We start from the raw sequence: 72089 nt of genomic DNA, 5'->3' as shown, positions 1-72089 counted from the left end.
CAGATTCTCTGAATCTTTTGATGATATTATGCACTGTAGATGATGATATGTTCAAACTCTTTGCAATTTTACACTGTCAAACTCCTTTCTGATATTGCTCCACTATTTGTCGGTGCAGAATTAGGGGGATTGGTGATCCTCTTCCCATATTTACTTCTGAGAGCCGCTGCCACTCCAAGATGCTCTTTTTATAACCAGTCATGTTAATGACCTATTGCCAATTGACCTAATGAGTTGCAATTTGGTCCTCCAGCTGTTCCTTTTTTGTACCTTTAACTTTTCCAGCCTCTTATTGCCCCTGTCCCAACTTTTTTGAGATGTGTTGCTGTCATGAAATTTCAAATGAGCCAATATTTGGCATGAAATTTCAAAATGTCTCACTTTTGACATTTGATATGTTGTCTATGTTCTATTGTGAATACAATATCAGTTTTTGAGATTTGTAAATTATTGCATTCCGTTTTTATTTACAATTTGTACTTTGTCCCAACTTTTTTTGGAATCGGGGTTGTAATGCAGGAAATATGGCAACCTGAACCCACCCATTTCCCCTGGTTTATGTAAATGAGCTTTTGAAATTCTGTGAGCTTTAAAGCCCCAAATAAAAGGTAGAACTATCGAATCCAGAGATTTGACAAAAGATCATGCCAAAAAAATAGGTAAATTTTGAAAGAGATACAGTGGTGCTTGAAAGTTTGTGAACCCATTAGAATTTCCTATATTTCTGCATAAATATGACCTAAAACATCATCAGATTTTCACACAAGTCCTAAAAGTAGATAAAGAGAACCAAGTTAAACAAACGAGACAAAACTATTATATTTGGTCATTTATTTATTGAGGAAAATGATCCAATATTACATATCTGTGAGTAGCAAAAGTATGTGAACCTCTAGGATTAGCAGTTAATTTGAAGGTGAAATTAGAGTCAGGTGTTTTCAATCAATGGGATGACAATCAGGTGTGAGTGGGCACCCTGTTTTATTTAAAGAACAGGGATCTAGCAAAGTTTGATCTTCATAACACGTTTGTGGAAGTGTATCATGGGACAAACAAAGAAGATTTCTGAGGACCTCAGAAAAAGCGTTGTTGATGCTCATCAGGCTGGAAAAGGTTACAAAACCATCTCTAAAGAGTTTGGACTCCACCAATCCACAGTCAGACAGATTGTGTACAAATGGAGGAAATTCAAGACCATTGTTACCCTCCCCAGGAGTGGTCGACCAACAAAGATCACTCCAAGAGCAAGGCGTGTAATAGTCAGCGATGTCACAAAGGACCCCAGAGTAACTTCTAAGCAACTGAAGGCCTCTCTCACATTGGCTAATGTTAATGTTCATGAGTCCACCATCAGGAGAACACTGAACAACAATGGTGTGCATGGCAGGGTTGCAAGGAGAAAGCCACTGCTCTCCAAAAAGAACATTGCTGCTCATCTATAGTTTGCTAAAGATCATGTGGACAAGCCAGAAGGCTATTGGAAAAATGTTCTGTGGACAGATGAGACCAAAATACAACTTTTTGGTTTAAATGAGAAGCGTTATGTTTGGAGAAAGGAAAACACTGCATTCCAGCATAAGAACCTTATCCCATCTGTGAAACATGGTGGTGGTAGTATCATGGTTTGGGCCTGTTTTGCTGCATCTGGGCCAGGACGGCTTGCCATCATTGATGGAACAATGAATTCTGAATTATACCAGTGAATTCTAAAGGAAAATGTCAGGACATCTGTCCATGAACTGAATCTCAAGAGAAGGTGGGTCATGCAGCAAGACAACAACCCTAAGCACACAAGTTGTTCTACCAAAGAATGGTTAAAGAAGAATAAATTGAATGTTTTGGAACGGCCAAGTCAAAGTCCTGACCTTAATCCAATCGAAATGTTGCGGAAGGACCTGAAGCGAGCAGCTCATGTGAAGAAACCCACCAACATCCCAGAGTTGAAGCTGTTCTGTACAGAAGAATGGGCTAAAATTCCTCCAAGCCGGTGTGCAGGACTGATCAACAGTTACCGCAAACGTTTAGTTGCAGTTATTGCTGCACAAGGGGGTCACACCAGATACTGAAAACAAAGGTTCACATACTTTTGCCACTCACAGATATGTAATATTGGATAATTTTCCTCAATAAATAAACAACCAAGTATAATATTTTTGTCTCATTTGTTAAACTGGGTTCTCTTTATCTACTTTTAGGACTTGTGTAAAAATCTGATGATGTTTTAGGTCATATTTATGCAGAAATATAGAAAATTCTAAAGGGTTCACAAACTTTCAAGCACCACTGTACAAGAACCTCGGCAGGGAAACCATCTTGATGGCGTTTATTCGACCCACCATAGAGAGAGGAAGATTCCTCCATTTTTCAATGTCCCTCCTCAGTTTCTCAACTTTCTCAAGAAAGTTCAGCTTAAAAATTAGTTTAGGGTCTTTTGACAAAACTACACCAAGATACTTCAGCCTGTTGGTAATTTTGAATGGGAGAGTATGCAGAAATTCAGTGTTGAGATCTGCACCTAATGACATGAATTCACTCTTCTGCCAGTTAATTGTGTAACCCGAAACTTCACCAAATGTTCTGATTAGATCCAGCAAAACAGGAACTGATTTCTCTGGTTGTGATATGAAAAGAACAACATCGTCCGCATATAGGGAAATATGGTGATCCACTTTACCCAGCCGGATGGGTTCAATAGAAGGGTGATTCCTGATACTAATGGCAAGAGGCTCAATAGCAATGGCAAAGAGCAATGGGCTGAGAGGGCAGCCCTGGTGTGTCCCGCGGTGTAATCGGAATGGCACTGATCTTTCTTGATTTGTGAGAATGGAGGAAGATGGATGAGCATATAGCATTGTAATCCACGATACAAATTGACTACCAAATCCAAACTCTTCCAAGGCCTTTACCATGCCCATTCCACTTGGTCAAATGCCTTTTCCGCATCTAGGCAGAGGGCAGCCACCCTCAAGCCCTTACTGTACCTATGATACATTATATTCATCAATCTTCTGACATTAAAAAAGGAAAATCTATTAGGGACAAAGCCAGTTTGATCAGCGTGAATGATGGATGATATGTATTTATTTATCCGATTTGCTAGTAACTTGGTAAAAATTTTCATGTCTGAATTCAACAGTGCTATAGGTTGAAAAGATGAAGGCTCAGTTTCATCCCTACCTTCTTTTAATAATAATGAAATATTGGCTTCATATAATGTGGGCGGAAATTCCTGGGTTCCAAATGAATGATTGAACATCCTTTCAACCTTTCAACATTGTTTCAACCAACAGACTGAACTGTGTTCACCCAGGACTTTCAGCTGGCTACCAATCTTTTTCACCATCTAAAAAATACATGACATCTCCAATCCTTCCCCCTCCCAAACTCATGGAACATACAGAGAGTCTTGTATGATGTGCTGTGGGTCCCTGCATTGGGTGTAGTTTTGAAAACAAGCTGGGACCCAGTATGCCTATGCCATTCTCTATTCCTGTGTTGATAAGAAATAGAAAACATAGAGCATATTTAACCCAGGGGGTAAACCAGTCTAGTCTCCTTCCTGTTTCAAAACAACATCAGAGTGCCCAAGCGGATATTACTTCTAGACTTTCTGTAAAGCTAGCTCTTCTGAACGTTAGATCACTTTCAAACAAGTCATTTTTTAATTAAAAAGAATAATCTGGATGCTTCAGTATTAAACAACTACAGGCCAATATCAAATCTACCATTCATCGGGAAAATCCTTGAAAAAATTGTCTTCAATCAATTAACTCAAATCAAATCAAGTTTATTTGTATAGCGCTTTTAACAATAAACATTGTCGCAAAGCAGCTTTACAGAATTTGAACGACTTAAAACATGAGCTAATTTTATCCCTAATCTATCCCCAATGAGCAAGCCTGTGGCGACGGTGGCAAGGAAAAACTCCCTCAGACGACATGAGGAAGAAACCTCGAGAGGAACCAGACTCAAAAGGGAACCCATCCTCATTTGGGCAACAACAGACAGCCTGACTATAATATTAACAGTTTTAACAGGTATAACCCTCAACTGTCCTCATGGGGCTGTCCTTCACAGGAGCGGTGCGATAAAAACTCCGACCAGACACAGGGCACCAGGATGGATCAAGCAGGTCCGAGGGGCAGAAAAGGCCAGCATCTCAATCCCAGGATCAACATGTAACTCAGAGGGACAGATGGGGGGGGGGAGAGAGAGAGAAAGAAAACACAGGTTGTTAGGTATGCCCTAAAAATGACAAGTATTAAATCTGTGTGGTAGGCTCGCAGAGACGAGAGTCTTTACATCAGGCATAACACACAACAATGGCATGTTAATATGGTAAAAAATATCATGACCTGCCCTGGCTGGATGCTTGATTGGGTGATGAGAGCACACTCCTCAGCAATGATGAGATGCAGATGGGACCCTTAGGGCTGGCCAAGACAATTCAGTTACATTTCACTGGGTCTGGGACATGCGACAGAATGTCTGACGGCTGATTCCCTGCAGGCTACGATAGCCAGTCGAGGTCTCCACCCTCTCCACCAAAAGATTTCCTGTTGACTCCATGTAACTCAGAGGGACAGATTTGGGGTGGGGGGGAGGGAAAGAAAACACAGGTGGTTAGGTATGCCCAATGTCACCTGAATAAGTAGGAGCAGTATACATATTGCACTGAGTACAAGCAGGGACTCCGGCAACTAACTATGACAGCATAACTAAAAGGAGAGAGCCAGAAGGTAACACAGGCATGAGGGAGCCCCGGGACATAAAGCAGCCAGCCACTACACCGTCAACAAACTCGAGTGAGCAAGCAAGTGGGGACTGACAGCATCCATACATCCCAGTTTACCAAAACACTCTATGTCTGAGGACCCTCCAGATCTACTCCTTTACCTCATAAACACCATTAACAAAAGGCTTGACTAAACAGATATGTTTTCAGCCTAGACTTAAATGCTGAGACTGTGTCTGATTCCCGAACATTACTTGGAAGCCTGTTCCATAACTGTGGGGCTTTGTAAGAAAAGGCTCTGCCCCCTGATGTAGCCTTCACTATACGAGGTACCAGCAGATAGCCTGCACCTTTTGATCTAAGTAGGCGTGGCGGGTCATAGAGGAGCAGAAGTTCACTCAGGTACTGTGGTGCGAGACCATTTAGTGCTTTAAAGGTCAATAGTAGTATTTTATAATCAATACGAAATTTGATTGGGAGCCAATGCAGTGTGGATAAGACAGGCGTGATGTGGTCATATTTTCTAGTTCTAGTAAGGACTCTTGCTGCTGCATTTTGAACTAACTGGAGCTTGTTTATGCACTTATTGGAACATCCAGACAGTAAGGCATTACAATAATCCAACCTGGAGGTAACAAAAGCATGGACTAGTTTTTCTGCATCATGCAATGACATTAAATTTCTTATCTTTGCAATATTTCTGAGATGAAAGAAAGCTATCCGGGTGATGTTATCAATGTGAGTTTCGAATGAAAGACTGGGGTCAATAATCACTCCGAGGTCTTTTACTGCTGCACGTGAAGAAACAGAAAGGCCATCCAGAGTCACTGTGTAATCAGAAAACTTACTTCTAGCTGTATGTGGTCCTAGCACAAGTACTTCAGTCTTGTCAGAGTTAAGCAGAAGGAAATTAATAAGCATCCAGTGTCTAATGTCCTTAACACATTCCTCACTTCTATTAAGCTGGTGTCTCTCATCAGGTTTTGCAGAGACATACAACTGTGTGTCATCAGCATAACAGTGGAAACTAATACAATGTTTACGAATAATATCGCCCAGAGGTAACATATATCGAGAAAAAAGCAGTGGACCCAAGACAGAACCTTGTGGAACACCAAACTTTACCTCGGTACGTCTAGAAATATCACCATTTATATCAACATACTGATAACGATCAGTTAGATAAGACCTGAGCCAGGAGAGGGCCATTCCCTTAACTCCCACAACATTTTCTAGTCTATCCAGAAGAATGGAATGATCAATGGTATCAAATGCTGCACTAAGGTCAAGCAACACAAGCAGCGAGACACAGCCCTGATCAGACGCCAACAGTAGGTCGTTTATTACTTTAACCAGTGCTGTCTCTGTGCTATGATGAGGTCTAAATCCTGACTGATACATTTCATGGATGTTATTCCTATGTAAATATGAGCATAACTGCTGTGCCACAGCTTTTTCAAGGATCTTGGAGATAAAGGGGAGGTTTGATATTGGCCGATAATTGGACAGCTGACAGGGATCAAGGTCAGGTTTTTTAATCAGGGGTTTGATAACTGCTAGTTTAAAGGATTTGGGTACATAGCCAATCATAAGAGAAGAATTTATTATTTTTAGAAGCGGTTCAATTACTCCAGGCATTATCTGTTTGAATAGATGTGTCGGTAAGGGATCTAGTACGCAAGTTGAGGCTTTTGATGTAGAGATTAATGAAAGTAATTCAGTTTCTTTTAGGGGAGTAAAACATTCTAACTGATGATCTGATACAGTTATATTGTTAACTACAAGGTCACTTTCATTGTCTCATCTCATCTCATTATCTCTAGCCGCTTTATCCTTCTACAGGGTCGCAGGCAAGCTGGAGCCTATCCCAGCTGACTACGGGCGAAAGGCGGGGTACACCCTGGACAAGTCGCCAGGTCATCACAGGGCTGACACATAGACACAGACAACCATTCACACTCACATTCACACCTACGGTCAATTTAGAATCACCAGTTAACCTAACCTGCATGTCTTTGGACTGTGGGGGAAACCGGAGCACCCGGAGGAAACCCACGCGGACACGGGGAGAACATGCAAACTCCACACAGGAAGGCCCTCGCCGGCCCCGGGGCTCGAACCCAGGACCTTCTTGCTGTGAGGCGACAGCGCTAACCACTACACCACCGTGCCGCCCCACTTTCATTGTCTGACCTTAAATTAGTAGTTTGAATTTTTTGTCGGATATTCTCAATTTTGTCATTAAAAAAATTCATGAAGTCGTTGCTACTACATACTGCAGGTGTGCATGTGTTGATAGTGGACTTATTCCTGGTTAATTTTGCTACAGTATTAAATAGGAATCGAGGATTATTAACTGCCTTCTTGATATCAAACAGCTGTTTTGATAACTTTCAGTCAGGATTTCGTGCCAATCATAGCACTGAAACAGCACTAATTAAAGTTATAAATGACATACGTCTTAATACTGATGCAGGCAAAACATCGGTCCTGGTGTTACTGGACCTCAGTGCAGCTTTTGATACTGTTGATCACAACATACTGCTATATCGACTTGAACACTGGGTTGGGTTGACTGGTAAAGTTATCAATTGGTTAAAATCATACTTAAAAGATAGAAGCTTCTTTGTTACCATGGGAAATTGTACCTCAACATCAATGTCCTTGACCTGTGGTGTCCCCCAGGGGTCAATTCTTGGACCATTACTATTCAACCTTTATATGCTCCCACTTGGACAAATTATCAAGAACAACTCAATTTTGTATCACTGCTATGCAGATGACACCTAAATTTATTTTGCTCTATCACCTAATGATTATGCCCCCCTTGAATGTCTCTACCAGTGTATCGACCAAATCAGCAACTGGATATCACAAAATTTTCTTCAGCTGAGCACAGATAAAACAGAAGTAATTCTATTTGGGGAAAAAGATGAAAGACTCAGGATTACCACTATTCTTGACACAAAGGGGATTAAGACAAAAGATATGGTTAAAAATCTTGGTGTTTTCATTGACAGTGAGCTAAACTTTGACAGTCACATGAAAGCAATCACTAAAATGGCATTTTATCACCTAAAAAACATTTCCAAACTAAGAGGACTTATGTCAAAAAATGATCTGGAAAAACTTATACATGCCTTCATCTCTAGTAGGGTTGATTACTGCAATGGCCTTTTCACAGGCCTGCCAAAAAAGACCATCAAACGACTTCAGCTGGTTCAAAATGCAGCAGTGAGGGTTCTCACACGAACAAAAAGAACAGAGCACATTACTCCCATTCTAAGGTCCCTTCACTGGCTTCCAGTAAGCTACAGAATTGACTTTAAAGCATTGCTGCTGGTGTACAAATCTCTAAATGGTACAGGGCCCAATTACCTCTCTGATATGTTGCAGCAGCCTAACCCAATCAGAACTACCAGATCGCAGCAGCAAAATTTACTGGTAAAACCTGTTGTTAAAACAAAGTGTGGTGAAGCAGCTTTTAGCTACTATGCAGTACAGCTATGGAACCAACTCCCAGAGGACATCAAAAATGCTCCTGCTGTTGGCAGCTTCAAATCTAGACTAAAGACCAAGCTGTTCTCAGATGCTTTCTGCTAACTGATTAATATTGTCATCTTTACATGTTTTAAACTTGCTTAACTTTTATTCTATTTTATTCTGCTGGGTTTTTTTACTGAACTTTTACTTCATTTTATTATTTTATTTCTACTATTGTTTAATTCTTATTATTTTTCTTCCCCATTTATTTTATGTAATTTTATTTTCTATTGTTTACTGTTTTGCTTTTACTTCTGTAAAGCACATTGAACTGCCACTGTGTATGAAATGTGCTATATAAATATACTTGCCTTGCCTTGCCATCCTCAAAAGGAGGGGAGCAATCTTCAGAGAATTTTTTTATACAGTTCGATTCCGAAACCATTTAGGCCAGCGGCTTTGCCATTGGGAAATGATTTTATAGCATCCAGAATCTCTTGCGTGGTGATGTCAGAATTCAAAGCTTCATGGGCAGCCTCACTTAATTTAGGAAGTTTTAGATGCCCCAACCAATCAGAAACATTCCCTTTTCCATTTGACATGTATAACTCTGCATAATATTCCCTAAAGCGATTGTTTATACTTTTAGGATCAGTAATTAGTTCTCCAGTCTTTGATTTAATCTTGTGTATGGCTCTACTAGCTTGCAAGCCTCTTAAATGTTGGGCCAGTAATTTATGGGGCTTATCCCCCAACTTGAAGTGTTTCTGCCTGATCACAACTGATCGCATACCTGACTGGATAGGATAGTGTTATATTCATATTTTAGTTTAAGAATATTTTGTAAGGTGGAAGGGTTGGAGGAACTCCTGTAGGCAAGTTCCAACTGCGATAGTTCAGTTTCAATTTCTGACAGTCGCCACCGCCTTTCCTTTTTCAGAGAATATTCAAAAGAGATTATGTGACCGGGCGGCATGGTGGTGTAGTGGTTAGCACTGTCGCCTCACAGCAAGAAGGTCCGGGTTCAAGCCCCGTGGCCGGCGAGGGCCTTTCTGTGTGGAGTTTGCATGTTCTCCCCGTGTCTGTGTGGGTTTCCTCCGGGTGCTCCGGTTTCCCCCACAGTCCAAAGACATGCAGGTTAGGTTAACTGGTGACTCTAAATTGAGCGTAGGTGTGAATGTGAGTGTGAATGGTTGTCTGTGTCTATGTGTCAGCCCTGTGATGACCTGGCGACTTGTCCAGGGTGTACGCCGCCTTTCACCCGTAGTCAGCTGGGATAGGCTCCAGCTTGCCTGCGACCCTGTAGAACAGGATAAAGCGGCTACAGATAATGAGATGAGATGAGATGAGATGAGATTATGTGACCCCGAATCACGACTTTAAAAGTTTCCCATAAAGTGGAGTCTGTGACTTCCAAATTGTCATTGCTCTCCAGGAATTCTGAGATCTTAGTGGATATATATTGACAGAATGATGCATCGAAAAACAGTGATGGGTGGAGACACCAGTTAAACTGCTGTTTTTTGTGATTAAGATCTAGGACCAGTGAAATTGGAGAGTGGTCAGAAATTAAAATATTATGATATTTTGAGGCAATCACATTTGATATCAGTTTAGAGTCAATTAAAAAATAATCTATTCTTGAAAAGGACTTGTGCATTTGTGAAAAAAAAGAATAATCTCTATCTGTAGGATGTCCAAGCCTCCAAATATCAACTAGATTCATGGAAGACATTAAGTTATTTAAAACCGTGGAGGAGGTAGATGACTGATTTGGCTGGACTGACCTATCCAAACGGCTATCAAGCACACAGTTGAAGTCACCACCTACAATTAAATGTGTATCTGAGAGATCAGGCAGTGAGTTAAATATCTTACAGAAAAAAACTGGGTCATCAAAATTTGGACCATATACATTAAGGAGCGTAACATGAAATGAGTGAATGTAGCCAGTTACCAAAATAAACCGGCCATTTGGATCACTCACAGTAGAAACATGCCTAAAAGGCACAGTCTTACGGATCAAAATTGCCACTCCTCTGGCTTTACTGGAAAACATGGACTGAAAAATCTGATTGGCCCAGCTACATCTCAGTAACTTTTCCTTTGTGGGTCTGATATACGTTTCTTGCAAATACACTATATCAGCAGACAGAGATTTTAAGTGAGCTTGCTTGCACTTTAGCTTGCTTGAGCACATGACCCAGCCCACACACATTCCAACTAGTAAAAGTGATGCCACCACCTGGCGAAGGTATACTAGGATGCATATGGATTTTGCATAGTAGCAGCATACAAACATAATGCCCTAATAAAATAATGATAAAGACCAGAGGAACACATGAAAACGAACAAGAACATCACCCTCCTCCCCCCTCCCACTTTCCCAAACAAAGTGAGATTGTAAACCCTACATACTCTCTTAGGGGCTGCCGGACCATACAGGAACAACTAACCGGCCACTAAGTTAACCCAGGGACCCCGCGCCCTCTCCACTAATGAAGACAAGTGCTTGTGAAAATCAACAGCGCTAAATATATTTGTTAACATACAACGCACATACTTTACAAACTGTCATATAAATGTCCCAGTAGGTGTACAAACAACTTAAGAATCGCATACCGAAATACGCCATGTCGGCGGATAGTATTCAAGACAGTGTCTCTGCAAACACCTCGGCATCCTGCGGGGACGAAAAAACTCTGTCCATGGTGCCACTGGAGACCCACAGCCGTGCTGGGTAGACGAAACCGCACCTCACACCTGCATCTCGGAGTCGCTTACGGACGGGATCAAATGCCTGCCGTTGCTTCATCGCCTCCGCTGGGTAATCAGGAAAGAAGTGAACCACTTTACCATTGTAGCACAGAGGAGACTGCTGGCGGACCAGCTGTAATATTTTCTCCTTCAGTTGGAAGTGATGAATCCATGCTATCATTACGCGCGGACGCGCATCGTCCTCGGAGAGCCATCTTCCCAGCCGATGAGCCCAGTCCACATCCAGCGGTCTGGGAAAGTTATCAGCGCCCAGCAGCTCAGGGATGAACTTTGCCAAAAACTCTGTTGGGTGTCCGTTCTCGATTTTCTCAGGCAAGCCAATGATTTTAATATTCTGCCGCCGGGAGCGAGCCTCCAGGTCCGTTACTTTCAGACGAAGTGCTTCATTTTCTGACTGCATTTTCGTACATTTCTGCTCAACAAGCGAGAGACGGCAGTCACACCCCGAGCTAGCATTTTCCACCTCCTGTATTTGGTTATCGAGACTCACCAGCGTTGCCTGGGTGGATGCCAAAGATGCCTCCAAGCCATTAAAACGATCATTCATCGTCCTGCTCATACATCGTATAGCTGCGAGGATGCTCGATTCAGACTCCAGATCAGACTCGTTGGCTAACTCTGGGGCTGCAGCAGCTAGCTCCGCTAGCTCTGCACATGGCTGGCCATCGGCCTCATTAGAGGCTTTCTCTTGCCACTTCCCTCTTTCAGATTTCGGTTTTGTCATCTTGAGGCGCTTAGTCCAAAGTATTTATAAGGCGAAACCGGGAAATTAGGTGAAATATTAAGTAAATGACCGAACTATTTCGAATGTGGAGAGGAGCTCTGAGAAATACAACTACTCCATACGGTGCTCACTAGCGCCCTACCATCAGTGAATCTTCTGCTGTGTAATTTTTTTTTTGAATAAGTTTGCCTTTGTCCTTTCTGAACAATATCGATGTTCTGCCACGTGCATGATGGTTCTCTGTTGAGCAAGAAAGTGTTAAGTCTATTTTGTCAGGTTCTTTTGTCATTTTATTATTACAACCCCAATTCCAGAAAAGTTGGGATGCTGTGTAAACTGTAAATTAAAACAGAATGTGAAGATTTGCAAATCATGGAAACTCTATATTTCATAGAAAAGAGTACAAAGACGACATATCAAATGTTGAAACTGAGAAATTTTATTGTTTTTTTTTTTTAAATATAAGCTCATTTTGAACTTGATATCAGTAACACGTGCCAGAAAAGTTGGGACAGGGGCGTGTTTACCACGGTGTTGCATCACCTCTACTTTTACCAACACTCTGTAAACGTTTAGGAACTGAGGAGACCAACTGCTGGAGTTCTGAAAGAGAAATGTTGTCCCATTCTTGCCTGATATACAATTTCAGTTCGGGGTCTCCTTTGTCGTATTTTGCGCTTCATAATGCACCAAATGTTTTAAATGGGAGACAGGTCTGGACTGAAAGAAGGAAGGTCTTCCCTGAAAAAGATTTTGTCTGGATGGCAGCATATTGCTCTGAAACGTGTTTATATCAATCAGCATTAATTATGTCTACCCAGATGTACAAGCTCCCCATGCCATGTGCACTAATGCACCCTCATACTATCACAGATGTTGAATGCTTTTGGGCTGTGCACTGATGATAAGCTGGATGGTCCCTCTCCTCTTTAGCCTGGAGGACATGGTGTCCATGATTTCTAAAAATAATTTCTACTTTTGATTCGTCAAACCTTGGGACAGTTTTCCACTTCACCTCAGTCCATTGTAAAAGAGCTCGGGCCCAGAGAAGGGGGCGGAGTTTCTGGATATTGTTTATATCTGGTTTTAACTTGCGTTTGTGGATGCAGTAATGAAGTGTTTTCAGAGACGATGGTTATCTGAAGTGTTCCTGAGCCCATACAGTGATTTCCACTACAGACACGTGTCTGCTTTTAATGCAGTGTCTCCTGAGGGCCTGAAGATCACAGGCATCCAATGTTGGTTTTCAGCCTTGTCTCTTACATACAGAGATTTCTCCAGATTCTCTGAATCTTTTAATGATATTATGGACCATAGATGATGTGATCCCCAAATTCTTTGCAGTTTTATATTGAGGAACGTTATTCTTAAATTGTTGCACTGTTTGCCCACACAGCCTTTCACAGAGCGGTGAACCCCTCCCCATCTTTACTTCTGAGAGACTCCGCCTCTCTGGGAGGGTCTTTTTATACCCAATCATCTTACTCACCTGTTAATAATTAACCTAATTAGGTTTTTTAACCATTACACAACTTTTTCAGTCTTTTGTTGTCCCTGTCCCAACGTTTCTGAAACATGTTACTGAAATCAAATTCAAAATAAGCATATATTTTTCACATTCTGTTTTTATTCATGTTTTACACAGCATCCCAACTTTTTGGGAATTGGGGTTGTGTATATATACCACTGGGATTGTACAAGTCAGTGCATACTTAGTGCCGGTCCCAAGCCCAGATAATTGGGGAGGGTTCTGTCAGGAAGGATATCCGGTATAAAACCTACACCAAATAAATATGCAGAAAAAAGATCCATTGTGGCGACCCTTAATGGGAACAGCCAAAAGAAGACAGGCATATGATCAAAGCTAAATTTATGAGATCAACACTGACAAGTCAGCACGAATCCTTTATAATCTTTCAAACTTTTTTTTTTGTACAAATGGGCTATGTGAATGTAGAAATCAGTTGGTGGACTTATCAAAGCGCTGTCTTTGCTGTAACATCAGCATTCAGCATGGTGCATTTTTCTTAAATAATACTGTATTAATCAAGATAGTCATGTAAAATGTAAAACATTTATACTGCTACAAACAGAGATGTTAATTGGCAGCAAGATCTACATTCAGGATTAGTTTATTTATTTTATTTTATTTTTAAATAAATTGACCTGCTCTTCCGGGGTGTCACGGTGGTGTAATGGTTCACACTGTCACCTCACGGCAAAAAGGTTCTGGGTTCGAGCCCCGTGGCCGCCTTTCTGTGCCGAGTTTGCATGTTCTCCCCATGTCCGCGTGGGTTTCCTCCGGGTGCTCCGGTTTCCCCCACAGTCCAAAGACATGCAGGTTAGGTTAACTGGTGACTCTAAATTGACCGTAGGTGTGAATGTGAGTGTGAATGGTTGTGTGTCTCTGTGTGTCGCCCTGTGATGACCTGGCGACTTGTCCAGGGTGAACCCCGCCTCTCACCCATAGTCAGCTGGGATAGGCTCCAGCTTGCCTGCGACCCTGTACAGGATAAGCGGCTACAGATAATGGATGGATGGAAGGGCCTGTACTTCTAAATGGTCAGCCTGTTTAGAGAAAAACAACTCAGGTTATTAAATTTATCTGAAGCAGGTGTACAACTGAATGCAGGAATTCTTTAGAGATCGATAAATCTGATAGGAACAGAGAGAGAAATGAACATCTCCTGAATGCATGCATTGTTTAAAACTGTTGCAAAGAAAATCACTCAGTGTTAACATGTATGGAAATAGTATGCCCTCAATTGTACAAGGATAACTTTAATTTTGTATTGGGGAACTTTTATTTTACATTATGGAGAAAGCCAATAGTGTGCATTGATAAGGGCACGTGATCAGTGGCGGTTCTAGACCAAAATTACTAGGGGGGCCGAGGTGGGGCCAGTGTTTTTTCAGGGGGGCACATATAAGGACAAAACATGGCAATATTTAAGTGTTCAAAATGTTTTGTTTTGTTTATTTAAAACCAAAACAACATACATTGAGCATAAATACAATGAGATAAACATTCTCTCTCAATAGCCTAAACATAAAATAAATTGTGCTCAATAAATCTTAAAACCATGTTTCTCTTTTTTATAAAATAAGATTTCTATTTTTGCATACAATGAACCTTTTCTTCAGATGTGGCTGCACTGGAGTGTCGTCCAAGCACTTGCTGATATCTGGAGAAAGATGAATACAGTAAATATGAGAGTGCGACTGAGAACAACATTTATTTATCATTATTCATTTATTAATTTATTATTATATCTATTATTTTTATTTTATATTTATTAATTATTATTCAGACTTCACACTTTCAGGGTAGGCTATATGAATTGTAGGCCGACACCGCTCACACACACACATTTGTTCAACATCACAAACCTGATGGTGCTGTACTTGATATGCATGGTGAATCTGGTTGTCCCAATGACTCGTTGGGTTGTCCCTCATTCTGTCCCTCAATCTGATCCTGAATGTCTTCATCCTCACTCTCAGATTGCCTTTCAGATGCCTCACTTTCCACCTCTCCAACCACCACCTCTGGCTCTCTCTCCACCTCTGGCTCTCTCTCCTCTTTCATAATCTTCATCTTCCTTACTCTCTCTATGTTGCTTTTTGCCAACAGGGGCAAAAAAGTACATAATGTCCTTCTTGCTCCTTTCCATGATGATAGCCTACAGAAGGTCTATACTAAAAAGTAAACGGAGAGGAATGTAGCCTCTACATATCACAAGGCCATTCAAGTTTTACAAGCAGGTTAAACACTGTCGGTTATTTTACCCATTTCCCAAAAATATTAAGTTAGGCTACTTATTGCTGTGCAACGCACTTTTAAGAAAGCACAATAAAACGGATTTATTATTGTAGTGAACAACAACAGTCAAACACGGATATGTGCAAACACTGACGTTACAAAATTGAATAATTTTCCTTACCTTCGCTTCTTTGCAGTAGCCTAGTCCTTGCAGGGCTGCAGCTGTTATCTCTCACATCCGAAGTTTACAATTCACGCTGCTGCTGATCTTTCTGCTGCAGGTAACAGTGTGCGTGTAGCGCTTTAAGGAGTCCGTGTAGAACACTCAGTCATGTCAGTTCCGATCTTTGAGCCAGTGCATGTTGAAATTAATAAATCTTATTATCTGTTCAGCACAGGGGCCACAACAGGGGCCAGGAGCAATTTTACAGGGGCACTGGCCCCCCCTGGCCCCCATTTAAAACCGCCTATGCACGTGATGTGCGAGTATAAAACCGTGTGTGCGCAACAATAAATTCTCTTTGCCTGGACATCCCACAATGACTGTGAAGTGTGAAGTTCCTTCGTCAAGTTTAGCTACTAGGTTGATTAGTTACTCATGAGCGTGCAAGAGTCTCCGTGCGATTGTACTCTGACAACACTCAGGTAGACTGACTTTCAGATTTTAAGTGTAGGTTATAAAATGAATTTTCCCCGACACCCAGTTATTTCTGTTTAGTGGCCAAAAGCTACTGAATTTGAATCACAGACTTCCAATTTTATTAGGTTTTTTAAAAAATAGAACAATTAATGAATTTATCTCCACATGGCCCTAAATTCTGCGCTATTTTTTCCTGCTTCACCATGACTCAATTCAAGATACTACATTATGCATCACGTGGTGGGCTTTCCCTGTTCGCGCAAGGCATTGTGGGATACAAATTTGAAACAGGAGAGAAAAATGGAGGACGTGAGTGTGTGAATGAAACATGAAAGAGCGACTACAGTAACGGAAAGAAAGCGAGAAGAAAAGACGTTATGTTCTATACGAAGGAAAGGAAACGCAGGACCAAACTAATAAATATGGGCGCTCAGCGAGCACCTCGGTGTGATCAGCTGTTCGTTTAGCGACAGAATGATGGAACTGTCAGTGCGCGGTCAAAGGGAAACCTGTAGATGGCAGTAATGCAACACTGTGGATGCCAGCTGCTGTAAAACCCAAAAGAAGAAGAAGAAGGTAAACCCGTGCATGCGCACACGGACTTCCTCTGTCTGCTTGACTGCGCCAAGCGAGCGATTTCATGCACATTATTTGCTTTAATCCCTTCAAATTAAATAACTTCCCAGCCACAGAATGGCCTGATATTTTGTGAGATATTACAGAAATAAACATATATCACAATCATCACATTTCAGATGGAATTTCACCGATTTTATGAAATCGAAAGGCCGTCTCGCTTTAAACTGGTTAACTGAAGTTCCAGATTTGCTTACTTTAGTTTACAAAAGTAACCCCACCTGCATAGTTGCCCAGTATGATTAATTTTGTATGATAGATTCTTTGTCTATTGTGACATTGTCATGGAAACTCTCTCAAGCAAGAGCACTCCAAGGTCAAAGAGTTTGCAGAAAAGTTAGACATTTATTCAATCAGTAACAAAATCTGAGTTAGTGTGCAGAGTGGTCCGACTCAAAATCACAAAGTTCTCATTTTATACAGTTTCAAAATAACACAATGTATGCAAATAATCTCATTGTTTAACGTGCCATGTCATCTCTCTTCAACATTTTCTATTGGGCAGTACATCTCACGCTTCTCAAATTTTGCATCAACTGAGCCAAATTTTCCCGGAAGAATTAAAACATATGATAAGAAGTGATAACATCATGAACAACACAGCATTCACAGTGTACAGTACGTGATTCAAAATGACTGGAGCCAAATCAGCACAAGATAAAGACTGATACAGGCTGTAGGTGCAGACTGAGCACAACACCTGATAAAATGTAAAACATTAGCATGCAAACCACTCCAGTCCATGAATCGCATGACTCAGAGTGAACATTACTTGATACGAAATGGTCTTGTCTGGCTGATTACAACATATGTTACAAATGCAGGTGCTGGAGTGAGAACAACACATGTTTTAAATAGACCAGTGATTTAGCAGAAAACAATCTTTCAGGATCGGCAAGCTTAATGTCTTTACTGTATTTACTTGTTTACTGTAATTATGATCATTCATCAATCTACTAATTACTAGTTCTAATAGAATCAACTTCATTTACTCTTTACTGAAAATCAACATACTGGGCTTTGAATCAATATATAATCAGCATAAAATAAATCAGTGTATGTGTGTGTGATTACATCAATGTACAGTGTCTAGCAAAAGTATTCATCCCCCTTGGTGTTTGTCCTGTCCAGAGCTATTCATCTGAGTAAGTTCAAAATCAGCATTCCTACAGTATATACAGAATCAAAGAACAATTTATTCATTACAATAAAGTAACATTTAGAATTATATTTCAAAAATTGTCATATTTTGTCTGGACATGTTTTAACAGCGAGCTGCTTGTTTCTTGTGATTTATGTTTATTTCTGCAGAGTTGTGCTGAAGAACACGGCCGAGGCTGTTATCGTTCCATTGAAAAACAGCATCTCCTCTCTGAACTGAGTCTACGAGGCCCTCATCGAGGCAATGTAGATCCTGTTACTGGGCAATGCTCCAACTCTGACTACATCAGAGAGGAGATAGTGCAGGCTCATCAGAACCTGCAGAGAGCAGAAGTAGTGGCCGGTTCAGGGTTAAAGAGTCTGAATGAAAACTTAGAGATACTTATACAAGATGAGGGAAAACTGGAACGGAAGATGAAAAATACAAAACAAACCTTAGACAACTTGAGAACTGAGCAAGAAGCTAATAAAAAAATTACATGGAGAATCTCAGAACGTTCTGGAGCTGGCCAGGGGAAATCTGAATTCAGCAAAACAGACACTTGAGCATCAGCAACACAAGAAGGGTGATGCTGAAATTGTCACAGGTGTTGGGGTGGGGCTGTTCGCTATACCAATCATTGGATGGATTGCAGGTGAGAATTACAGCATACAGATAAAAATAATGATAGATCAGAATTGTTGCATACATTATCATAATCTTCATGTGTTCCTTCTCCATGCAGGTTCTGCCATGGTGATTTCTGGTGCAGTTGAACTGGATGAAGCAGCATGGGCTGTCACAGAGGCTGAAGAAAAGGTGAGAAACTCTGAGACTGAACTGCAAAAATATGAAGATAAAGTATCTGGCTACGAGTCCGAGATTTCAAAGACCAAGGATGACATTAGTCAGAAAGAGGACAAGCTGAAGCAGACAAGTGACGGAATCCAGGAGGTGAAGAAGCAGATGGAGGCTGTTGCTGAGTTCCAGAAGAAAGTGAGAAGTGCTGTCCAGCTCCTGGGCATTCTGAGTGGGAGGGCCAGTGTGGCTGAACATCAGACTTGCAGATTCATCCTCCAGGAGCCTGTTATGAAGGTGATGGAGGATGTGATAAAGGTGACAAAGGAGATCACAGGGAATGAGCTCCTCTACAACAAAGACATGCTGAGACACATTGATCAAATGAAAGAGAACAACCGATGCCTGGCAGCCATCTGTGCCTCAGAGAACAATTCTGGGGACGGCTACTGACAGACATTGGTTGTTAATAAAATGCATTGGTGACAACAGACAAATACACAGCAGTTTTAATGTACTAGGTGCTCAACCTTCATGTTCTGTTTCCTACTTTCGCCACCATGCACTTGCAATAAAGATATAACTTTCCTTTTAAAATCTCCAGCCTGATGTTTCTTTATCTCAGTAATTATCACTGTAATGACTACAGATTTTAATTAAACCATTTTGGGGTTCTTCCTCTTGGCAAGTGTGGATAGAACAGGAACTAAAACCACTATGTCCACATTAATACGTTTTAGTTTGAAGATGGATCACTCTTGCTACATGGAAGTTTTGATAACAATATCGCTGATATTTTCTTTCCTTCATGGCCACAAGATGGCAAAGGCTGAGTCTGGTCCATTACAGTGGAATAATCATACGAAAACAGAATGGATCGGTCAAAAGAACTTAACATATAATGACTGAAGAAATATAAAGAAGAAGAAGAAGAAGAAGCCTTTATTTGTCACACGTACACTGAAGCACAGACTTAAGCGCACGGTGAAATTCCTCCTATGCATTTAATCCATCTGAAGCAGTGAACACACACACACACACACACACACACACACACACACACACACAGCAGTGGGCAGCTTTAGTACAGCACCTGGGGAGCAGCTGTGGGTTAGGGGCCTTGCTCAGACCAAACCACAGGAACTAAAACCACTATGTCGACATTAATATGTTTTAGATTTAAAATGAATCACTTTTGCTACGTTTATGCCTGGCATACGCCTGAGACTTTTGGAAATGGTGATGCAGATACTTTAATTTCCTTCCTGATTGGATCTTATCAGTTATGATGTACCCTTCCCTGATTTGTCACACTCCTCTCACATAACTATTTTCCTGAAGAAAACAAACCGGTGTGAGTAAGAGAGAGAGCGCACACTCTGGAAAAAATTTAAGAGACCACTGCAAAATTATCCGTTTCTCTGGTTTTACTATTTATCCATTCGCCTGACCTCATAGTTGACTTCTCTGATTCACTGTGTGTCAGTCCTGTGCGCTGTGGCGCGCCTGAGCTCAATTAAGGAACTATGTGTTTGCCTATTTAAGGACTGTGCTGATGCAGCTGCATCACGAAGTATTACGATACATTAAGTCTGCATTACCGAGCCTTTCGACCCTTGTTCTTGGTTTCCTGATTCCTGTTTCTAGTTCTTGCTTAGCCTCACTTTATGTACATATTGCACTTTATTATTAAACTGAAAACTTCTGCACATACATCCACCTCCCTCGCGTACCTGACACCGTGTAAACTCAAAGGGTCTTCACCACTCTGAGTAATTTACAGATGGATATGGGCAGTAAATCTGGGCGGCACGGTGGTGTAGTGGTTAGCACAGTCGCCTCACAGCAAGAAGGTTTCGGGTTCAAGCCCAGTGGCCGGTGAGGGCTTTTCTGTGTGGAGTTTGCATGTTCTCCCCGTGTCTGCGTGGGTTTCCTCCGAGTGCTCCAGTTTCCCCTACAATCCAAAGACATGCAGTTAAGTTGACGTGGGGCGGCCTTGGGCTGAGGTGCCCTTGAGTGAGGTACCGAACCCCTGACTGCTCCCCGGGCGCTCTGGTGTGGCTGCCCACTGCTCTGAGTGTGTGTGTGTTCACTGCTTCAGATGGGTTAAATGCAGAGGATGAATTTCACTGTGCTTTAAGTGTGCATGTGACAAATAAAGGTTTCTTCTTCTTCTAAAACTAGCACTTTATCGCCCAGTGCAAATTCCCAGAGCCAAGGGCCTCTATTCTACAGCCGGGGTTGCCATTCCTGCACCTGTAGCAAATTCTCCTGTGCTAGGTCACTCAATGTGTGGAGTTTTGCTCTCAGGTCAAGAATGTACTGGATTTCATTTTTACTAGTAGAGGGTCCCTTCTTGAAAAGAATTTCGTGTTCAAAACTATATTCGTGCCCTCAAGTCCCAAACACTTACGGAGTGGTTTTAAAAGAAAAGGTGATGTAACACTAGAGTAAACATGATTCTATACACACACACACACACACTGCCCTCCATGATTATTGTCCCCCTCATAAAGATCAGGAATAAGGGTTAAAAAAAAATCCAAAAAAATTTGGTGAAGTTGCTTAATCTCACACTGAAAGATGAAAAAATAAATCAAACCTTTAATTGAAATAAGTTTATTCAGAGAAAAACAAATCCCTCTTCAAGAAATATCACTTACAACAAAAGCACATGTGCCACTATTATTGGCACCCCTGGAAATGGTGGTGAACACAATGCAACAGACGCATGTATACCATTTACAGTGCACATTTATGAGCTGGTTGTGGAGGAACTTTCAACCTGAGATCCATCAGTGGCTGATTAATTGGGTTTATGACTCTTGTACGTGAGGGAATGAGGAAAGGGGAGACAGGTTTCACAACTCAAGGTGCATTTTTATCTTTCTTTACGTCTCACGTTTCAGTGAGCTTAACTGGAGCTCGCACACACACAGAAACAACATGGCGCTCGGTTGCTCAGCTCTCTCTCCCTGATTACTGGCCTCCCCCTGAAAGAACATGGAAAACACACAAAAGTAAATTGCCCATAATCAAACACAGGTGAAACTCATCATGTGTTACCTGATGGAATGTGTTGTATAACAATATACATACACACATTTTTCAGTTGTTTGAGATTATATACCTCTGAAGCAATGTGAAATTGCAGGCCTCTGAATATAGACATATCTGACACCACTCACAGAATTTAATTATTTGCTTGTTTAATGGAAAAATGATCTTGAATAGCCTATTCAAGTCAAGTCTATTTGTATAGCGCTTTTAACAACAGACATTGCCACAAAGCAGCGTTACAGAAAATTAAAGACTTTAAACATGAGCTAATTTTATTCCTAATCGATCCCCAATGATGAAGCCTGGCAGTTTAAGTGTGGCAGTTTCTCTCCGTGCCTGTATGGGTTTCCTCCGGTTTTTATTACTGGTGTTGTGGCAGTTTCAGTGTGGCAGTTTCTCTCCGTGCCTGTATGCATTTCCTCCGGTTTTTATTACTGGTGTTGTGGCAGTTTCAGTGTGGCAGTTTCTCCCCATGCCTCTCTCAAACACTCAAATTCTCCAAGCAAAAAAAAAAAAAGATTCAAAAGTCCAAGAAGCTGCAGAAAGGTTTAGATTTTTAGTGAATCAAATAAAAGCCGTGTTCGGTCTGCAGAGTGAAACAAGTTAAAATTACAAAGTTCTCATTTTATACTGTCTCAAAGAAAAACAGTGTATACAAATATTTTCATGGGGTATAACTGAGTTATTTTGACAAAAGTACGTTTAAAAAAATTCTGCAACAGAACAAGACAAGCCCTGAAAACATGAAACATAAATCAATATCATATATGTAAGACTTCCATACGGTACAAGTACATAATACGTCTTTTTACATAGAGTTTAGGACACAAAACACTTTGTTTTGCCTAACAATTACGAGCAACATTGCAAAGATGAATTGTAAAACTAAAAACATTATAAAACCGGAGTCTGTACTGCAGTACTGTCTTATCATTCAGTTTGCCGTTGCATTTAGGAGGAAATTAAGCAACTTGTCCTCCTCATCTACATCAGCTTCCTGTGCAGCCTCTGCAGATTGTGGGCGCCGTTCACACTGTCCCTCTGTCCACCCTAGGTGGACTGCCCTTTCAGCATTATATGTATCAAGATCCGGGCCCTGTAGCCCAGGGGTTCTCAACCTTTTCTGCTTTAAGCCCCACCTATTCATACTTGTACAGAGTTAAAAAAGATCCCCAGTTACTTTGGTTCATCTATTCTATTAGAATTTAATAATCTACTGTAAAAGTGTATTAATGGGATGCGACATCATTCCCATTCATACACTTTACAATGTATGGGAATTTTAATAAAACACAATAAAAACAAACTGCTTGTAATTGTAGGTGTTGTATTTAAAACTGTATAGATGTACCAGAAACCAAACCCATGCATGCAGGACATTCTCAGCCAAAAGGGATTAATGATCCAAAAGTGGAGTCTGGTCCATTAACACAAGAACTTATTGCCATGTTTGGTTTCAGCAAACAAGCAGGTTATTAAAACCAAGAAGTACACTCAAAAGAAGTGGATAAAGAACCCACTCAATGGGATTAGACCCTTACACGCCAACAAAGAAGGATTTTTCTTATGAAAAGAAAAATTTACCACCTAAATTTGGCATTAGTAGAATAAATTTTGTTCCTTTTGTAGTCGTAACTAAATACAAAGACAATAGTTATGCATACTGTTAATTAATTTAATGTGAAGATAATTAACAGATAATCAACAGATTTTAAGTTCATCTCATCTCATTATCTGTAGCCGGTTTATCCTGTTTTACAGGGTCGCAGGCAAGCTGGATCCTATCCCAGCTGACTACGGGCAAAAGGCAGGGTACGCCCTGGACAAGTCTCCAGGTCATCACAGGGCGACACAGACACAGACAACCATTCACACTCACATTCACACCTACGGTCAAATTAGAGTCACCAGTTAACCTAACCTGCATGTCTTTGGACTGTGGGGGAAACCGGAGCACCCGGAGGAAACCCACGCGGACACGGGGAGAACATGCAAACTCCGCACAGAAAGGCCCTCGCTGGCCACGGGGCTCGAAGCCGGACCTTCTTGCTGTGAGGCGACAACGCTAACCACAACACCACCATGCCACCCAGATTTTAAGTTAGTTTTTTTTTTCAAAAGATGGTGTATATTTTAGTCTTTTGTATTTGTAATTATTTGTATCTGTACATGCACGACCCCACCAGCAATGCTGATCAATTTATCGGGTTTAAATAAAGTCATTCATTCATTACGAGTTGGAAAATGATCCATCCGTTGAGTTCCCCAACATCTCAGACTCCCTGGTACTGCAGATCATCGTTCTACACGAACACACAGATGGAAACCTGGAAGATCATGGAGGAGAACAACTTTTTATATATGTGTCTGGGTTAAAAATCTGGGGATCAGGACACTACAAGATTTATCCTGTATCGTTTTTGCCAGAGTAAATAGGAGTTTCTGGGCATTTTGTCTGCCTTTGCGATGATTGCTAGGGTGCTACAAGTTTTGGTATCGGTGTAAACAAACAACTGCCACTCGATTCCCAATCCTCCCTGCTCTTCTCTTCCAGCAGGCATCACAGATCCATAGAATTACCCACAAACGCATCTGTGTGTGTGTGTGTGTGTGTGTGTGTGTGTACACGTGATCTCCAGTCACTTTTGATTCTTTTGACTGCTGAGAATCCCCAGTCACAGATGCTACTTGACAGGGGGATGGTAAACATTGTATGCACCACTTTAAAGAATACACACACAAATGCACCTGAAGTGAGCCAATCAGAATCACCATTACAAACCAGGAAGAAAAAAACAAAATGATGATCAGAGGGGAGGCGAGGATGCTGGTTAATACGTATTTTTTGTAATGTACTACTCAAAAATCATTTTTGTGCTTATAGAAGCCGACCATAGGTGTGCTCGAATGGGCCTAACTCGCTAAAATATTTCTGCCCGAGTGTCTTGGTCAGGCAAATTGGGCATTTGGGCAATGCCTGGTGTTGAGGCTAGCAGACCACTTTAACATTTTCTATTGGGCAATACATCTCACACCTCTCATATTTTATATCAACTGAGCCAAATTTTCCGGGATGAATGGTTAATTCAGAAAGAATCAAAACATATGATAAGAAAGAGTACGTTGTGAGCAACAGCATTCAGAGTGTACAATACAGGATTCAAAATGACTGGAGTCAAATCCAGTTTAAGGCTGATACAGGTTGCAGGTGCGAGCAAACAAACCCCTCGTGATCTTGATCAGTCTGCTTCACCATAAGATTACTCTTTTTGAACAGGTCTGTGATTTAACAGAAAACAACCTTCAGTATAAACTCTTTCAATGTCTTTGCTGTATTTTACTGTAATTATGATCCTTCATAAACCAATTTATTACTTTTAAATAGAATTAACTTCATTTATTCTTTAATGAAAATGAACATACTTGGCTTTGAATTAGTATTTAATCAGCATAAAAGGAAATCAGTGTGTGTGGTTATATGAATCAGAGTACATTTGTGATTACTAAAGATGTGTGTTTTCGTGACTAAGTATGTGCATATAAAATCATCACATTCCCCTTTCTGACTTTTAAAAGTCAGACTCTAGTGACTACAAAAAAAAATCTAAAAATTAACATACTGACTGATAACTAATAATTTGTAAATGTGACAGAAAAAAAAATCAAGAACCAATGCGCACGTCCATCCCAGTCCGTTCAAGTCCGGATGTTTCCAACCTTCAGCATCCTCTTCTGTCCCACATGACTTTGCGCCACGTAGACGGACTGTTGCAGGGGCAGAGAGAGGTTTATTAGCACATAATCTGCCCCCGCTGTTACTCCTCTTCCATCCTTTCCATATTGTAGTTTCCAACAGAGCAAATCTCACCAAAGTTAAGGGAACGGCCCTCTCCTGGCTCAGCTCTTATTTAACTGATCGCTATCAGTATGTTGATATAAATTGTGATATTTCTAGACGTACTGAGGTAAAGTTTGGTGTTCCACAAGGTTCTGTCTTGGGTCCACTGCTTTTTTCTTTATATATGTTCCCTCTGGGTGATATTATTCGTAAACATTGTATTAGTTTCCACTGTTATGCTGATGACACACAGTTGTATGTTTCTGCAAAACCTGATGAGAGACACCAGCTTAATAGAATTGAGGAATGTGTGAAGGACATTAGACACTGGATGCTTATTAACTTCCTTCTGCTTAACTCTGACAAGACTGAAGTACTTGTACTAGGACCACATGCAGCTAGAAGTAAGTTTTCTGATTACACACTAACTCTGGATGGCCTTTCTGTTTCTTCACGTGCAGCAGTAAAAGACCTCGGGGTGTCCCACTGGGATCGCCACCTTATCGTGGTGGGGCAGTTTGTGTGTCCCTGTGACCTCTAGAGCTATGCCGGCTGGAGTCTAAAACTCCTGGTAGGGTCACCCAAGCTGGACAGGTCAAAAGGTAGGGTCCAGACGAAGTGTGATCCCCTGGTCCTCCAGGTTGGGGGTTGGCGTTAGGAAGGGCATCCAGCCGTAAAAATCCTCGCTCCATTGATGAAAGCCGGAAGTTCGAAGAAGTAGTGAAGAGAGTGGGACTCTTAGTGATAGTGATGTCACTAACGGTAGGGTGGGTGTCAGACGTGGGCACCCCCAGATTGACATCAAGCAACTGCATCAAAAATTTCATGTAGCATCTTTAAATGTTGGTACTATGAGAGGAAGGAGCAACGAAGTGGTTGAGACCATCTCCAGAAGAAAGATCGATCTCTGCTGTCTTGAAGAGACTAGATGGAGAGGAGGGTCAGCCCGTATGGTTAGTGGTAAGGACTCCAGATACAGGTTCTTCTGGGTCGGGAATGAAAAGGGGACAGGCGGCGTAGGAATACTTCTCACGGAGAAGTGGGTAGAGAGTGTGCTGGATGTCAAGCATATATCCGATAGGTTATGTCTACTTAAGATCAACATTAGTGTGACCATTCTTACCATCTTCTCTATATATGCCCCGCAAGCAGGTCTAGACGACAGCACCAGAGATGCTTTCTATGATCTACTGCAGTTCTCTGTGTCAAAAGCAGGGGGTTCAGAGACCTTGCTTGTGTGGTGATTTCAATGGTCATATTGGAGAAACTGCTGCAGGCTATGAAGGTATTCATGGAGGGCTTGGCTTTGGTGATCACAACCCTGAAGGTGAGAGGCTGCTAGAATTCTCCGTGGCCAATGATCTTGCTATCTGCAACTCTTTCTTCACAAAGAAAATGAACCATCTGGTCACCTAGCAGTCTGGAGGCTACTCAAGCCAAGTCGACTACATACTTGTGAGAAGGCAGGAGTTAGGTCTTGTATCCAATACTAAGGTCATCCCAGGTGAGGTGTGCGCAGTACAGCACAAACTGCTTGTCTGTGACCTCTCTCTCAAGCCCACCAAGTCTTGTAAGCAGTCCTTTACCCCTAAACTCCGTACATGGAAGTTGAAAGATCCTGTGGTGAAGGAATGCTTTCTGGAGGCAGTGGAAGTTGAACTACATGACAGCAGTCACATCACCACTGTGGCAGTTCCTTAAAAATGGCCTATTGAAAGCATCTGATAAGATATGTGGAGTCACCAAAAGGAGAAACAGAAGGAAGCAAACCTGGTGGTGGGATGAGTCAGTCAGTCATGCTGTTTGTGAAAAAAAAGACGCCTTTGGAAGGAATGGAAGAACGGTGGGAATAAAGAGGACTGTGGGTGGTAAAAGAGAGCAACTGGACTTGCTTGAAGATTCTTGAAGACGTTTCACCTCTCATCCGAAAAGCTTCTTCAGTTCTGTCTGACTAATAGGGAGTATCAGGTATTTATCCTCTCATAGATGAAAAGCTCATCTAAGGTGTCGTTGAGTCATCCTGTTGGTCTGGGTCACTGGGGGATGTGAACGGCCTCGAGAATGATTAGGGTGATCAATGGATTGCCCGTTAAGGTGATCAATGGAATGCTGATTCTTTCTGTCCTCCTGTGAGTCACTGAAAACAGCTGGGTTTTAGTGTGCATTCAGTTGTCTGGGAAGTGTGCCAAGGACTGCATTGTAGGTGGCTGATAAATGATGTCTTAGACCCCCACCTCTGTTCAGTGATAGCCGTTCCAGGTTGACAAAAATGGCTTCTTTAACTCCTTGTTCATACCAACGATCCTCTCTGGCTAAAATGTGTACATTGCAATCCTGAAATGAGTGTCCTTTGTTGTTAAGATGAAGGTAGACAGCAGAGTCCTGGCCTGAGGAACTGGCTCTCCTGTGTTGAGCCATGCACCTGTGAAGCAGTTGTTTTGTTTCCCCAACATACGAGTCCGTGCATTCCTCACTGCACTGAATTGCATACACTACGTTGTCCTGTTTGTGTCTGGCTATTCTGTCCTTAGGGTGGACCAGTTTCTGCTTCAGAGTGTTACTGGGTCTGAAATGTACCGGAATGTTGTGTTTGTAGAAGATCCTCCTGAGTTTCTCAGATAGACCAGAAATGTAGGGAATGACAATGTTCTTGCATTTGTTCCTGTTATCCTCCTTGTCTGTTATGTTCCTTTTTCTGCTCTTGAAGAAAGACCAGTTGGGATACCCGCAGTTCTGAAGTGCTATCTTGATATGATTCTGCTCCTTCTCTTTTCCCTCTACCGTTGTAGGGATGTTCTGAGCCCTGTGTTGCAAGGTCCTAATGACCCCCAATTTGTGTTCCAGTGGGTGGTGAGAGTCGAAAAGTAGGTACTGGTCTGTGTGTGGGGGTTTCCGGTAGACCTCGATGCTAAGGCTTCTATCTTGTCTAATGTGTACATCATAATCCAAGAAGGCTAGATTATTCCCACTGACGTCCTCCCAAGTGAAATTGATGTTGATATCCACTGCATTGATGTGCTTAGAGAAGGCTTCCACTTCATGGGTTTTGATTTTAACCCAGGTGTCATCCACATATCTGAACCAGTGGCTGGGAGCAACTCCTGAAAAAGTGGTCAAAGCTTTATGTTCCACTTCCTCCATGTAAAGATTGGCCACAATAGGGGACACCGGTGAGCCCATGGCGCATCCATGCTTCTGTCTGTAGAAACTTTCATTAAACTGGAAATAAGTGGTAGTCAGGCAGAGGTCAAGCAGGGTGCAAATCTGGTCCGTGGTGAGGTTCGTTCTATCCAGTAAGGTTCTGTCTTGAAGGAGTCGTTTTCTTACAGATTCGACTGCTTCTGTGGTGGGAATGCAGGTGAAAAGAGAAGTGACATCGTAGGAAACCATGGTTTCATCTGAGTCTAGTTTGAGGTCTGCAACTTTAGTAGCAAAATCTTGGGAGTTTTTGACGTGATGTTTATGGCTGAGGACTACAGCTGACTTGCTAACTTTAGGACTGCAGTTGTCATGAAGTTTTACACTCAAGTTTCCATTAATGAAGAGTTTATAACATCAACAAAACTGACTTCATGTTAAAACTGTTAATATTATAGTCATGCTGTCTGTTGTTGCCTAAATGAGGATGGGTTCCCTTTTGAGTCTGGTTCCTCTCGAGGTTTCTTCCTCATGTCGTCTGAGGGAGTTTTTCCTTGCCACCGTCGCCACAGGCTTGCTCATTGGGAATAGACTTGGGATAAAATTAGCTCATGTTTTAAGTCATTCAAATTCTGTAAAGCTGCTTTGCGACAATGTTTATTGTTGAAAGCGCTACACAAATAAACTTGACTTGACCAAACAGTCCCCAAATCAGTTCCTTGTTCCCTTGTTGCATGGTCAGTTTAACACTCAGAAGTAGAAACAGCTGATTAACACTTTCATCATATCGCAGCCAGTGTTCTGATGATTTGTGCTGCTTTACCAAAAAAAATGCTACCATAGCACCAATTGACAGCAGAGTCCATTGATTTATGCTGCTTTGTCAAAAACTGCTACCGTGGATTATTGGTATGATTTTTGTCTATCTCCTAAAGATATAACTCACAACAAGTTATGTTACATATTTATTTGCATTACAAACGAGGTCACGTGTCCTGTCAGAGCTTGGCTTGCATGTTTTGATTATGACATTTTTAAAGTAGCACATTTTGATATACCAATATTCTCCATCAGATAATGCTCCCAGTAGATACACGCTATTTTACACCTCCACTCACTCCAAGGGCACCGACACAGCATGGGGAGCATGTTCTGATACTCTATTTCCATATTCTGAAATATTAATTTAAAGGTAGCATATTTTGATAGACGTTTGAAGGAACATTTGAAGGAAATGTTTCTTCTGCTTTTATGCCTGATGCCACTAACCTTTACACTCAAGCAGTGCACAAGCTACCTGCATTCAAGCCTCTGCAACTGCAGTGCAGATGTTTGTGTTCTGCTGATGTTTCCTGTCTTAAGAAAGTCTTTAGCAAACTGTGAAAATAGCAGTTTAGTTACAAACAACGTATTCAGTTTCTGCTTAAAGTTAGTAAACCTTTTAGGACTATTTTCCTTCTTAAATATGACCAAGAACATCGCAGGGTAGCATGAAATGATGGGCGTGGAAAGGAGCTCAAAAAATGGGTCTGCGCATGAGCAAAGACGCAGGGTAGCACATCTCGATAGGTAGCACAGTTTGATAGACCACCAGTACTCGCTGCACACACACACCAGTCCTCCCAGGATTGTGTGTCCCCACCGGGAGGAATCACTCTGCAGACTGACTCGGCTTTTGTTGTTTGATCCAATAAAAGTCTATTTTCTGACTTTTTGACTTCTCTTGAGACGAGCAAGTTTCCAAGAGCATTTCCATCTAAACTATAGTGAGTGAGCTAACAGATAGCAGGTTGGTCTTCGGGTTTGTTCATCTGCTGATTGGTTCAGAATTTACATCAGAAACCTGCAGCCAAATCAGCTCCTTTATGAACACTGTGCAGGACTTTAGCTGTTTAAAGGATATGGGACATGGATTTTTACCTGGGCATAATTATGTATAAAGGACATAAGAAATGCCATCTAAATCACTGCGGGGCGTCAAAAATGTGAAAATCATCACATTATTCAAGTTTTTCTATACATCAGCGTAAAACAAGGATTCATTAATGAGCTAGGTGGTCATGTGACCCGTGACATCAAAAAAACTTCCCAAGGAGCCAGCGCTTGGAAATCTAATGTAAACAGGTTACCGAAATGGACACCATCGACAGTGACATTCCCGATGTTTCACAGAGATGTGAAGTTAGACCCTATCAATTCGAACCGATAGCTGGAAATTCACATGAACATGGATCTTGTCTTTACTCTGACGGGTCAGATGATTCTGAGAGTGAGAGTTCATTCAGCCCTCATGAAACTGAAAGCGGTCGGCTCGATAACACTTCCTGGTAAGTTCAAAACAATTCTGCTCAAAGGCTAATGATCTGTTGAAAGAAGTATTATTTTTGTATCATACATTGAAAGTTGGCGGCACGGTGGTGTAGTGGTTAGCGCTGTCGCCTCACAGCAAGAAGGTCCTGGGTTCGAGCCCCGGGGCCGGCGAGGGCCTTTCTGTGCGGAGTTTGCATGTTCTCCCCGTGTCCGCGTGGGTTTCCTCCGGGTGCTCCGGTTTCCCCCACAGTCCAAAGACATGCAGGTTAGGTTAACTGGTGACTCTAAATTGACCGTAGGTGTGAATGTGAGTGTGAATGGTTGTCTGTGTCTATGTGTCAGCCCTGTGATGACCTGGCGACTTGTCCAGGGTGTACCCCGCCTTTCGCCCATAGTCAGCTGGGATAGGCTCCAGCTTGCCTGCGACCCTGTAGAAGGATAAAGCGGCTAGAGATAATGAGATGAGATGAGACATTGAAAGTTCATCATAGATCTAGCTAAAGTCCGTTGCAAGCTAGTTTTTTTTTTTTTGCTGATATTTTTCGAGATTGATTGAGATACAATGCTTCCAGAGTCCGAGATGAAAACATTCAAAATGGCGAAACGAGTCAGAATTATGATAATCAATCATTGATACACCCAAAATTATAATACTAATCCTTACCTCGGCTTTCAGTCGCTTAGCGCAGAGGTCTTCAACAGGGGGGTCGCGAAATCGCACCGGATCACTCATATCAACAAAAATATTCCTGCCCTGTCCCCTGGCCTCCGTGCAGGGATGCAAACAGCGCGCCTTTCGACGGATGCCGCCTTTTTCACGGCTGAATCGCGCAGATCCAATTTAAAAAAAAAAATAATAGCGATGTTGGTTCATGGAGCATGAGGCATGAAGTGTAAGGATGAGAGAGAGAGACGGTTTGGGTCGGGAAGCTGCGCGCATTTGTGCAGCCTGGCGCAGGTGTGCACGGCTTCCGGATTTAAACTGTTTTTTTTTTCTCATCCTTATGCTTCCTGTTTCATGAATTAATATCGCTCAGTACCTGAGTATTAATGCTGAAAGAATCCTCAGTGAAATGGTCCGAACACAGTTTGTGGGAAACAGTAGGTGCAAAGTTTTTTTCAACAGGTGTTCTGTAAAGTTGTCCTACCAAGCCTACTGCGCATGTGCGAAGCCTACTGCGCATGCGCAGGTGACCCCACACTTTCCTCAGCGTCGGGTCCTTGGGGAATGCAAAAAAACTTACTCCAGGGCATTTCCCATTGGAATTATTGCAACCATAAGCAGCACAATACACCGTGGTGTCCAATGTACTTTAAAGACTATAAAAACAATTTTCTTGTCATCCACTTCTCCATTCATCTACCCGCTTGTGCTGTGCCCGAAAGTTTTTGTGACGTATGACCACGTGACAGCGGCTCTTCAGGTTGCAAAAAATGCATATCGGAAGTCGAGCAGAAATGCCATATAATCATCACGAATATAACGATTTTGCTGAATTTAATAGATGATTTTGTATTTGTTGATGCAATTAATTCATATTTTTAAAGGAAAGAAACTGATATAGCGTGCTTTTATGTTTCATGTCCCATATCCTTTAAAGAGTTTAAAAATAAAAGAGGACTCAGCCCCATGACTAAACTTCTCCTTTGAGCCAGTAGCAGCAGGAGTCTGTGGAGATTTTCCTCCAGAGCGCCGTCTGGACCCTCATTTCATTAGAAGAGGTGGAAAGAATCAGGACACAGCAAGAAAAATCCACAGATTCATGACTCCAGAATCTCCACTAGCTGTTAACCGAGCAGCTCAGGTGGGAAGTTTCACATTCACTCACCTTTAGTGATGTTCCACACAGCACCGGGGAAGGAAGGAAGCGCATGTGCGCCCCCTCTCTCTCACACACACAAACATCTCCATCCAAGCTTTGTTCCGTTTCTTGTTCCTCTTCAGTGAATTGGTGCATTACTGCCACCTACTGGTCTGGAGTGTGGATCAGCATCTCTATCACTTCTAATCTTAAAAAATAAACCTCATATCCTCTCAACCAACTTATTCATTCTTTGGTACTGAAATAGGATATGATAAGTCTCATTTCTTGAATTATTTCGTAGATAATAACTCACTGCAGCAGAGTGGCACAGCGGAAGCATTGTCGGGCCCAAAACCCAAAAGATGATAGCTCGAGACCATCCTCTACTAAGCTTTTCTGCACTTTATGTTGTGTACAGTTTATAGTCTGCAGTGTTTGCACTTTATGCTGCATTTGTAGATTCTGGAACGGCCTTCCCAAAGCCCTGTCCTCAACCCTACTGAAAATTTGCGTACTACTCTTAAAAGCCAGGTCTGTGCCAGGAAGCCAACCAATTTAAATGAACTCTACCAATTCTGCCAAGAAGAGTGGTCAAATATCCAGCCAGAATTGTGCCAGAAGCTTGTTGATGGCGACCCAAAGTCTCTGTTTGAGGTGCAACTTGCTAAGGGACATTTAACCAAATATTAGTGGGGGCCCCGTGGCCGGCGAGGGCCTTTCTGTGCAGAGTTTGCATGTTCTCCCCGTGTCCGCGTGGGTTTCCTCCGGGTGCTCCGGTTTCCCCCACAGTCCAAAGACATGCAGGTTAGGTTAACTGGTGACTCTAAATTGACCGTAGGTGTGAATGTGAGTGTGAATGGTTGTCTGTGTCTATGTGTCAGCCCTGTGATGACCTGGCGACTTGTCCAGGGTGTACCCTGCCTTTCGCCCGTAGTCAGCTGGGATAGGCTCCAGCTCGCCTGCGACCCTGTAGGACAGGATAAAGCGGCTACAGATAATGAGATGAGATGAGATTAGTGGGGGTGTATGTATATATTTGAGCCTGTATGTATAATTTTGACCCTGTGTGGATTCCAAAATAAATTCAAACTTGTGCACTCAATCCTTGTTTTTTGAAGTCATTAAAGCTGTTTGCTGTACAATCATTCCACCCTGGAAAAAGAACAGTTCGAGGAAATCATTAACAGCCCCAAATTACCATGACATTCATGCCCATGATGAGTGTATGTAAACTTCTGACCACAACTGTATAACCTGCAGCTGATGGAGCTAATAAAGTTCTTCATCTTGTTTAAAGTTACATGGCCACTATAGTCAAACTTACAGATTATGAAAATATATACAGTTACACATGACTTACACTGAGACTCCAGCAGCTGCCATCTGTTCAAGAGCTTCACAAAACACCTTACATCCACAACCTAACAGTCATCCTTTCTCAGGGCTGGAGTCAAACAAGGAACTGCATGAGGTCAAGGTAAAAGATACTCTCTTTCTCTCACTCACACACACACAGCTTTCAGGACTTCCTGTATTGATGAAGCATATACATATCAACAGTTTTGTAGTACAACATGTTTCATAGTCTTTTTTTTTTCTTCCATGATTTAAATTTTTACAAGAATAAAAAATGAGCAGGTGGAAATGAAATGTACCTTTTCATCCTTATCTCTATGGCAACAAACATTTTGTTTCTGATGGTCTCTCTCTCTCACACACACATGCGCGCTTTCATTCAGAAATTAACATTATATATTTTTCTCCTTGTGTCTGAAACGGTTCCTTCACTCCCTCTTCCTGACAAACACAGCAGGGCATTCTGGGTAGTCATTATTCATCCCCAAACCTACTGCAGTGCATTGTGGGATTTGATGTGTGCACTGGATCTTACACGTTCTGAATTCAGACTTTAAAAAAAGTGCACTACGTAGGGAACAGGGTGTGATCTCAGACATACTGTTTGTTTTGATGAAAATGGAACACAGGCACATCATAGGCTGCTCGCTCAGTCTCGCGCACACACACACACACACACACCTTCAAAGGCAATAAATGTCCGTTCTCCACGGCAACAACGTCTCCGTGGCAACAAGATTTCGTCTGAGTGAAGGAATGATGCCGTAACGGAGGCATAAATGATGAGTAAAATACTGCTTTAAAATCATAATGGGTAAAAATAATTATGTGAATAATAATAATAATAATAATAATAATAATAATAATAATACACGTCGGCTTCTTGTTCCCAAAAACACTGCTGAATAAAACAAAGTAATGAGCTTTAAACAGAATTAAAACTCAAATGATATGAAAAATGAAAGTTTTTCGTCCGGCTCCATCTTCTTTCCTTCCATCGTAGTGTTGATTTTTTTTTCTTTCAGACTTTTTCCCCATGATACAGGTAGATTATTAACAAAACTTTTTTTTCTTTGTCACAAAAGTTTTTTCTTTGTGTTCTTTGTGTTGAGAAAGTTTATAATTTTTTTTTTTTTTACATTCCGGTCAGTTGATCCATAATCAGTAATGTCTGTAAAAGCGCTGGTCTCAATCCTTCCGCTCGGTCACACTCGCCGTCTGCAGAGAGAACACACAAAGACTCCAGATCAGACCCACGTCTGAAACGGAAACAACTAAACAAACGAAGCTACAAAAGATCAAATAAGCTGCAACATTAAAAAGATTAAGACCCATAAAAAATATTTTACGGATCTACAAATGTTAATGCTCAGGTAATACTTTGAATAAAACTTAGAAAAAACACAGAATAGGCATAAAATATAAAGGTCAGCCTAAAGCTTTAAAAAATGAAAAGAAAAATGCTCATTCTTAACCCTCTGGGGTCTGAGGATATTCTCTGGCACTCATGATTTTGGTATGCTCTGATTTTGTCAATTTCAAAAAATCTAAGCAGTGTTTTCAAAGTCATATAACTTTTCTGTTTTCAGTACAAGTTCAGCTAAAATAATGTCTCTGTAGTCTGTATATCAGGATTGTACTTTAAAAAATAACAGATAAATGAAGATGTTGTAAAAAGCAGTTTTAGAACTGTGTTAGAATGTGTGTAAAAACATGACCGTACCCATTGTGTCGAACTGTTTTGGTCACTTGATGTGATTCTGTTCAGTGTGAGGAATGGATCAAACACACAAACTTAAATCTGCTCCATTGATTTGGACAATTAACTGGCCATCAAAAAATGTATGCCCTGTTGCTTTGGGATAAAGGGTTGGCAGTGGGAGGGGTATTCAATGAGAAGGGTAAAAATTCCATTCCATTCAATGAGAAGAGTGAAAACCCCTCCCACTGCCAACTCTTAATCCCATCAGGTCAAGTCCCAATGGGTAAGGTCATGTTTTTTCACACATTCCAACACAGTTCAAAAACTGATTTTTACAACATCTTCATTTATCTGGTGTTTGACTTTACTTTGGTATTTGACTTGATTCAGTGTGTCATGAAATTAACTCTTGTACTATTTTACTCAGTTCAGAGCCACAATCAGCTCTGTTACACAATTACTCTGAAATTTGGCTCCAACTCCAAATTTTACTCCCTAAACTCAAAATACAGTAAGATTAACTATTTGTGAGTAAAATACTTTTAACTCTGGAAAAATTGCTCAGTCATGTTTCCTGTGTTTGCACTACAGCTCACGCATATCAACCGATCTGCTCATCAGAAATAGAAGAAATATTTACACTTACTTGAGCTGATCTTGGGCTGGATCAAGTAAAAGAAAAAAAAGAAAAAGGGCACCGTGTCGCAGTTCTCAAGATTGAGTTGAATCTCTGTCCTGAATCATGAACTGAATCATGAATTGATTCGCTGTCCTGAATCATCCGAGGCACATAAAATCTGCGTGCCATCTCACAATAAGTTTTACCTCCAATTATCCTGAACTTCGACAGATTTTATCCTGTTTACGGTGGGCGTTCCCACTGGGAAACAGAAACCAATCAAAACCGAAAGAGTGAAAGTGATTCTCGTGTTGTTACCATGGGAACAGTCTTTTATGAATCTGTAAGTGTGCGCTCAGCGCTTCGACTTCAGTGTGACTGGGGAAGGTGACAAGTTTTATGTTTCATCTAATTTAGGGAATTTAAATACTATAATATTATTTGTCAGTGGGCACAGAGGAAAGTGTAAAGTATAAAATTTCTCTCAATATGTTTATCATGCTTGTATGATAAAAAAAAAACCTCATGAAAATATTTATTTAAATACATGACATACTCATTCTAAACCTGCTGAGCTTCACTGGAGAAGCTCTCGACCCCAGAGGGTTAACTCAAACCTAGAAAAGGAAACCGTGGTAAAGGTTGAGCTCAGGTTCCATCTGAGCATAAAACTCATTGTAGAAAAGCTCAATATCAGGTGGAAAAATTAAAGTTCAAGTGAATTAAAGAGTAAAAGAGTGAAGCCTGGGTAAACTCAACAATGTGTACAATTAGGGAGGAAAAACTCAAAAAGGTAAAGCTGGGCTTAATCCAGAAAATACAAAGCGTGCATGAAGATAAAACTCGGGTTAAACAAAAAAGACCAAATGTGTGTAAAATCTGAAACAGGTCAAATCCATGTACAGTCGTGGCCAAAAGGTTTGAGACGGACACAGATTTTGGTTTTCACAAAGTTGCTGCTTCAGTGTTTTTAGATCTTTTTGTCAGATGGTATACTGAAGTACAATTATAAGCATTTCATAAGCTTCAAAGGCTTTTGCTATCTCGCCCACGATGGAGTCAGTGGGGCGAGGGATCATAATCAGTGCGGTTTGTTTGTTTGTGTGTCTGTCTGTTAACAATCTAGCATCTAGACGGTTGCACCGATCAACTTTAAATTTTCAGGGTAGGTGAACAATGATCCGTAGATCACCTGATTAAATTCTGGAGGTAATTGGGTGAAGATGAAGGCCAAGGTCACCAGAAAGGTCAACCTTTCGACCAAAGGTTCCATTATAACTCAAAAACAGTTGTTGATAGACAGATGTTTACTATTATGAACATACTGTATAGGAACTCCCATATGGCCTTTCATTTGGCAGCATGATCTTTGACCTTGAGTGACCCTGAAAGGTCAAACTGAAGGTCATGGGTTTTCAAAGGGCTATAACTTTAAAATGGTTCATGATAGCCAGATGTTTACCATTATCAACATACCGGTATAAGAAGTCCCATATGGGCTTTCAGTTGCTGCCATGACCTTTGACCTTGAATGACTTTGAAATGTCAAACCCAAGGTCATGGATTTTCATAGGACTATAACCTGACAGTTGATGATTGAGAAATATTACCGTTATCAACATATACCGGTAGGTAAAAAATAAGTGCTGCCGGGCAAGGTTTGTTTTGCCTGGAAACACTTGTTGACAAATACATCAAGTTTATGCAAAGAATCAATATTTACAGTGTTGACTCTTCTTTTTCAAGACTCCTGCAATTGGCCCTGGCATACTAAAGATCATCTTCTGGGCCAAATCCTGACTGATGGCGACCCATTCTTGCATAATCAGTGCTTGGAGTTTATCACCATTTTTGGGTTTTTGTCTGTCCACCCGCTTTTTGAGGACTGACCACAGGTCCTCGATGGGATTAAGATCTGGGGAGTTTCCTGGCCATGGACCCAAAATTTCAATGTTTTGTTCCCCGAGCCACTTCGTTATCACGTTTGCCTTGTGACACGGTGCTCCATCATGCTGGAAAAAGCATTGTTCATCACCAAATTGCTCCTGGATCATTGGGAGAAGTTGCTCTTGGAGGATGTTTTGATACCATTCTTTATTCATGGCAGTGTTCTGAGGCAAAATTGTGAGTGAGCCCAGTCCTTTGGATGAGACGCGACCTCACACATGAACAGTCTCAGGATGCTTTACTGTTGGCATGACAGAGGACTCGTGGTAGCGCTCACCTTTTCTTCTCTGGACAATCATTTTTCCAGATGTCCCAGACAGTCTGAAGGAGGCTTCGTCAGAGAAAGTAACTTTACCCCAGTCCTCTGCAGCCTGGAGAAAGTGCTGCAAACAGTTCTTTTCTCTGATGAAGTCCCCTTTACACTGTTCAGACAAATTTTATGAAAACCAAAATTTGTGTCAGTCTCAAAACTTTTGGCCACAACTGTAAATATGTTCAAGCTGGAGTTGTATCATCCAACTGGTAAATGAAACAACTAACTGGTGTTAATTAAAATTAAATTAAAAACATCAACTCATGAAAAAAAAACTGTATTAATGAAGGTTTACTGACATTTGATGATTGTGTGTGTAGTGTGTCTTCAGCCTCGTTCTGACTGCTCCTGGTGTGAAGCTGCAGGTTTGGCTGGCTTACTGTTTTGTGGAAACTGAAATAAATAAATAAAATTTTAAATAAAATGCACAGACACAGTGTATATGTGTGTGTGTGTGTATATATTACATATTATAATCTGCTGTTTACAAGGTCTGTTGTTAAAAACGCTATACAAATAAACTTGACTCAACTATTATATATTACACACACACACACACACACACACACACACACACACACACACACACACACAGGCCAAACAGAAGTCACCATTTGGATTTAAATGAGCAAATACGTAAGAGGGTTTGATTGGATAATTACTGCAGTGATTAATGTGTTTCAGCTGCAACAATTATTTGAACCTGAACTGATGCAGTGAGTCGCTTCTCATTTCTTACACAAACGTGTCGAAGGTGTATCCCGTGCTCATGGAAAAGATGTCCCTGTGTTTCAGAAGGTCAAATTATTGCCCTGCTTCAAGCAAAGAAAACAACTACGAAGATTTGAGCTGAAATGAGTGGAACTGGATTCAGAACTGAACAACGCATTATTAAACCCCGGAAGGATCGAGATGAACTGTCAACTTCACAAAAAAATGTGATCTGGAAAAAAGAAAATCTTGACTGACCATGATCAGAGATCACTTAAACGCTTGGTGAAGTAAAATCGTCACGGATCACAACCATGTTTAATAGTGAAAGTATAAGCACTTCCACACTCACAGTGTGACGAGGATTGAGACGAACAGGTGTGTGGCCAAAGGAAAGAAAAAAAAGGCTTCAGTTTGCTCGGGAGCATAGAGATTGGACTCTGAAGCAATGGAGAAAGGTCATGTGGTCTGATGAGTCCAGACTGACCGTAGGGATGACTTGCAACCACGTGATCAAAATGTGCTGCGTCATGAGTTTCCACCATGATAGTGGAGATACAAAGCAACTCGGATGGCAGCCGCTGAAAGCGTGTCTGTAAACAATGCTGAATTTTCTCAGTATTACCACGATTTGAACGATCGAGCAAAGATTCAATACAAAGAGAAGATACATATGTGTGGTTTTGACCCATATTATTTAAAAAAAGTCAGACTGTTCTGAAGATAAGATGCTTCTACCGACCATCGAGTACGAATACAGGTCATTTCGTCCAAAGCCTTTTCCATATGCACTATCAGTTCTTTTATATTTCAGGTGTTTGTTTGTTTGAAAAAAGGAGGAATTCTCAATGGAATTTGACTGAAGCAAAACACATTTTTGTAAAGCAAACGAGTGCCATAGAACGTGCGCTTCAACACTAAAGAGCATACCAAGGGGGGGGGGGGGGGGGGGGGGGGGTAACCACGTCAGCCCGTGCCACTTGCTGACCCTGGGATGAGTTTAACTCCCTTGTCGTTGCAGGCTGCTCGCTTGCAATGTCTATGTTTCCAGCTGGATCATATTAAATCTTCAGGCGTGGAGCAGCGCTCTCACAGGGGCTTCGTTCGCAAATCCCAGGCAGAGGCGCAGGCCTACTGACCCGAGACTGTGCTCTTTCCGGGGGGGGGGGGCTTAGAGGGAGGTGCCTGTAAAATTTGGCTTCGCTACGAGCTCCATTGGCCAAATTGTTAATTTTTAAAGCTGACTGGATCATGTTAAATCTTTAGGCACAGAGCAGCGCTCTCATGGGGGCTTCGTTCACAAACACAGGAATACCTGAAATATAAAATAATTGATAGTGCATATGAAGAAGGCTTTGGACAAAATGTCTTAATTACTGAACGAAATGGTCATTGGACAAAGTATCCTGATCCCCTCATCTCCTCTCCGTACTAAGCCTCAGAGTTTCCTCACCCTCTTTCCAAATCACGGACGGAATTCTAAAAAATCAGAATGTACCATGGCCACAAGTACTGTTGCAGGGTTCCTACAGATATTTTATGTTGAATTTACTACCTTTTTACTACCTTCATAAATTTTTTTACTACCACAGCGACAATTTGGATTTGGACATTTTCTCACAATTTAACAAGGTAATCTTTGAGTGTATGTGTTAGTCCAAGTGAATGTGCTATATATAAGTTAGTGACAACTCTACCCAAAGAGTTGGATTGATGAGACAAGATAGAAAGAAAATCTGAACGTACTGGTAGTGTAACTCTTTCCCTTTGGACACATAATAGAGCCTCCCATTGCTAGGGCTACACATGGAGTAATGCATATTTGCATAAAAGAAAACAAACTTCCACATATAAGTTATAATTTTATTGAACTGTGAAACTGTGGCCCATAACCTCTTAACGGGTACACAGATTTGCACTAAACCTTGTGTGTCAACACTTCACATTAAGTACAAGATCTGATTACATTTTGTCGGCCAACACTTTCAAGATGGCCAACATTTTGTTTGTGGAATAATCTTTTGAACAGGTGAACAGATTTGCACAAAAAAATCTTATGTGCTTAGGTACATCAACTCATTACATTTAAATCAGGTCAAATGGCAAACACGAACCCACACACACACACACACACACACAAAGCGCACGCACACATGGGTGGACACACACATGGGTGCACACACACATGACAAAGACAAGACACACACCCTAAAGATACAAAACACACATAACCCAAGCCCTATTTTGGCAGTCTCTCAACACATTGCCAAGTTTGCTTAAGATAGTCATTTGCCCCAGTCCTGTAGTCGTGAAGGCCCGTGGGCAGAGTCAACACCTTCCTCCCAGAGATCAGTGTTTTAGAGGGTTAATCTTAATCATTTGAACAGTTCAACAGATTTGCTCATCACATTTTGGATGCCTCAAATGGCGCGCGCACACAATGCGGCAGGCGCGCGCACACAACGCGGCAGGCGCGCGCGCGCGCACACAACGCACCAAGCGCGCGCGCGCACACAACGCATTACATGTGCCTCAGTTATTTGACCTTTTCTTCGATCAACTTTTCAATGAACGCCTCTCGCCGATTGCCATCTACCGCCTTTAGCCAGTCTTTAAAATCAGGTTCCTCCAGCCAGAGGTCTGAAAATTTGCATTTCCCCATTCTTTAATTCTCGTGCAGATGTCGCCAGTCGGGTCAACAGATAGATTCGACTAGAGCCGTATAAACAAAGTCAGTCTCGTACTAAACAATCTCTGGTATAAATTTATACTGGATTCGACCGTTATTGGAATTCAATGCGCATGCGCCACCAACTCCTCACTGCGGTCCTCCTCGATACATAAAAATAAATTCGCCCAAATGTAGTAATTTATGGATATTATGGCATGCAGGTTAATTAAACGAATTAGAAAACACATAGGCCCAGTTGGATGGGGGTCAAAAAAATTTACTACCACGTCAGATTACGTTTACTGCCTTTTACTACTTTTTACTGGCCATAATTTAGCCTATTTTAATTAACTACCTTTTACTACCTTTTAAAACCCCGCAGGAACCCTGTGTTGTGACCACAACCATATACAGCACAAAGCTATGGCAGAGCTAAAAGAACGCTTAAAGCAGCGGAAAGACAAACAGAGTTGCACACGTGTGACTGTTTTGTATGGAATGTTGCTTGACCCCGCATTTGTATCTCTACCAACATGGCCGGCAACCGGGTTTCTATTTTGCTTTGACGTGACTTGCAAATCAAGGATTCCTGAGTGATGGGCGTGTCAGGGTAAGAAGAGAAGCTCATGAAGCAACACCCCCATCATGCACAGTGTCCACTGTACAAGCCTCTGGAGGCAGTGTGATGATCTGGGGTTGATTCAGTTGGTCAGGTTGAGACTCAGCAACATTATGGGGCAATACAATGAAGTCAGCTGATGACCTGAATGTACAGAATGACCAGGTTTTCTCACATCAGTGTTTTTTTCTTTCCTCTGATGGAACGGGCATAAAATTAGGGCTCAAATTGTGAAAGAGTGATTCAGGGAGCATGAGGAATCATTTTCACACCACAGAATCCCGACCTTAAAGGGAACCCGCAGCGAAAAATGAACAGACTAGAAAAATACTATTCAAAAAAAGTAGGGGATATTTTATTTTGAGATCCAAATTTTCACATATACAAAGGGATACGAAAGCATGTTGTATAGTTCCTTACTGAGGAAGCATTTCCAAAGAAATTCATCACCCAAACACATCAATGACACTCTCATGATCAGCACGGGATGCTACTGATGATCAAGGGGGTCGTGCCACAAATTTGCATGACTCTGAATTGGAAGGTTAGAGCCACTCCAAAGGAAGATTTTGAAGAGAAAGCATCAGATTATCAGTGGTTGAAGTCGTTAATTAAACAGAGACCATGCGCCGTCTAACACAGGATGAGAGGTTACGTGCCCTTGGCATGCTACAGGTTGGCACAAGACAGGTCGTTGTGGCAAGAGCATTGAATGTTTCCCAGTCTGTCATCAGCAGATTATGGTCCAGACATCGTGCTACAGGGTCTGTTCAGGATAGACCACGATCCGGTTGACCAAGGGCAACAACTCAGGCTCAGGACAGATTCATCCGCACTATTGCCTTGAGAAATCGTATGGTAACAGCAAGGCAAGGCAAGTTTATTTATATAGCACATTTCATACACAATGGCAGTTCAATGTGCTTTACAGAAGTAAGAACAAAAACAGTAAACAATAGAGAAATAAAATTACATAAAATAATTTTATTTTTATTCTAAAACAATTAATTAAAAGAATTAAAAGAAAATAATAAGAATTAAACAATAGTAGAAATAAAATAATAAAATCAGATAAAACAGCAAATCAGATAAGGTCTCAACTTCGAAGGGATACTGGCTTGGTAGTGAGTGGCCAGACCATCAGGAATCGACTGCACAGATTTCACTTACACGCCCGACGTCCTCGTGTCATTCCCTGTTTGAGGGATCGTCACATTAGGGCCAGACTCCAATGGTGTCGTCATCATCAACGCTGGGATAATCGCCAATGGAACCACGTAATGTTCTCAGATGAGTCGAGGTTCACTGTGGACTTCCTGGACAGACGCAGGAGGGTTTGGCGCCGACGTAACGAACGTTTCCATGACGTTAACGTCATTAGACATGATCCGTATGGGGGTGGCTCTGTAATGGTGTGGGGAGGCATCACTGCTGCTGGCAGAACAGACTTGCATGTTGTTGCTGGACGTGTCACAGGGCAGTACTACCGGGACAACATCTTGGCACCCCATGTTGTGCCGTTTGCACGTCGTTATGGCCGCCGTTTCATTTTCCAAGATGGCAATGCCAGATGTCATAGGGCCAGGATCGTTACAGATTACCTCCAGCAGCAGAATATCACCAGATTACCATGGCCAGCACTCAGTCCGGACCTTCCCCCCATCGAGCATGTCTGGGACATGCTTGGACAGCGGCTACGCCAACGTCAACAACCTCCTGCCAATGTCCAAGAACTTGCTGCAGCATTGCAACAGGAATGGAATAACATTCCCCAAAATGACCTGGGACGTCTCGTTAGGAGTATGCCACGCCGAATTCGAGCTTGTCTAGCCAACCGAGGGGGTTTTACCCGCTACTGACTCGGTTTCAAAATGGTGGTAAATTTGCTGTGTGACCCTGTGTTTGTGTTGACCCTTATTCTGGAGAATCTGTCCTTTACTGACTGTACACAGGGTTTCGAATAAATTGACAAATGTTTCCTTAATGTTTTTCTGTCATTTGTTTCCTTCCTGACCTCATGATCTGCATTTCATTCTACTTGTAAATCCAATATCCCCTACTTTTTTTGAATAGTATATTACACCTCTTACACAAATGTATTTTGATTCGCCGGTACTGTCATACTGGGTCACATAAAGCAGTGCTTTAAAATTCTTTTGTATTCCTGCTCACTCAAGGGCACAGCCATATTGCCATTTTGAGAGTGGTGTCAAAGGTCAGCATGACATAGTATCATCGATAGGTTTCCTGTATCCTGATTGGCTCACTGCTCCTGACGCCACAATGTAGCCAGATGGACAAAACATTGTCAAAAAATGGCGGAACGCAAAGCCGATGGTCTCATCTCATCTCATTATCTGTAGCCGCTTTATCCTGTTCTACAGGGTCGCAGGCGAGCTGGAGCCTATCCCAGCTGACTACGGGTGAAAGGCGGGGTACACCCTTGACAAGTCGCCAGGTCACCACAGGGCTGACACATAGACACAGACAACCATTCACACTCACATTCACACCTACGGTCAATTTAGAGTCACCAGTTAACCTAACCTGCATGTCTTTGGACTGTGGGGGAAACCAGAGCACCCGGAGGAAACCCACGCGGACACGGGGAGAACATGCAAACTCCGCACAGAAAGGCCCTCGCCGGCCACGGGGCTCGAACCCGGGCCTTCTTGCTGTGAGGCGACAGCGCTAACCACTACACCACTGTGCCGCCCCCAAAGCCGATGGTGACAAAAATAATAAAAGTGTGATAATAAGGGAAAGCATTTTTTCTGTGTTCCATTTCCAACAACTGAGAAACGTAAACGACTCGCGAAACAGCGGCAACACAACTCAGGAAAAGGTCACACTTTAGAAGAGCTCTCCTTGGGTAGAAAGTCTGTTGTTTGCGAGGAGCATTTTAAGCCTGACTGCTTTGAAAGGAATCCACAGGCTGAGCTCTTGGGCTATGCAGGTCGCGTTAGACTCTCAAACCCGATGCTGTGCCAACAAGATCAGCTGTGAGCTACTGCTCACTGACCTATTCCCCCGCTCTCGCTTAAATCAGAATGCAAGCAATCGAAGGAATAGGACACTTATTATGAATGGTGACTTCAACAAATAATGAACCCTGAAACAAGTAAAGAGCAGCGTTCTCCCCAAGGATTTCAAACAGCATCCTGGTAAACTTCATTTTGAAATGGCGTTTTGCTTCTTGAAATGGCGTCAAAATCCACCCTATATGTTTCCTAAGTATATTCAGTCAGTAAACAGAAAGTCGATGTGTGACAGACCTGAAAATGGTACACAAGGTATAGAACCCCAAGCTGAAGCTCGGTACCAAGTGGCTATGATTTGTGGTTGCTGAGAAAAAGGGTGTTTCAGACAGACAGAAATACAAAGATAGAGATGGATAGACCGACAGAGGTAAACCAGTACACCCCTCTCCTTCGGAGCAGGGGTATAACAATATTCCAACAGCATCCACAGAACAGGGATGCAAGCTAATTAGCTGGAATTGTATAGACATTCAAAACTAATACACATATACAGTTGTGCTCATAAGTTTACATACCCTGGCAGAATTTTTGCTTTCTTGGCCTTTTTTCAGAGAATATGAATGATAGCACAAAAACTTTTTTCCCCACTCATGGTTAGTGGTTGGGTGAAGCCATTTATTGATAAACAACTGTGTTTTCTATTTTTAAATCATAATGACAACAAAAAACATCCAAATGACCCTGATCAAAAGTTTACATACCCCAGTTCTTAATACCGTGTATTGCCCCCTCTAACATCAATGACAGCCTGAAGTCTTTTGTGGTAGTTGTGGATGAGGCTCTTTATTTTCTCAGATGGTAAAGCTGCCCATTCTTCTTGGCAAAAAGCCTCCAGTTCCTGTAAATTCCTGGGCTGTCTTGCATGAACTGCACGCTTGAGATCTCCCCAGAGTGGCTCAATGATATTGAGGTCAGGAGACTGAGATGGCCACTCCAGAACCTTCACTTTGTTCTGCTGTAGCCAATGACAGGTCGACTTGGCCTTGTGTTTTGGATCGTTGTCATGTTGGAACGTCCAAGTACGTCCCATGCGCAGCTTCCGGGCTGATGAGTGCAAATTTGCCTGCAGTATTTGCTGATAACATGCTGCATTCATCTTTCCTTCAACTTTGACCAAGTTTCCTGTTCCTTTGTAGCTCACACATCCCCAAAACATCAGCGATCCACCTCCGTGCTTTACAGTAGGAATGGTGTTCCTTTCATCATAGGCCTTGCTGACACCTCTCCAAATGTAACGTTTATGGTTGTGGCCAAAAAGTTCAATTTTGGTCTCATCACTCCAAATTACCTTGTTCCAGAAGTTTTGAGGCTTGTCTCTGTGCTGTTTGGCATATTGTAGGCGAGATACTTTGTGGCATTTGCTTGGTTTTAACAGAGCCCCTGATTTTCCATTTGTTAATCACAGTTTGAACACTGCTGACTGGCATCATCAATTCCTTGGATATCTTTTTGTATCCCTTTCCTGTTTTATACAGTTCAACTACCTTTTCCCGTAGATCCATTGACAATTCTTTTGCTTTCCCCATGACTCAGAATCCAGAAACGTCAGTGGCTGGATGAAAGATGCGAGAGTCTGTCTGGATCCCAGAAACTCACTCAGCTTTTATGTGCACACACTGATTACAAGCAAACAGATCACAGGTGAGGATGTTACCTTTAGTAGCCATTCAAACCCATTTGTGTCAACTTCTGTGCATGTTATCAGGCCAAAATCACCAGGGTATGTGAACTTTTGATCAGGGTCATTTGGGTAGTTTCTGTTGTCATTATGATTTAAAAAGAGAAAACACAGTCGTTTGACAATAAATGGTTTCACCCAACCACTAAGCATGAGTGGAAAAGATGTTTTTGTGTTATCATTCATAGTCTTTGAAAAATGGTCAAAGAATCATAGATTCTGCCAGGGTATGTAAACTTATGAGCACAACTGTACACATAATACACATACACTACCTGAAAGCGGAGCCCCTAATGAGTGTAAAATGTGTTCATAAATAATCCCACATTTTTTAAAGCAAATTAAAATAAGTGCTGAATTAAAAACCCATCTGTCTTACGTAAATAAAGATATAGAGTTTGTTGTCCGGTGCTCCGCCCTTCAATGCGCTCCGCTATGAACTCCCACTCGGCTTTGAGCTGTCACTCGCCTGGCTTTAGACCATATAAACTACTGTGGCATATTGCATGTCTATACCCATATTCACACACAATAAATAAATAAATAAATAAATAGCTAGTATGGACACACACATATACACAATAAACACATGCACACACTGAATTTCGATACAATAGGCTGCTTATGGATTTGAGTTCTCCATTTGGTGCTGCTCCTCTCACATCAGGCTACCATGGTCTGCACACAGTCCATTTCCAGTGCAGGCTTGTGTGTGATATACATTTCCAAACTGGGTTTATCCGTGAAACAGTTCAGTGACTGTGCCTGTTATGTCACGTAAAAGTTTGTGCTCTTTACAACAAACCCATTCAATGTCAGTTTTCCGCTTGGCACACTTTCCACCAGATCACTGCCGAACCCTTTTTCCTGCCTTCCTGACTTTGCGCCTGTAAAGCACCACCGATTCCATCATTATAATCGTCTGCTGATTCGGTGCTGAACTCACTTCCCAGCTGCAGATGGTCCTTCTCCCGAGGTTCATACAGATATCCGTTTCCCCGCTGCTCGCACTGACTTGAAGAGAACTCATTTTTATTTGACTAAATCCAGGCGAACAAGCATGTTTACATTGGCTACACTTAACTTCCGGTACCTGGCTATGAACGATTTGACATCACATCCTGGACGCCATATTGGTTGGCCATGTGCAATAAAACCTGACATGCTTTTGGACTTTTAAGCTCTTAAAGTTCTTATGATACCGAATCAGGTGGCTGCACTTGTGTGCGTTATTATAATTAGAGCTTGTACTATCAATATCGATCATGTTTAAATGCAGGTAACTTTTAACCCAAATGAAAATCTTTGGGAGGTGCTGGGGAAGACTTTTTGAAGTGGTTTGACAAGATCTTGGCGAAAAATTAATGCAACTCTGAATGGAAATAAATGTTGTGATTATGTACAATGAAATAATGCTATGGCAAATGTGTGCCATGGGATACAGGTCATTTCGTCCAACGCCATTTCATCCAATAGTTAAGAGATTTTGTCCAAAGCCTTTTTCATACGCACTATCAATTATTTTATCTCATCTCATTATCTGTAGCCGCTTTATCCTGTTCTACAGGGTCGCAGGCAAGCTGGAGCCTATCCCAGCTGACTACGGGCGAAAGGCGGGGTACACCCTGGACAAGTCGCCAGGTCATCACAGGGCTGACACATAGACACAGACAACCATTCACACTCACATTCACACCTACGCTCAATTTAGAGTCACCAGTTAACCTAACCTGCATGTCTTTGGACTGTGGGGGAAACCGGAGCACCCGGAGGAAACCCACGCGGACACTGGGAGAACATGCAAACTCCGCACAGAAAGGCCCTCACTGGCCACGGGGCTCGAACCCGGACCTTCTTGCCGTGAGGCGACAGCGCTAACCACTACAGCACCGTGCCGCCCTCAATTATTTTATATTTCAGGCATTTGTTTGTTCGAAAAAAGGAGGAATTCTCAGTGGAATTTGACCGAAGTAAAACACAATTTTGCAGCGTGTAGTTTAACCACCCACCATTCGCCAAATGTGTGTTGTGAAATCTAATGGCGAGTAAAGATTGCCCCAGACTTGCCTTTCTCGGTGAGTGTGTTCAAAACGACGGGTTCCTACCTAGTATTAATGTAAAATCCAAGAAATATTCGACAAAAACTCCTTCCTCACGCATGTGGGGGGCCGCCATTGCAAAATGAAAACGAAACTGGAAATGATGGGAATCAGCAAGTGCCGACTTCGGGTGCGTTCGGCTGGGGCCGCTTGTGGGGAGAGATTGTTTTTATTAGACCAAATTACATACAAAATCTATACTCACATGACTCGCACTTGCCAGATATCCTTTTCCGGGGCCCCAACTATTATGTGGGTGTCAGTCCTGTGCACTTTGGCACACGCACACTGAGGCTCACATGTACATGATCAAGAGGCATCAGCGTGCCTGTATAAAGACTGAGAAAACGACGTTCAGTGCAAAGTATTACGCCACGTCAGCGCGCATTACTGAGCCTTATCCTCCCATCTAGATTCCCTGGGTTTCCGATCCTGTTTCCTGTTCTTGGTTTCTGTTTTTTTCTCAATCGTGTCGCACATATTGTCACCACATATAAAATAACTGATGGTGCGTATGAAAAAGGCTTTGGACAAAATGTCTCAACAATTGGCTCAAACGGTCATTGGACGAAGTGTCCTGATCCCGCGCCGTGATCAAAGGCGGTCCAGTGAAATATTAGTGTGCGTGACTCTGGCCAGGCAGTGCATGTAATGCATATATATAAGTAAAAGCCAATCAGCATTTTTCTTACCTTGTGCTTTGGACACCTCATGGAGAAATTATCTTCGTTTAGACAGCAGTCTTAAAAGAAAAACAAAAAGTAAATCAGGGTTCCGAGTTTAAGTGCATTACAATTCTGAAAGCAGTGTTGATGTTTAACTCCATGGTTACATGACTGGTTATTGCCATAATGGCCAGTGTGAGTCTACAGGCGTGTTTATCATTGGCAGAGAAAATTGAGAAAATATTCAACTCTTGGTTTTTTGCATCTCAAGCTAGATCAAGAGTGCAAGCGAGTCAGTGAACATCCAGCACATCTGAATCACAATATTTTAAAAGTTTTTTGTTGGTTTAATGTTTAGTTCAGGTCAGCAACACCATGTAATCTGTGATCCCTATTCGTTAGCATGTATTCTCCAATTTACCACTATCAGAAAAACTAGATAGAACTCGACGCCAACGGCGTCGATGGGGACGCCTCCGCCTGGCAGACTACACGCCTTATTAAGTTGTGATTTGGGGATGGACATTTGACCTCACAGTAATCTTGACCTGTGACCTTTTAACCTCAAAATCTAATCAGTTCATGTTTGTCCCCAAATGTACAAATGGTGAAAGTTTGGTGAAATTCCTTTCATTTGCCTTGGAGATATTGTGTTCACAAGGTTTTCGGACAGACATTTGACCTCACAATGACCTTGACCTTAGACCTTTTGATCTCAAAATCTAATCATTTCATCTTCAGGGTTTCCCATACACAGACCATTGTGTGGCGCAGTGCCACACAATGGATTCCTATCGCCACACAATCAGACTCGCGATTTTGAAAAAAAAAAAAAATTCCGTTGCGTATCGTTCCGTTCATTCATAGTGCTCTTTCTTCTCGTTCACGCGCGCGCACACCCCCACACACTGAGACAGAGAGAGAGGCGTGTACACAGGCCTGCCGGTGCGCATATACCCGGACTGCAAGTGGCCTGTAAGGCTAATTAAAAATAACGCAGCCTTCCCAATTCGCCTTCCGACCCCTTATTTTAAAAGGTAGCCTACGTCGTGCTCGTGATGAGCTTTATCATAGCCTTCTTGGCTTACAGGAAACGGACATCCCTGAGTCAGGCTATAAACCAATTTTGATGCATACAGTAGCAGCTTGACGCAAGGAACCAGCCTTATTGCATTATCCCGTTTATCCCGCTTCAGCAATGACTTCCCTTACGATAGGGCATTGAGGTTTTTTTTTTCAGGAAGCCACGCAGAATTAAATGTTCTGATAGGGCATGCAGGCTTTGCACCAATTAGGGTAATGCTTTTTCATTACTGTTAGTTGCCTTGGTGTTACCTTAAGTGGTTTCTTACATCTAATTATGATATTTTATTTTATTATTTTGTTGTTACATTATACTATTTATTTCATTTTAGTATTGGTTGAGGTAAGTGTTGAGTTCAATATTTAAAATAAAAACCTCCAGCTTGTTTTTTGCAATTTATTCCTTGAATGTCAACTAAAGAATGATTGAAAGATTGCCTACCAAAAAGGCAAAAAACTAAGGTAAAAACCAGAGATGCACCGATTGACCGGCTGCCGATCGGAATCGGCCGATTTTCACGTGATCGGCCATGACCGGTGACTGGCCGGGCAAAATTAAAATATGCCGATTTTTTGCCGATCAAAACTTGTGTATCACATAGAGATGAAAGTGGAAATGCTCGTAATTCGCAACTAAAAAGACTGCAGCTCCACTGGCAGCTTGACCATGCTTTTTAGTGCGATTGTGTTGCGCTTGCGCAGAACAGTGTCAGTCCTGCGCGCCTAACGAGCTCTGGCGCGCGCGCCGTTAACAAAAAAAAAAAATTTCACTATATTTGGATATCCAAATATAGTGAATTTTTTTTGTGCCAGATATTGCATGTGAAAAGAAGAAAATGTTTGTGGTTGTGTGAATTTCCCATTACAGGAATTAATACATTAGCCTGTTACCAAACATCTAGTTAGATTTGTACAAACAGAGAGAGAGAAAAAAATGTCTTTTTGTTTGTTTTACAACCTTGGTTGCAATTGATTCCATTGGAAATTACTCTACAAATACACATTTGACAAAGATGATAGAATGGCTATGGTATAAGTATGACTGGAAATTATTTTTGTGTTTTGATACTGAATGAAGAAATGGGTTGTTCTATAAGGCATACGTCTTCAGATCTAAATAGGCTTATGAAAGTGTGTTCCATAGCAGTAGGCAAATAATATATGGGGGGAAGTTGTTTTTGTGCCAGATATTGGATGGGAAAAGAAAAAATGTTTGTGTGAATTTCCTATTTCAGGAATTAATATGTTAATACCAAACATGAAGAAAGATTTTACAAAGAACAATGTCTTTTTGTTTGTTTTCAACCTTTGAGGTGTTGAAAATTTATTACTGAAAATCTGGCAGAATGTTCCATTAAAGAAAAGATAAAAAGAAAATAGTCTGTGTGTGTGCTGTGAAGTGGTTTGAAAAAATGAAATCGGAATCGGCCAAAATCAGTATCGGCAGGTCACACTCCATGGAAAATCGGAATCGGCCCAAAAAATTGCAATCGGTGCATCTCTAGTAAAAACTAAACTTTAACTTCAGTTTTGGTGAGTAATTTTCATAAATTTAAAAGGCAGGTTTTCCACCAACATCAAGCCCAGCAAACTAACGACCTGCCCTGTAATGTAAAGTTGGGTTGAGGAATGAAACCAGGCAGGGTTCTGGGAAAAATTGTTTTAGCTGTCTTCTCTTAAAGAACTTAAAAGAATTTAGATTGAACTGAATAATCTCAAATGCTTCTTGTAGCTTTAAAATAGTCCCAGCAGGTGACTCTGAAGAAAAATACTGCGTGTTTGAACACCGCCCGCTGTAAACACTTTGCATACACCTCAATGACCGACTCCACCGACCGCCACGACACCACCACGCACGATTCCCTCATCGGCACAGTGGAGCACCACAAATTGCTACCTGCTCTGTGGGAAACACTGATCTTTGTCCCAAAGTGCACAAATGGTGAAAATTTGGTGAAATTCCTTTCATTAGTCTTTGAGATATGGCGTTCACAAGGTTTGGGGATGGACATTTGACCTCACAGTAATCTTGACCTGTGACCTTTTAACCTCAAAATCTAATTAGTTCATGTTTGTCCCAAAGCGCACAAATGGTGAAAGTTTGGTGAAATTCCTTTCATTAGCCTTTGAGATATCGTGTTCACAAGGTTTCGGGACGGACGCACGCATGGACGGACGCACGGACAGACGGACAACCCAAAAACATAATGCCTCCTGCACCTTAAGGTGGCGGAGGCATAATAATGCAGGCAGGTTCAAGCGTGACTTGACAGTATGCTGATGGCATGGTGTTCATTTTTTTTTCCGTTCTCACTGAGTTTATACTTTCATGACCAGAAATAAACATGTCAACACTAATATGGGTGGAATTACAAAAACAAGCACAAGTAGTCCACTTAATTTATCCGAGTCAGCCAGTTCTACAAAATAAAATGTGTGTGTATTCTAATTGTACACCATTATGCAAATGTTACTTGGCTTTGCATTTTCATAAGGAATAAATGAATCCACACCTAATTTACAGCTTAGTACAATAACCAGGAAAATGCCAAGAATATATCTGCCACACAAAAACAAACTAATGCTGCTACCTTGTGCATTATGATGATCAAAACAGGGCCCAAAAAAACGTGCAATACCTGCTTTTATTCCTAATATAATATGATTCTAAAATGTTGTACTTTGTCTTGAATCCTCAGAAATTTAAGAAAGTAAGAGACATGGCTCACCTGCCTCCACAGCACACAGGTAATGATACCTCAGTGTGCAGCCTTTACTATAGCAACCCAGAGTGGAACCAGCCATTTCACAATGAGAACAGCTCTGACAAAAAGATACACAGAATATTTCTTCAATGTACACTCGCAATATTCATATTAGATTAGATTAGATAAAACTTTATTGATCCCTTTGGGAGGGTTCCCTCAGGGAAATTAAGAATATGCTGATTCATCTGAGCATAAGTGATGAAAATTTCAATTAGGAACTTTCAGAAAAATATAGAATTACAGTGGGCCAATTTGTGTATCAACACCGAATATCAATATTCAAACGATAACATTTAGAAAAAAAAATCATTATAGCAGATCCTGTGCCTTATTTTTCTGTTTGTATGTTTTAACCTAAATTCTCTGTAACTAAAACAAGTACACACTGTATGGCCTGCTTTACTTAAAAGGTAATGCTACATATATGGCCAGCTGCCTTTCTTCAACTATTCATGGAAGGCACATAGGTATACAAAATACATCACATCAACTCACTGTTTCTCTGGCACCATCTAGCGCCTCCTGGAGACCATACAATTTCCCGTTGACCAGGTAAACACCACTAGTCCACACGATGCAACTTTCATGGACCCAAAGCTCCTTTGGATCTAAGGGCACCAATGGGAGCTGAGCAAGTTGAGCCAAAGGTCCCAAGGAATCAAGGCTGGGTGGTGGAGGCTGGAAAGGCAGTGAAGCTTTGCTGTTAATTGGAATCGTGCGGGGCAAGTCCTCACTAGATTTATGTCTCCTCTTGAAACGTGGATGAGAAGTCAGCTTTCGATGTTGTGGCCGTTGCTGCACATCATCTGCTTTCTGCTGTCTTCTCTGGGTCAGCTCGTTCTCTAGTTCAGGTGGGCCTAACGTAATAAGTGCCCCCTCTGGCATCAGATTCCAGTTTTGCTCTGGTGCCTTGGTGGTGGTACTGAGACATGGCAGGTTTTCACTCACTGCAGGGGACACTGGGTTTGTGGGTTGACTTACTGAACTACTGGTGTCTGCTAAACTGATGTCTGGAAGATACACAGACTGAACGTCTGGGACAGTCAATTCTGTTGACACAGAAGGTGGATTTGACCCTGCATTGGCTGCCCCAGTGTTTGACAAGATCTGTCGAACTTGGGGTTGATTCTTCGGGAATTTGGCAGCATAATCAGCTGGGTAGAAAGGACCATAGAGATCCCCAAGATTCTTGTAATTTGCCCATTTCTGGCAAAGGCAACACAACAAACGACCAGTGTGCCCAGCCTCAGACATCACAGGGCCTGGGAGAACATATCCAGATGTGGGAAGCGACTTTCCTGACTGCATAACGGAATCATCTGGCTCATCATTCCCTTTTTCCTGCATCCTCTCAACTTCCCTCTCTTTTCTAACCACCTGGGATATCAGAGAAACGTTTGAGATGATATCAACCCCAGAACCACCATTTTTGCCTCCTCCTTTAGATTTCTCATCTTCGGAATTGACTACTGTACACACAGCACCAATCTCAGTTATCTTCCTTTCAACGTGTACATATGGTGAGAAAACGTTTTTCCTCATATCTTGCAAAGTTCCTGCATTTCCCACACCAACAGTCTGAGAATCCAGCTCATCTTTAGAAGTCATTCCTCTACTTTTCCTCCACTGTCTGCTTTTTGAGCCAGTTCCTTCATTCCCCTCTTTACTTTTTCTCTGCCTGTGTTTTATCGGTTTCATTTCCACCTCAGGCTGATTATCCTCGCCCTCCATCTCCTCCTTTACTGGTTGGCTCTGCATAGCAAGATCCAGAGAGGGACAAGGTTTCTGTTCAGGTAAGGTTGCTGTTGTTATGACTGCTTCTCCTGCCAAGCTGGAATTTGATGCAGGTTGAGGAGTAGCAGTAACAGAACCAGCAGGAGGAGTATGAGGAGCTGACGTTACATTGGAGGTGGCACTCTGTACTTGGACTTGTACACGTTTTTGTTTATTTACACTTCCCACAGGTCGTCCCTTCTTTTTGCCTGAAGGGAAATAACCTTTGGGAACAAAGTTCTCTTGTAGTTTGGTGTCTGAAGCTATCGCTCTTGGTGAGGCTAGCTCATGCTGTGTAGGTCTGGACAGAAGGTGGTGTCCTGGACTTTGGCTATGGGGTGGGGTTGCTCCATAGAAATCCCCTCCAGGATAATCATCAAAACCCATGCCAGTCTCCTGAAGTTTCTGCCTCAGTAGGTTAGCAGCAGACTGCTCTCCTCGTCTTGTCTCCAGCTGCTGGTAAGTGTTAGTAAATTGTTGTATATCAGACAATGCGGATGAGGAAGGTGGAGGGGAACCTTGCACAGGACGAGGCAATGGAGGTGGTGGGGGAAGGGGTCCTAATAGTGTAAACTCATCCTTATCACCTTCGTCGGTCCCAGGTCCTGAAGATCCAGCAGTGCCTAACCCAAAGTCAAAGTCTGTTGGCAAATTTCGCAGGGTAGTACCACTTGACCCAGTCACACCCTGTTTGAGAACTTGAGAATCACAAGAGTACGCATCTTCCGGTCTGTAGGGCAAAATATCATCTAAGGAATGAGCTTCATCAAGGTAAGGTAGACAACCACTTTCTCTGTGAGATGCACTAGAGAAGGGTGCACCAATTTCTGGGTCAGGTATATCAGAACTGTAACGTGATGCATCTGAATAATCAGCATCTGCAAAGCTGTTACTGTAACTGGCTTTTTTATTTGGAGTGATTTTTTGAACTATTGCTTCCAGTTTTAATCCCCGTCCCTTTCTTGGTGGTAGAAACTTTGTTTTTGCCTGTGGGGGTGAGTTAGCACTTGGTGCTTGAAATGGTGTGTTAGGGGAAGCTAGTTTAGGACGAGAGTCCAGACTGCTTGAATCACTGTCATTTACGGGCCTAGATTCAGAATGGGCTACCGGAGAGTGATGAGATGACACACCTCTGTTGCCAGAAAAATCCTGATGCTGCCTCTTGGCAGGAATTGGAGAAATGAAAGAGCGAACTCTCCTCCTCATCATTAATGGGTTAGTTTCTGCTGCCCCCCCAGTTTTGCTTTGTCGATGTCCTTGGTGAATACTTGGGGTAATAATACTGCTGCCTGAACTGCCCGAACCAGTAGCTACAGGTGGATGGAATGACTTTATTGAATCTTCTGTAATCCCTTGGTTAACATCTGCCTCCAGGGGCTTGGGACCACTGGTTGGTACAGAGCCAGACTTGTGAGAAGGAACCAAAGAGTGCAGTTGCTGGTTTCCAGTTCCTTCTTTTTCAGCATAGGACTCCCACAGTTTCACATCATAGTGAGAGCCAGGGTATGAGTGTTGTCTTGATAATTTCTGGTCAGGATTCTGGGAAGAATTATGATGGATGGAAACATCTTTATATCTATTACTGCTGGTTGACCAGTCAAATCGGTCACTGATGCCATGTGTGTGCTGAAGAGGGACATGGTGAGAATATGCTTGTAATTTGTTAACTGGGGGTGGGATGTGACTTGGAGATGATAATGAATGGAATGAATTGTGAGAGGGATGATGAGCATTCATTTTGGGTCCATCAGTTGTATCACTAAAACCATAAGCAGAAAAACCTGCAGAGGATCCATCAACAGCCTGGGAATAAGGTTTGCATCTGGGTGATGACGAAAGGGCATTAGAGGAAATTTTAGAGTGATATAAGGCATTGCTGGAGGAATCGATAATCCCTTTTCCACCACTCTGTCTATGTAAGTCAGAATTAACTTCCACAGGTGCATGCAAAGACTTACTAGGCTCTTCCTTGGGTGAAATCACACTGTGTCCATCTCCAAGTTGTTTTCCAAGTTCTTTGGAGTTTATCTTAGAAGCCTTTTCCAATTCATGCTCTTTATCTTTTACATCCTCCTTAGTGCACCCTTGCTCACTCAGTACAGAGGATGAGTGGGGGTGCTGAATGACAGAAGAACCAGACATCCCACAGTGACTTCTTTCTTTCTCTGAAGTGGTCCGCCGTGATGGAGATACATCACAGATTACTGAGCGCCTTTCTGAAGATAAGGACATCTGAGATTGGGTCTGATTTATCGATTCTGCATTATGAGATAATTCTTGGTCAGACTCTTGTAAAAGCAACTGCTGGACAGCAGAAGGCGTAGCCAGGCTTGGGGTTTTTCTGTGGGGCAAGGAATAGTCTGCCAAGTTAATGTGCTTAGGAGGAGTTACTGTTGAAGGATCCGAGGACTGCTGTATATGGGTGGAATGGCTGGGAGACATAGTAATTGTACCCTTATCTGATGAGATTCCTTGACCCCCCTTAGGCCTTTGTGCTTCAGAATCCCAAGAGGGATGAAGAAGACCAAGGCCCATCTCATGGTCTGGTCCCTGATTTTGAGAGTGATGCTTTCCTGTAGCCATTTGTTGATGAATACTGGCACTACCCATTGCTGATTGGTCCATTTCATGAGGCCTCATGTTCTCAGTCATACGGTAGGGGAGTCTAGTATGGTAGTGATGCTGGGACACATTTGGAGGTTGATGATGACTACCAGATGTTTGTTCAGGACGGCAATAGCGCCGATCTAAATGATAGCCTTGGAGGACTTCTTGTAAAAGACTGGGATATGGTTGCTGCAAGTGCGAATTACTATCCTGACCTCTTGATCCTACAACACTTTTTCCCATTACTCCTAGAACACCAACATCTTTTCTAGACAAATAACCAAAGTTAGGCTGCGGCTGATTGTAGTCTTGGTATCTGTTTGCACCTATTCCACTCCCTGGTCCAGCTCGCACCTTGATCTTTGCACCCATGCAAGCATTGTATGGCATTTCAGGATTGCAATATTTGTAAGAACCAGAATGACAGTGATTTGAGGACACATTTTGCCCAAACTCAGTTTTAGGGGAAACATCATAGTGTGCTGTGAATGTTTCCATGCCAATTTCCCCTTCTCCATTGTGATTCCCAGAATCCCTAAACACGTTTATGGAATGTTTCTCCTCAGGATAGCTGAGCTTGCCCATGTCTGATGAAGTGCCATGGTGAGATGTAACCTCTGTTTGCTTAAGTCCCTCAGGACTTTGTTCAGAACGTGCAGAAACAATAACACCAACTCCAGCATTGGACTGTTCTGAAGTGTTTAAAGTTCTACTGAGAAAATGCTGCGTGTTGTTTTTCTTGTCATCCTTCTCATTCTCATTTTGTTCAGCTGGACATGTTTGTTCCACCTTTACAGTGGCCAAGGTCTGAGTATTTTTTCCATTATCCAGCTCTTGATGAGAAGTCTCTTCATGTTTAACTGTGTTTTTTTCATCTTTCATATCTGAAGTCTTTTTCTCCTTCAGTCCAGTTTTGTCATCACTGTGACCAAGATCAGGTTCAATTACACAATTTGATTGTACAGAATGAGTAGGAGAGGATGTAGCGGATGATGAGGCTGAGGGAGCAGGTGCACCAGAAGACGCATTTGGGCTTGGTTCTGGAGGAACACAGGGTGGAGACGAGGATGACTGAGTTTGGGCATCTGGGGCCTTAATCTGTGAAAAAGGTTTTGCACCCTGACTAAATGATTGTTTGACTGACCCCTCTGTGACTCTTTCATCCATTTGTAGATGCCGACCAGGACGACTTTGTCCTGTCTGAGTTTGTGTCTGATTCGAAGTTGCTGAGTAGTAGTTGGCAGGTTTAGATTCGATGTTAAATCCATCTGGTTGCCTCACTTTTTCATGTTCTGAATGGTCACTGTGATTCTTACTTGCCTCCTCTGGCTCAGATGCCAAAACATCTCCACTTTCTTCATTTACTGTGCTTCGACCAGCAGCACTAGCATTTCTATGTTTCTGCTGATTGCTAACTGTCTGCTGTAAGTGAGGCTGATGTGTAGTATCTCTTCTTTTCTTCTGAGAGAGCACAGTGTCTGTTAGCATTGTATGCTGTACTGTGTTGGGCAAATTAGCCACTTGGGATGTGAGGGCATTGAGACTATTCAGTCCAGGGTCTTGCGAGAGCTTATCCTGTGTGTACAGGGATGATGAGGTTTCTTCCCGTTGTCCACCCCGTAGACCCACTCCTACTCGATTCTGATTAACAGCAGAGCTCATTACACTACCACAGCTACTAATACTGCTATTAGAACTAGGAGTTGGGCTAAGCTGTGGCATGGTATGTTGGGCTCTAATATGGCTGTGACTGCTGCGCGGATTTAAAAGTGAGGAGTGCAATGATGCAGAACTGCCCAGCCCTTCTGAAACACCCGTCAGTGGGGAGGAGGAGGAGCTGCAGCTTGGAGAGTGGACTGCAGATGGAACAGGAGATGGATTAGAAATTGGGCTGAAATTTTGATTAATTTGAGTCTGTTGGTTTTGGGACTGCATGGGAGATTTGGAAATGTCCTGAGAGGCATGATGTGGTGCAGCAGGACTTAAAGACACAGAAGACTGATGGTTTTTAGGGTGTGTGAGGCCAGGAGGTGCATGCTGCATCTTCAATGGGGCATCATAGGCTGCTCCAAGATTATGCTGTAGAGTGCGACGAGAGACATGTTTAGGAACAGGATGAGACTGAGGTGAATAAGGTGGATGGTTGGGAGTGGGGTAGCTCTGTCCTGCATTCTCTTGGTGCCCAGAGTTGTTTGAAGCTGCAGAACCTGGAGTGGTGTTTGGTTTGGAGTGAGTGGGTGAATTGATTTTGGAGTCCACGTTTCCACTGCTCATCTCATACCTTTGTGGCGGAGAGTTGTACATTCCAACCGATGCTGTGGGCACATTAAGAGGAGGGTAGTGCCCAAAGTGAGACGGTATTCTGTGTCCAGCCAGAGAATAGGCCCGATGACCTTGATGTAACCCCTGATGTGATGGGTATTTTTGGCTATGTTGACGCTGGTGCATTTCAGCACCTGTAACTGGCTGCATCGATGCATTCTGGGCCATACTAAACTGCTGTGTGGGCGAAAATGAACCACTCCCACTGCTATTACTATTACCACTACTACTACTACCAGTAGCAGCACCAGTACTGTAGTCCATGGGGTAAGGGGACATCATGCCCGAGGACGGCCCAGACCCAGAAACATGTCTGTACTGGTATTCCATGTTCGAGTACCCAAAGCCTGCTCCAAAACCCCCTCCTCCTCTTCTGTTCCTGTCTCGGCCACTCACTGAAAAATAATAGTCCATACTTTCCTTTCGGTATGAGGTGCTACTGCTTCCAGCAGCCTGTGGTATCTCTACAGCACCTCGCCTGGATCCATAGCCATGGATGTGGGACGCTTGTCCAGGGTGCTGCTGCCCACGTAGGTGTGGGTGCTGCCCATGACTTTGGAGGATAGACTGCGATTGCTGCATGGCAGCATAATCTTCAATAGTCCTTGGAGATATCTGAGGATCTGATATGTGGGGTGGATATGGGGAACCAACCAAGTTTCCACCTCTGCTGGGAAATCCTGGAGGCAGAGTGGCAGGACTATTGGAAAAGTTCTGCATTTTTTTTTGTGTGTGTGTGTGTTTTTAGTGTTTTGGTAAGCAATTGCTTAAGACCATTAAAAAAGAAAAGCTAAAACAAAGGAATGCTGAAATTGTGTAAAAAAAAAAATGTTCAACGTTGCACAACAGGTTGTAGCTGATGGATGAAATAATCACAATTGTAGCAGCAACAGATAGAATTCGAACAGAAAAGGGGCAAAAGAAAACTTTTGATGTAAAAATCAAAGGATGTGATGGTGATGAACTTAGCAGCAGTCACATCCATTCAGATGAACCGGTGTCATCATTTCCAAATTGTAGTCATACCAGGTTGGTACTAGATGCGTCCTTGTGCAAAAAAACAGACATGACATGAATAGCAAAGACTTCCTAGCCAAGAAATGGGCTAAGTGCAGAAAAAAAGTGTAACCAAAAGTGCAGTTTTAATTTTTCTTCATCGTGCTGAAGAAGTCAGTTGTGGGCGATTTTCAGCATTTTTATCTCAGCATAGCTAAAGATGCAGTTCATGTAGCAAAATACAACAATCAGCAAAACTCCTCATCACAACGGTGCAAGATTCCACTAACGCTCTTAATTCTTATTTTAGAATTAATACTTTATGTATGCACTTCTTTTCTGCTCATCATCGTTCATCTCCTCTGCTTCATGGGAACAATAAGAAAGTCACTGGTCCCTGGTGGTCATCTTTGCACAAATATTTGACGTTTTCCTTTTAAAACTGTTTCTGACTTAGAGTTTTTTCAGTATGTAGTCCGGTGGAGTTCTGGTCATTATTCTCAGCCCGCTTTTTCTATCACATGCTCCAAACTTTGGTTTGGCAAAGTCCTTATGTCCATTTTATTCCCATCATTTGATTTTATAAGCAAGATATCTGGAAAAAAAAAAAGCAAAAGAGAGAAAATTAGTAATGTTACTTTACTGCAGTGAGAATTTACTATTTAATGTACTATTAATTGTACATTAAATGTACATAGATGTGCTGCATTTAACCTGAACAAATGATCAAGTTTAGTAATTAATGGGTCAGAAGTAATAACAAAGCAACAAAGTTAACAACCGGATTAGCTGACATTTATCTAAACTTTAATGAATTTCACCTGCGTTTAGTATTTATTACATTCATAAAAATAAATCCACATACATTACCAAAGATTAAATTACAGCATGTTCCTAAATATTGATTACTTACTGAATTTTGGCTTTCAGGTATAAATATTGGAACTTGCACTGCAGACCTCAGATATGAATCTTTCCGGTTAACAACTGTAAAAAGGTTTTTACTAACTTCATTAACACTGATTAATTCAAGCATGGATTATTGGATTTATTTGGTTTACTGTTCTAACAAAACTTTCAGTTAATATGAGTTCGTGTTACTCATGTTATCTAACTGACGAAATCTTAATGTAAAATATTATTAACTGACAATTGACAAGTTTGTCCGTGCTCCGCCAAATAAAAGTAATTATTATCAGGACACGTTTTAGATGGAATCAAAACGTGTTTTATTCCCTTCTAGTGGGTTTCATTCGTTTGGTTTGATAGCATGCAATATTGTTAGCATATCGCTTATTCTACGTGTATTATGTCACTCTACCCAATGGAGAATGAGCTATTGTTACAATATTGCATGCTGTCGCGACAACACGACGTCACATGTCGGAGAGGTAAAACTTAAGTGCTAGCAAGCAACTGTGACAATTTGTAAACAAGCATGGCTGCAAGGTTTGCGTCATTAAAAACAGAAGATTTTGAGAGAATTTTAGCTGCCAGTTTGCGCCGTTGTGTGTAGCTGTCGATGTTGATTTTAAAAGTAACCCAGTAAATTACACAGGGAAATGAATCCTCCAGTCTGAGCGAAAAATACTGTGGCGAGCATGCAGCATGGAAGAAGAGTCTAGACACAGAAATCTTAGTTTCTTGGTTGTTAGCCTGTGCTAGGGGCTCTCGGTAACACTGGCTTGACTGCGCTAGCGTTGGCCTTCGCTAACACTATTGATGAATGCTACACCGGCGGGAAGGTGAATTCACTGCCACACTAACAGCACCGAGTCGCGGGTAAGCTAGTGTTGGCCTTCGAGAATGCTAATATGAAGAGAGTGTGTATGTATAATAATAATAACAATAATAATAATAATAATATTGGCTGGCTTTTTCTCGTGGTCTATCTGATATATTCCATTCAGCTACTAGTCTCTGGCTCTGATATATCTGACATACCACTGAAAGCCAGCCAATATTATTTAAATATTTATATGCTTTACATGCCCCCATTATTCGGTGGTGGTTGGTGTGGCGTGACTGATTTCAGTGCAGTTATTTTGTTTTGTCGAGTGGTGCAGTATAAACAGGAGTTAAGTAAGCACGTTCAGAGAATTAATACCCATTCGGATATTAATACTAAGTATGACCTCAGTAGCAACATGCACAAAAACATGAAAAAGTGTGTGTGTGTGTGTGTGTGTGTGTGTGTGTGTGTGAGAGACAGAGAGAGAGAGAGAGAGAGAGAGAGAGAGAGAGAGAGAGAGAGCGATAGAATGGGTATTTAATTAGCACAGGCCCTAATGAGCAGCTTTGGCGTTTTAATGGGGTCATTAGTCATGAACCTGCCCTGTGACACGTGTCCATTGTCTCTTATACAACGCAGATTACTTTATGGCCGCTGCCTTGCAGCTACAGAAATTCTGCAGCAGAATGACAATAACTCTGAGCTTTTCCACTGAGATTCAGTCTTCACTACACGAAAGCTTTTCTCAGTTTTCTAATTGTTGTGACATCAAATATTTCATTTATATTACTACCACTTTCTCTGGAGGCCACTATTTTATATATTAGGGCTGGGTATCACCAGATACCTCACGATACGATACTATGGCGATATTTTGCCCACGATAACGATAATATCACGGTACAGCGATTCTGCGATAATCGATATATTGCAAGAAATTTCAACCACATCACAATATCTGTGTCACTGAAGAAAATCAGAATTTATTGACCACTGTAAAATTACATTTCACATACATAACTACACACTCTTGCCAGACATATATTTGTCTCTATTCCACTGCTGGCAAAACCAAGAGTTGCTTCACTACAACATACAGAAAATTCCCATTTCTGTGCTAGTATTCTCAACTTTTCTGTAAGCATGGACACATCAGTGCTGCTTAACAAGCAGAATCAAATTGTTTTATGAAAACTTAAAACTTGCACTGCAGACTGCACATACATTTCAGTGCTAACACTAATATCAATTTGTTCTTTGTAAACTTGAGAACATATACCTGAGAACATTTAACTTGTGCTTATTTTGTAGGAACAACACACTGTCTGAAACACATTGAAAAGTGCAGTGTGCATCTTAGTCTCCCTGAGCACATATGAAACAAAGTGCAGTGTGGGTCAGTGTCCACACACTGAAACCGAACTGAAACCTCAGTGAATCATGTTTCTTCTGAACTTAGAGTAAATACGCAAAATAAAATGCAGTGTCTCACACACACTAAAATTGAAAATGCAAAATAAAGTGCAGCTTCTTGCCTTTGGCCTTAAATGACAAAATTAAGTTCACAGTTACAGTAAGTCACACATCACTGAAGTAGACGGGAGGACTTTGGCGCTGTCCAGTGTAGTTTGCTTCGGGTCGGGTTTCAGCGGCTCCGGCTGAGCTAATATGTCGGCGTGGTGTCGTGCTAAGTAAGTTCGCAAGTTTGTTGTGTTACCTGAATATCTAATTGGAGCGAAACAGGTTTTGCAGAGTGCATACTCTTTGTCCAGCTCACTGTTTTTTCTCCTTTCCTTTGGAATCCAAAGTGCCTCCAAACATCTGCCTTAAAGTTCGGCGGCGTCTCTAGGTTTACGTTAACAGCCATGCTTGCTTGTTTTTTTTTCCTCACTGCAACCGCCGGGGAAAAAAGAGAAGATGAAGAGTGACTTGCAGTGAGGGAGCGGCACAGCGACACCTCGCGGAGCGGAGGTGCGGAAGTCGTACTGGATTTACAACCCGTCTGAAACATGATTTATTATTTGAAAAAATATCGATATTCAAATTTTGAGTATCGATATTGAATCGGAAGACAAAGTATCGCGATATATCGCCGTATCGATATCGATATTTATATATTATATATATATATATATATAATGATGGAATGATGGAAATCTTGCATGGAGAAATATTAATTGATAAAACTGTAATTATTATTAGTAGCAATAGAAGCATTCATTATCCCCAAATGATTAAATCAGAAGGGCAGCATGGTGGTGCAGTGGTTAGCACCGTCACCTCACAGCAAGAAGGTTCTGGGTTCCAACCTGCCAGCCGACTGGGGTCTCTCTGTGTGGAGTTTGCATGTTCTCCCCCCATGTCTGTGTGGGTTTCCTCCAGGAGTTCTGGTTTCCTCCCACAGTCCAAAGACATGTTGATTGGGTCAACTGGCTAATCTAAATAGCCTGTGAGTGCGAATGGCTGTCAGTCTCTGTATCAGCCCTAATCTGTCCAGGGTGTACCCTACCTCTCACCTAATGTCAGCTGAGATTGGCTCCAGCCCACCCATGACCCACACTGGATAAGCAGCATAGAAAATGAATGAATTCATGATTTTAAAAAGTTACTGACAGAGTAATACAGCATGTTATAGTCTGTATATACATTGTTATGCAGGTTTCTTAGTAATCAACTTGCCGTTTGTGTAATTCACTACCATTATTTCAGCCATCCCATCATTTTCAGTGACACCGGTGCTGGATGTGAGATCACACACTGGGCAAACGAGAGCAGACAAATGACAACAAAGATTTTAGATGATTAACATGTCTATCCTAATGCATGAGTGGAGAGAGAGTTGTAAAAACAACCCTGTCTCTAAAAAACATTGGGACTCTGGGTAAAATATGAATAAAAACAGAACGCGATGACTTGCAAATCATGGAAACCCTATATTTCATTAAAACAGTACAAAGGCAACATATCAGGTGTTAAAAACTTTAAGCTCATTTTAAACTTGATTTCAACAAGTTTCTCAGTTTCAACATTTGATGTGTTGTCTTTGTCCTATTTTCAATTAAAATACAAGGTTCCCAAGGTTTACAAATCATCGCATTCTTTTTATATTTACATTTTATACAACTTTCCTTTTAAACGGTTGTTTCCAAAATACAGCTTTACAAGGTACGTTTTTTTGGCCTGATTTTGTTGTACAACAGTTCGGTGGTGGGCTGAAATTGTCAGCCATAAACTGTATAACATAACATGTACACTCACCGGCCACTTTAATAGGAACTTGTTGTTGATCCTAAGATCCCTGTTCTTGGCTGCAGGAGTGGAACCCAATGTGTTCTTCTGCTGTTGCATGCTGAGATGCTTTTCTGCTCACCACGGTTGTAAAGAGTGATTATATGAGTTACTATATCCTTCCTGGCAAAAAAGCTCGAACCAATCTGTCCATTTCCCTCTGACCCTCTCTTATCAACAAGGCGTTTGTTTCCACCCACAGAACTGTCATTCACTCAGTGGTTGTTTTTTGTTTTCTACACCATTCTGTGTAAACTCTAGAGACTGTTGTGTGTGAAAACCCGAGGAGATCAGGAGTTTCTGAAATACTCAAACCAGTCCATCTGGCTCAAACCAACACCCACACCACAGTGAAAGAAAGTCACACTTTGAGATCACAATTTTTCCCATTCTGATGTTTGAACATTGTGAACATTAACTGAAGCTCTTGATTTGTATCTGTAGGATTTGATGCATCAAGCGATCGGCTGATTAGAGAACTGCATCAAACAGCAGGTGGATGTAAGCGTGTTCTTAATAAAGTGGCCAGTGAGCGTAATAATAATAATAATAATAATAATAATAATAATAAGTTAAATTTATATAGTGCCTTTCTCAATACCCAAGATCACTTTACAATTATAAGAAAAGGGAGAGGAGGAGAAAAAAATGTAAAAAAATAAAAATAAATAAAAAGTCCATCAAATAAAGGTCAGGATGTCATTCCAATGATGTAGCAGCCACAGTCCCACCAAAAGGCGCATGAAAACAAGTCCCACACCGCCTGCACAGCTGCTGCAACACCGCCGGGCAACACCGCCCGGAACATGGATCCACACAGCGAGCACAGAAGCACCACCACGCAGACCGCCGGTATGTCCCAAACTGCCTGCACAGCCGCCGCGATGCCACCAAGCAACATCGCTCGGAACACCGCGCCAAGCACAGAAGCACCACTGCACAGAGCACTGGACAACCCTGATGTTAAAATGAACAACGAGCTCACTGCAGTCCATAGCGAGGAGCACAGGCGTCACCCACGGCAAACCAAGGCCTGGAGGGAACCGACACCCAAACTGGTTCCGTAGCTACAGCGCAACCGGCGGACAAAACACTCAAACGAAAAACAAAAGAGAAAATAAAATAAAAAGCTCCGGTGAGAAGCGGCAGCCAGAATGCGCACAGCGTACTCTCAACCGGAAACGGAAAAAGAAAAAAAAAGTGATGTAATGTGATGGAGGACAGCTGACGACAAAGTTCTGGCAGTGTGGGAAATTAAACACTCTGACTAAAATCTGAGTGTGAGCGGCCATCGAAAAGCCACTAACAGGAGGACGGTATACACTGACACCAAACTCACGGGACAGCTATGAATTAGCTGAAATTATTTTTAAGTCATCACATGAATTAACCAGACTGCATGCCCGGGTTCTCGCAGAGTGAGCTGCAAAGCTACCGTGTACACTAACGAACAGACAAATTATCCTTACCGCCTCGAAGAACGAGCAGTCCAACTGGTCCTTTTTTTCACCTTTTAAAACAAGTTTTTCAGGCACAACACTGCTAATATTATGTACTCATGGTTTGTTTGTTTATGCGAGCCCATTTTCTGCATAAGATCAATGTTGCTGGAAGAACGTAATTTTCTTTAATCAGAGGTCTATCGAGAACGGCTAACCTTTACCCAAACACGTTACAGAATAATAAAAGACTGTCGAAATCACACAAATCTGAGGTGGTTTATAGTTTTGGTCAGTCAGTGAGCCGGTCATTAGTAAAACACCACTGTGTTCTGATCCACCCTTCTCTAATTCACATTACCCTCAAGTCAAGCAACCAAACTACCCCCTTTCCCTCAACGGCCCTTTGGAATACTTTATCTACAATATCTACTTTCCAAACACTACACAAAGCTGCAAACCTGTCCCTTTTCCCAACACTAGCGTTTCCCTCAGGATTGCCCATCATGTCCTGTCACCACACTGCTGCCCCACTCCAACCCTGACAGGGAGGGAAACTGCCCCAGTCCCAGGAATGCCCCTGCCTTTTCCTCACTGCCAAAACGGTTTCTCAAATTACCTTTCGATTTTAAATCGTTACCAATTTTTTTTTTTTTTTACAATAAACTATTGCCTCTTGCTAGCTTTCATCATCCCTCCTTCCTACCCCTCAGAAGTTAGCATGAGCTAATTAGCAGGTTAGCTAGCATAACTGTGCTTATTGTGCAGACGCTAAATACAATGCAGCTCCAACTCAACCGAGTCGGCGGGATATATTTAACACCTCAGCCATGTTCAGCGCCTCGTTCACAAACAAAACGTGTCAGAAATCGTTTTTAAATGATAATAATAGTAATAACAGAAGGAGGATAATGTTATAACAACAAGAGAGAAACAGAGAGGATGATGATGATGATGATGATGGTGAAAAATAAAGCTGATGCAGCTCGGATAGCTTCACTCACTCACCGCTGTGCTGTTTATTACTTGTAGTAGGGTTTATATGTCGGAAATAAACGGCATATTCTGAAGTAAGGTCGTTTTTAAAATGATAATTTAGTCAGTAAAAATGTTTCGTGTGAGTGAAAGCGGCGTTGTTGAAGCGCATACCTGGAGGCCCGGAGCGCAGTGTGAATCCCCGGACTCGAGTTCAAAGCCACGCCGCTTTTCAGTCACCGTGTTCCCGAAGCGGCGGCGGACAAACTGTCGGAGAGGCCCGTCGCACTCCCGCACACGCACCGGGCCTCTTTTATTCCTCTATAATCCCCCTTTTCCTTTTGTTCTAAAATAAACACGAACCCTATCGGGGTGCCTGTAGGTCCCATAGGCAGTGAGGTCCATGCACCCCCGCCCCCCTCCCCCTCCTCCTCCTCCTCTCTCTCTCTCTCTCTTTAGGTGAACCCACCTATATACATCTGCTTAACATTACACGCATTGCTTTTCTTTCTGTTTTTCTTTTCTTTCTTTGTTGTTGTTGTTGCTTTAATTAATACATACCGACCGAGGCGAAATGTTTCTGACTTTCACATCACACACACGCTTTTATAACGGACACGACATGATGATTTCGTCCTAACAGTTTTCCCCCTTCTTTTCCTTTCCCTTTTTTGCAAGTAAAAGACCGCCTCACACACACACACACACACACACTCTCTCTCTCTCTCTCTCTCTCTCTCTCTCACACACACACACACCTCCCGCCTGCTTTACATCAGACCCCATTCAAAACCATTTTTAACCCTAAATTCAGAATAAAGTGGGGAAAATAACTACAGGAAGAAACTGCTGCTATAGTTTGTGAGCCAGGAGCTGAGCACAGCACAATCTTCAACTTTTTGAGTTTATCTGGAAACAAGAAACTTTGACACAGCTGTGATTGAAAGGTGTGTGCAATCTGGGTCAAGCAGTCCAGAAATACAGCAAATTTCTGATTTTGGGTACAAATGTTAACTTCTTGGGGTGGCACAGTGGTGTAGTGGTTAGCACTGTCACCTCATAGCAAGAAGGTCCGGGTTCGAGCAACGTGGCCGGCGAGGGCCTTTCTGTGCGAAGTTTGCATGTTCTCCCCGTGTCTGCGTGGGTTTCCTCTGGGTGCTCCGGTTTCCCCCACAGTAGAGCCCTGCACTCCCACGGGAGTCTCGTGGGACCCGCCGCAAAGCAGTGCGGCGCGGGACAAATTTTGAAAGCTCATTGCGGGCGCGGGCAGGAGCAGAAGTGCACATATGCGGACAGGAGCGGGAGTGCACATATGCGGGCGCGGGCGGGAGCGGTGATAAGCTGCAGTCCCGCTAACTAAAAACGTGTTTAAAATAAAATTTATAAATTATTAATTTATGTCTATCATATATAATTTGTGCTGGATATTTTATTTGGCATTAATAAAAACATTTTAAGATGCCTAAATTTGCAGAGAGAGTCAGATTGCCAGACTGAGTGAGGAATGGCATCTTAAATTTGCCATTGATCACCCTAACGGGAAATCCTTTGATCACTCTAATGACTCGCCGTTCACACCCAGCCTCCAGTGACCCACACTAACATGATGCCTCAATGACACCTTAGCCCATATTTACATTAGACCGTATCAGCGGATCATCAGATTAACGTTTTTAAAATGATTAGTGTGCACACAGCAACACCAATACACGATTCGCGTGCACACAGCAACACCAATACACGTAACGCTCGGCTCCGCAGGCATCCTGCGCTCCAAATCACTCCGCCCTGAACAGTGAGTGCCCTCTGGAGGGTGCGCACTCCGGCCCTGCGCAGCTCACACAGTGCGCGAGTGAAGTGCACAAGCCACGATTCGGGACTGAGCCGCTGTGTGTGTGATCCCAGCGCATATCACTTACCACTTGCAAGTGGAAGGATGGCAAGCCTAAAGACAATCATAACTACACAAAGGCTACATCCACACGACAATGGCAACGAGATGTTATTTAAAAATATATCGCGTCCAAATGGGCAACGATCAGTAAAATATCAGGTCCATATGGCAATGCAACGCTTTGCTGAAAACGATGCAATACACATGCCACACCTCTGGGGCGCTGTAAGACGGTCCCTTCAGAGACACCAGAACAATAGAAGAAGTAAGGACGCATGCGCATAAACTATTATGCGCGAGACTTCATATTAGCCACAAAGTCAGGAAAATCTGTTCGTAAAATTACATTATAATGACCAAATACAATGAAAGGTATTTTTCCAGTCTCACCTGTGAAAGGTAATCCCATGTGATCTCGTTTGGACGGCAAACCTGTTGGTACAGTTAAACGCAGCTAATCTTTATTCTCCGCGTTGACCTATCCAATATGGTGGCGAGGATAACGTATGATTCTACGCGGAAGGCGGCGTCTTTAATGGTCCGGAATAAATTGAATGCTACACGTTGATGGATTAATTTGTTGTTTCTCACCTGTGAAAGGTAATCCCATGTGATCTCGTTTGGACGGTAAACCTGTTGGTACAGTTAAACGCAGCACATGAATCTTTATTCTCCGCTTTGACCTATCCAATATGGCGGCGAGGATGACATATGATTCTACGCGGAAGGCGGCGTCTTTAATGGTCCGGAATAAATTGAATGCTACACGTTGATGGATTAATTTGTTGTTTCTCACCTGTGAAAGGTAATCCCATGTGATCTTGTTTGGACGGTAAACCTGTTGGTACAGTTAAACGCAGCACATGAATCTTTATTCTCCGCTTTGACCTATCCAATATGGCGGCGAGGATGACGTATGATTCTACACAGAAGGCGGCGTCT

At 42.1% G+C, this 72089-nt stretch overlaps 1 protein-coding gene across 3 annotated transcripts; it reads right to left on the bottom strand.

Moving 5' to 3' along the window:
• Positions 1 to 34366: 34366 nt before the first annotated feature.
• tcf20 (transcription factor 20) lies at positions 34367 to 69918 on the bottom strand. 3 transcript variants are annotated; one of them, XM_060904200.1, is made up of 6 exons: positions 69428 to 69918; positions 54617 to 62414; positions 54083 to 54176; positions 50298 to 50347; positions 39086 to 39179; positions 34367 to 35423 (listed from the first exon to the last, which is right to left on the bottom strand). In XM_060904200.1, the coding sequence occupies exons 2-5, from the start codon at positions 61541 to 61543 to the stop codon at positions 39114 to 39116; spliced, it is 7137 nt and encodes a 2378-aa protein (XP_060760183.1). In that variant the 5' UTR covers positions 61544 to 62414; positions 69428 to 69918; the 3' UTR covers positions 34367 to 35423; positions 39086 to 39113. The 3 variants fall into 3 exon arrangements, with proteins under 3 accessions (XP_060760183.1, XP_060760184.1, XP_060760185.1); XM_060904201.1 differs by lacking the exon at positions 69428 to 69918 and adding an exon at positions 65269 to 65394; XM_060904202.1 differs by lacking the exon at positions 39086 to 39179.
• Between the last annotated feature and the right edge of the window lie 2171 nt (positions 69919 to 72089).

The sequence above is a fragment of the Neoarius graeffei genome, chromosome 22, assembly GCF_027579695.1.
Source record: "Neoarius graeffei isolate fNeoGra1 chromosome 22, fNeoGra1.pri, whole genome shotgun sequence".
Classification (NCBI taxonomy): domain Eukaryota; kingdom Metazoa; phylum Chordata; class Actinopteri; order Siluriformes; family Ariidae; genus Neoarius; species Neoarius graeffei.
The sequence above is the reverse complement of the archived record's forward strand: the minus strand, read 5'-3'. Positions and strand labels throughout refer to the sequence as shown.

Bases quoted from the DNA above. Each gene is read 5' to 3' on its own strand.
- tcf20 (XM_060904200.1), bottom strand. From the start codon at position 61,543: ATGCAGAACTTTTCCAATAGTCCTGCCACTCTGCCTCCAGGATTTCCC. The intron at 54,177-54,616 runs GTGAGTTGATGT...TCTTTTTGTCAG, and splicing joins TAGATGGTGCCAGAGAAACA to AGCTGTTCTCATTGTGAAAT. The intron at 39,180-50,297 runs GTAAGAAAAATG...TATTTATTTCAG, and splicing joins TGAGGTGTCCAAAGCACAAG to TTTCCACAAAACAGTAAGCC.